The sequence below is a fragment of the Jaculus jaculus genome, chromosome 6, assembly GCF_020740685.1.
Source record: "Jaculus jaculus isolate mJacJac1 chromosome 6, mJacJac1.mat.Y.cur, whole genome shotgun sequence".
Lineage (NCBI taxonomy): Eukaryota > Metazoa > Chordata > Mammalia > Rodentia > Dipodidae > Jaculus > Jaculus jaculus.
This window is the reverse complement of record NC_059107.1, coordinates 42,036,857-42,108,945: the sequence shown is the minus strand read 5'-3', so window position 1 is coordinate 42,108,945 and position 72,089 is coordinate 42,036,857. Positions and strand designations below refer to the sequence as shown.

General features: G+C 39.6%; 1 pseudogene and 3 gene segments (V, D, J or C); all 4 read left to right on the top strand.

Moving 5' to 3' along the window:
• The first annotated feature begins 24,001 nt into the window (after positions 1 to 24,001).
• On the top strand, positions 24,002 to 24,501 carry LOC123461493. The segment is given in 2 exon segments: positions 24,002 to 24,065; positions 24,179 to 24,501. Coding segments are annotated over 2 exon segments (387 nt in total).
• A 1,851-nt stretch (positions 24,502 to 26,352) lies between these two features.
• Positions 26,353 to 26,945, top strand: LOC101605396 (annotated as a pseudogene).
• A 4,156-nt stretch (positions 26,946 to 31,101) lies between these two features.
• LOC101605108 lies at positions 31,102 to 31,586 on the top strand. The segment is given in 2 exon segments: positions 31,102 to 31,156; positions 31,276 to 31,586. Coding segments are annotated over 2 exon segments (366 nt in total).
• Positions 31,587 to 37,584: 5,998 nt separating this feature from the next.
• Positions 37,585 to 38,090, top strand: LOC123461492. The segment is given in 2 exon segments: positions 37,585 to 37,639; positions 37,768 to 38,090. Coding segments are annotated over 2 exon segments (378 nt in total).
• Positions 38,091 to 72,089: the final 33,999 nt, after the last annotated feature.

Below are 72,089 nucleotides of genomic sequence, written 5' to 3'. Positions count from 1 at the left end.
CCCAAGCTAGAAGTGGGGGTTACAGGTCAGTGTCCACTAAGAAATTGAGGAAAAAGATAACTAATATACAAGAGTTAGAGAGGAGAGAGATAGAGGGGAGAGGGGGAGAGGGAGGGAGGGAAGATGTAGGAGATTTAGGTCAGTCTTGATCCTACCCTCTCCAGTGTCTTGTGGTTCAGGTGTTTCCTGTAAGGGTCTAGTGAAGGTTCAGCCATTTGGTCTGTCTTTTAGGAAGTAGAATTTTGTGGTACCATTGCCATTTGGGTCCGGATTACTGTTTTCCACCCTTTGATTCCCTCCCCGCCCTCCCATCCATCTTATTGTCTAGTCCATGAGGTGATTGCTGGGTATGTAAGGCATCTTGGGCAGATTCAGTTTAGGTGTTGCAGATGAGTGAGACTATGTGTCGATTTTTTTTTTTCTGTGATTGGGTAAGTTCGCTGAGAATGATCTGTTCCAGGTTCAACCATTTTTCCTCAAATTTCTTTATGTCGTTTTTTCTTACTGCTGTATAGAATTCCATTGGGTAGATATACCACATCTTTGTTATCCATTCTTCTAATGATGGACATCTGGGTTGATTCCAGCTTTTAGCTATTACGAATTGAGCTGCTACAAACACGGTTGAGCAAATCTCTCTAGCTTTTGGTTTGAAGGTTTTAGGGTACATGCCCAGTAATGGTATAACTGGGTCTGTTGGTATTTCTATAGTCAGCTTTTTCAGGAGTCTCCATATTGCTTTCCAAAGTGGTTGTACCATCCTGCATTCCCACCAACAGTGAATGAGTGTCCCTGCTTCTCCACATCCTCGCCAGCATTTATTTTCATTTGACCTTTTGATGTTGGCCATCCTTATTGGGGTAAGGTGGAATCTCATAGTTGTTTTAATTTGCATTTCTCTGATGATTAGTGATGATGAACATTTAGTGGTACAGAGCCATGGTGAGGAATCAATTGCTCTTGATTTGGCTAATTGATCCACTCAGTGGTACTAGACCCTTAGCTGGAGCTGGAAAACAAGTCAGAACCATACCCAAACACAAGCCCACTCTACAATATCAAGCTACCATCAATCACGGGGTATAAGAGGGCCTACACCTATCAAACTGTCTATCAAAAAAGTAAGTGTTATCTCAATTTTCCGGGTGCTAACTTACTCTCCGTTGGAGAATCTGCTTCTCTTTTCCAGATAGATGCAGATCCTAAGAAGAGAGCTGCCCCAATATACCTCAAAAGGGGCCCAACTGAAACTAAGGACAACTGGCGAAATAAGCAAGGGTGATGTTTTCCTGTGAACCGGATACCAGCACAAAGGGGAAGGAGATCAACGCAGAGAAAAATCAACTCCTACCAAATCAGAGAGCCAAAGCCTCAGAGGCCCCCAACACCTCAGCACTGAAGCAGACCAAAAATGAACCCAACATGGCTCAGGGAAATCTTGCCGAAAAGGGGGTGGAAAGAATGTCAGAGTTACATGTTGGGTCATGATTTGCAGAGACATTTATCATACTAATAACTGGGGGCTAACTCCACAATGCACGACCCAGTTTCATTAACAAGGAGGGTCTAATGGGAGGCGGTAGATCACAGATGAGCCTAAATAATGGTACCAAACTGTCTGTATTCACTGAAATGAAAACTAATAAATTAAATTTAAAAAAAAAAAACTAAAAAAAAACCTTACAATATTGATTTCATTACATGAGTTGGAATTTGTTTAAAAATATAAACTGTGTGATTGGGGAGATGTCTTAGCAGTTAAGATGTTTCCCTGAAAAGCAAAAGCACCCAGGTTTGATTCCTCAGTAACGTCAGATGCACAAGAGGGCACTCCTATCGGTAGTTCATTTGCAGTGGCCAGAGGCCATGGTGTGCCTATTATCTCTCTCTCTCTCTCTCTCTCTCTCTCTCTCTCTCTCTCTCTCTTAAATAAATAAATAAATAAATTTTTCTTAAAGACAAGAAATTCAGCTGTCACCCCTCCACCCCAGTGTGTAGACCCAGGCCAGCCAGCTAGTATTCCCCCAAGGGACCTGCAGAACACCCTTACACTCAACACTAGCCCCACCCCTGTGTGTGGACCAAGGCCAGCTGGCTAGCACCCCTCCAGGTGTTTTTACAACCACAGGACACCATATGAGATCGCCTCTGCCCCTCCCACCTCTGTATGGGGAACCAAGCCAGCTGGCTAATGTTCCCCCAGGGGACCTCCATGCAATGCCTTCCCACTCACCACCACCCCTCCACCTCCCCTACACAGTCCAAGCCAGCAGGCTAGCATTCCCCCACCCTGCCACCAGGGACCTCCACAGGCCACTGTCACTCCATGGCCAGACTCAGGCCAGCAGGCTATGGTTCTGACTCCCTAGGCTCTCCCACCACAGGAGACATCCATGTACCCTACTGCATGTCACCTGATCCAAAGCAGTCTCATATCCCTGTTCTGCCCTCTCACGGGACCAGGAAAACCCACCCACCCTTGCTTCAGGGTCCCAAGGGACCTGCTGCCCAATCCCTTCACCCTTCAGCAATTGCAGAACCACCATTTGTTCCCATCCTCCTTCCCCTCTCCACAGCCCAGACACAACACCAGACTTCTTTGTCCCATTTCACACTAACCCCTGTGCCCTCAGGCTACCTGACACACAGTCCCATACCCAGAATCATGGAACAACAAGTCCCATCATCAGTTACCCAGGCCCCCACCACATCCTCACGAGCTCCTTCCCTCTGAGCAGGCAGGCCAAATTGCCATCAGAAGCACAGGGGAAACAAACTTAAAAGTGAATAATAACTGAAAACACATCAAGGGTAGACTATAGCTTCCTCATAAGTTAAGTGAGATTCCTACAATATGATGGACAGACCACACCTCAAAAGGAATAGCATGGAGATTTGAATGCAAGCAAATCCAATATTATTGCCCAGTACCACAATGTAAGACTCTAATCAAAATATAGAAGAGGCATTAGGAGCAGAACCCCAAAATGAAGACATAAGCTTTAAAACCCTGGCCAAGCAGATAGCAGAACTTGCTGCAAAGAAACAAAAGGCTAATAAGAGTATGAATGATGTCTTCCCTAAATTAGACCTAGTAGATAAGAACCAGGAAGGGTTCCAAAGACAGTTAAATGATCTGAAGAAGAGTGAAAAAAAAAAAAAAAAAAAAAAAAGAAGGAGGACCTCAATAACCAGCTGGCTAAACTAATTGAAGACATAAAGAAATGCAAGGATGAATTCCAAGAAGCATTAAGAAAATCAGAAAGTGACTTGAAAAGGGAACTCAACAGATGGTTGGAAACTATACGTAAAAAAGTAGTAGAAGCTCTCAAGAATAGAGTCAGCCATGAGGAGGATAGAAACTCAGAACTGGAAGACAAAACAGAAGAAACAGTCTGTGAGTCCAAAAGTGTCAATAAATTCAAAATGTTTTTGTGAACAGAGCATGAGGGAACTGTGGGATACCCTTAAATATTCCAATATTCAGATCACAGGAATACCAGAAGAAATTCAGACCAAAGGCATTGAGAACTAATTCAACAAAATTATCAAAGATAACTTTCCCACTCTCTCAAAAAAGGCCCTACCAAGTTATAAGATGCAAACAGAACTCCAAACACACTGGACCAAAGGAGAAATTCTCCAAGACATATTATCATTAAGACTAAACATCAATACCAAAGAGAAAGTACTAAAAGCAGCTAGGGAGAAAAAGTACATTACATATGATGATAACCCCATCAGAATTACTGCAGTCTTCTCAATGGAAACCTTGAAAGACAGAATGGCCTAGAATGGAGCACTGCAAAGTCTATGAACCTATGGCTTTCAACCAAACTACTCTACCCATCAAAAGTATTCCTCATAATAGATGGCTAAAGAAAACCTTTTCACAATAAAACTCAATTTCACAACTATACGAACACAAAGGTAAAACTGAAGAAAGCACTTCAGGGAATTCTCCAAGCAGAAGAATCAAATGACCAACCTCAAGTGACTATAAGAAGCAGATCACAATAACAAAATTTAGAGAGGCCCCCCAAAAACTACAGAATCTAAGAAAACACAAAACCACATAAATGACCAGAATATAGCAGGGATTAAATCAAACCTCACAGTCTTTACCCTAAATTTTAATGCCCTTAATTCACTCATCAAGAGTCATAAGCTAACAGGGTGGATCAGAAAATTAGACCCCTCAATCTGCTGTCTTCAAGAAACCCACCTAGCCACAAAAAGCAGACACTGCCTCAGGGTGAAGGGGAAGAAAATTATATACCAAACAAATCAAAATAAGAAACAAGCAGTTGTAGCTATGCTAATATCTATTAAAATAGACTTCAAACCAAAAGTAATGAAAAAAAAAAAAAAAACAACAAGACCACTCCTAAAAATCAAGGGAATGATCCAACAAGATATCACAATCATCAATCTTCATGCACCATACACAAGTTATACCACAATTTATAAAACAAAACCTACTTGACAACAAAACAGAAATAACCATCAACATCATCATAGTTAGGAACTTAAATACTCTACTATAAGCAATACATAAATCATTCCAAACAGAAAATCAACAGGAAGTGAGAGAGCTCAACAAAACCATAGATCAATTACACCTAACAGATATTGACCAAGCATTCTATCCAAAGTCCATAGACTAGACATTCTTCTCAGCAGCCCATGGAACCTTATCTAAAATAGATCATATACTGGATCATATAGCGTGTCTCCATATATTTAAGAAGATTGACATAATTTCCTGCCTTATATCATAGCATAAATCTGTATTGCAAGACATTAACAACAAAAGATGTGCCAGGAATCCCATCAGCTCCTGGAAACTGAAGAACAAACTTTTAAACAATAAATGGGTAGTGCACAAAATGTAATTTGCAAAATTTCTAGAAATGAAGGACAATGAACCACACCATACCAAAATTTGTGGGACACAGTGAAGGCAGTCCTCAAGGTAAAATTCATAGCACTAAATGCCTTCATAACAAAGACAGAGAGCTCCTGAATCAGTAACCTAACCATCCACCCAAAGGCACTGGAAAAGCAAGAAGAATCCAACCCAAAAACTCCGGATGGAAAGAAATAATTAAGATTTAATTAGAAATTAATGAATTGGAACCTAAGAAAATACTTAAGAAAATTTATGTAACAAACAGCTTATTCCTTGAAAAAATAAATAGCATTGATAAACGTCTGACAATTTGACTAAGGGAAAAAATACATGCTTCAAATTAATGAAACTAGACATGAAAAAGGAGAGGTCACAACAGACATAAGTGAAATTTGGAGAATCATCAGGACTATTTCAAACCTGTACTCCAAAAACTGGATAATATGGGGGGAATGGATGAATTCCTGGACAGGTACTACCTACCAAAGCTATACTCAGAGCAGATTAATCTCCTAAATAAACTGATTACACCCAAAGAGATTGAAAATATAATAAAAAACCTCCCCCAAAAGAAAAGTCCAGCACCAGTAGGCTTCTCAGCTTAATTCTATCAAAGCTTCATGGAAGAAATGAAACAAATTTAACTCAAACTGTGCCATTCAACTGGAGAACAGGGAAAGTGCTCCAATTCCCTTTCTGAAGCTAGTATCACCATAGTACCAAAACCAGACATAGATGCCACAAGAAACAAAAACTATAGCCTTATTTTCTTGATGAACCTAGATACTGAGATCCTGAACAAAGTCATCATAAACCAAATTCAATAACACATCAAAAGCATTATTCACCTTGATCAAGTAGGCTTCATCTAAGATATGCAGGGTTGGTTCAACATATGGAAATCTGTCAATGTAATACACCTCATAAATAAAATTAAAAACAAAAAACACAGGATCATTTTGATAGATGTAGAAAAGGCCTTTGAAAAAATACAACACCATTTCATGAACAAAATATTGGAGAGTAGGCATGGACAGTTTATACCTCAACAAGATAAAGGTTATATATAAATCTCCTAAAGCCCAAATAATACTTAATGGGGAGAGACTGAAAGAATTCCCATTGAGATAAGTAACAAGACATATGTTCACTCTCACCTCTGCTATTCAACATAGTACTGGAAATCCTAATGTAAGCAATAAGATAGGAAAAAGGAAAAAAAAGGGACACAAGTTGGAAAGGAAGAAGTAAAGTTAGCCCCATTTGCAGATGACATGATTCTATACATAAGAGGCCAGAGAATCTCCATCTTAAAACTCTTAAAGGAGAGTAACCCCTTCATCAAAGTAGCAGGATAAAAAAAAACATGGTTGCAGAAAAATCAGTACCCCTTTAATAGGATGGTATTGTATATATGTAAGTAGAAGAATAGATTAATGGGGGTGAAAAGTCCCAAAATGAGGTCAGGGGAAGAGATTGAGTAAAGGAAAGGTGGAGGGAGGGCTAATCAAAATCTAAGAGAATGTAAATAAATCAGATGGAATCCTCTGGTTTTGGACAATGGAACACTTAGGAGTCGTAGATTGTTGCTAGAAAATTTTCAGCGCCAGAGATGGGATACCTTCCAGTGAGTTGTTGGCCAGGGAGGCCCCTTATGCCCCCAAAACATTACAGACCATTGCCGAGGCCCTTGGTTTCCCACCAGGAATAGATGGTAAGACCCTATTGCTGAAGACTCCACGTACTTGGGCTGCAAGACCACTGAGAAATCCTGCTGGAACTGAGCTGATAACCTCCTCCATGTAGACCAGCTGACAGAAAGCTGGAAGAAGCCATTCTACATGCAGTTCAATGGGAACAAATAAAAAAGAGATACCACCAGCAAAGATACTCATCAGTGGACACTGCAAGCCTTATAATTGAGCCAATGGGTGCAATAGTGGTATGTCTATCATAGTGGAAACCAACTGCCCTCTAATTGGACTGGAGGCCCTTTCCATGGGAAGGAATACATCCCTGATACTGAAAACTTAAAATGGGGTAGTCATGAGTCCTTGGGCTATAATGTCTGTTGATGTCTGGATAAATGTATATACTATGCTTATCAAACTGCCCAGTAAGCACTTCCCTTAAAGTTGATACCCTATATTAATGCTACTCTCACTTTGGGTAGAGAATCTTCTCTTTTGAGATGGCAGTGACCTTGGGACGACTCAGAAGGTATCATGGTGCTGGAAAGAAGTGACTGGAGTACTGAGTAATGTCTCAATCACACCTTCTAAGGTTCAGGGTGTAATGTGGAAGAGGTGTCAGAAATAATGTAAGAGCCAAAGGAAGGGTAGGGTTCCTTACAATGTGCTCCCTCCAGACATAAAATGGCCTGGATATCCATGACATCATACTGCCTGACACTATATTACAAAGCCATAGTAATAACAACAACATGGTACTGGCATAAAAACAGGATTATAGTCCAATGGAACAGAATCAAGGACCTGGACTTTGGGTCAAGTAACTTCACCTAATTGAATTTTGGCAAAGGCCTTAACAATGTATGCTAGAAAAGATACAGCATCTTTAATAAATGGTGCTGGACAAACTGAATAACTATATGCAGGAAAATAAAACTTGATCCACACATGTCACCATGCACAACAATCAACTCCGAATGGATCAAAGACCTCAATGTAAGACCAGAAACTTGGCTACTACTGAAAGAAAAAAAAAATGAAGGAACTTTCCATGATATAGGAATGGGCAATGACTTCCTGAACAAACACCAGTAGCTCAGGAACTTAAACAATCACTCAACCACTGGGATCTCATGAAGCTGAAAAGTTTCTTCACAGACAAACACCCAATAAGTAGAGCCAATACATTTACCATTGAATCAGAGAAAAATTTTGCTGGCTATACAACTGATAGAGGCCTAATTTCTGGGATCTACAAAGAATTCAATAACTTAAACAATGAAAAGTCAAACAACCCACTCACAAAATGGTATAAATACTGGACAGGGAGTTTTCAGAGGAAGAACTACAAGTAGCACATACAAGCTTTAGAAAATGTTCATCAACCCTATTCACTAGGGAAATGCAAATTAAAACAACTATGAGATTCCACCTTACCCCAGAAAGAATATCAAACAGTAAAAAATAAAATAAAATAAAAAAGAAAGAAAGAAAACAAACAGTGGCCAGAATGTGGAGAAATAGGAACCCTCATTCACTGTTGGTGAGAAATAAGATGGTACAAGCACTATGGAAAGGAATATGGAGAGTCCTAAAAAGGTTGACTTTAGAGTTACCAACAGATCCAGTTATTTCATTACTGAGCATTTACCCTAGAAGCTCCATGCCTCAGTTCAGAGAGATTTGCTCAACCATGTTTATAGCTGCTCAATTCATAATAGCTAAGAGCTGGAATCAACCCAGCTGTCCATCATTAGATGAATGGATAACCACAATATGGCATATCTCCACAGTGGAATTCTACACAGCAGTAAGGAAAAATGACACAATGAAATTTGGAGAAAAATTGTTGAACCTGGAACAGATCATTCAGTAAACTCAACCAATCACAGAAAGTTAATCATTGCACAGTCTCACTCATCAGTGTCTCCTAACCTGAATCTGCCTGAGATGCTGACATATCTAATAAGCATCTGGAGGACCAGACAATAGGGTGGGATGGGAGGGAATGGTAAGGGTGGATGTGGGGGACACAAAACTGGACCCAAATGGCAATGGTACCAGAAAATTCTATATCTTAAAAGAGAGACTAAATTGTTGAATCTTCATCATGTCCTTGGAGGGAACAACTGAGTCCAAGGGTACCGGAGAAGGTATAATGAAGACTAACCTTAGTCGTCTCTTATTTCTCTCTCTAACTTCTCTCTCTCTTTTATATTACCTATGTTTTTCTTTCTTCTTTTCCTTGGTCCTGGCCTGTAACTCCAAGTACCAGCATGTGGTTAATAACCACAATGAGTTGTTGATCAGAGAGACCTACAAGGTTTCCCCCCAAAAAATTTAAAAAAATATATGTTAGAGTACTTGATGACCTAGGAAATGTTAGTGGTAAGACCCTACTGTTGATACAAAACTTTGAGCTAGCTGGCTGGAATCTGCAAGCGAATCCATCCCCAGACAGTTAGCTCATCTAGTGCCACAGGATGTGCTACATGAGGGACTGGAGGAAAATGATCAACATTTGTCCAAGCAACTTGTAGTCTAAGCTACTCAGCAGCAAACAAACTGATGTGATGACCACACAAATGCAATAATGGTAGGCAGCCATGGTGGGTAAGCAATTTCTCTTGATTCGGCTAAAAGATCTGCTTAGGCACTGGATCCCATAGCTGGAGCTGTCAGAACCACATCCATAAACTGAGCCCACTCTCCATTATCAAGCTCCCACTAATCATGGACTATAAAAGGACCTAAAACTATTAAATTCTTTCTGAAATAATAATAATTATCCCATTTATCTGATGCTGATGTCATTCTCTGATGGATAATTTGCTTCTCTTTTTCAGATGGACACAGATGCTAAGGAGAGAATCAACCCATCACACCTCAATAAGGCCCCAGCTGAAACCAAGAGTAATTGGGGAAATGAGCAAGAGTGCTGCTTTCTTGGTGAACCTGGTACCAGCACAAGGGTGAAGGAGCTAGACATAGAGAACAGTCAACTCCTACCAAACCAGATATCCAGAGACACAGAGGCTCCCAAGACCTCATCACTGAAGTAGACCTAAAACAAACCCAACATGGCTCAGGAAAATTTTTGGAAGAGGGGGCAGAAAGATTGTTAGGGCCACATGTTGGGACATTATACACAGAGGAATTATCTCTTACCCATACTGATGGATAACTCCACAATATATGACCCACATTGCCCAATGAAGAGGGTCCCTGTGGACAGTGGAGGACAGAGAGTTGGCTAATGTTCATACCAACATGGTTGTATACACACTGTGTACATAACTAATAATTTTTTTTTTCTTGGGAAAGGAAAATAGAAATTCATTACACAGGAACATTTCCTCAAATATTAAAATTAACATTAAAAGTTAAAAGTTTTATTTATTTATTTATGAGAGAGAGAGACAAAGAGACAGAGAATGGGCACTCCAGAGTCATTTGCCATTGCAAATAAACTCCAAATTCATGGGCCACATTATGCTTCTGGCTTTATGTGGGTACTGGATTGAACCTGGGTCCTTTGGCTTTGAATGTAAGTTCCTTAACTGCTGAACCTTTTTTTTTCCCAGCCATACAATTTTATCATAAGGATACCAGTCATATATAAATATAAAAATACTACTCTTGTAACAATGGTATGCAGAATTGTAAGGTAATAAGAAGTAAGTTTTGATATCATTCATATTTAATGTAGACTTAAAGTTAATAGCCAATTTATTATTTTTAAATATTGTTCTATTTGAGAGAGAGAGAGAGAATAAACAGGTGCACCAGGGCCCCTGCTACCTTGTGTTCCTGGCTTATATGGTTCCTGGGGATTCATCGAACTGATGTCCTTTGACTATACAGGCAAATTCCTTAACTACTAAGCCATCTTTCCAGCCCAAATTATTCTTAATATTTTTATTTTGTGTATGGGGTGTGTGTGTAAATGCCATATTCCTTAAGGCATTGAACAAACAAGATCAATCTAATGGTAAGAGTTCCAGGCAGGAAGATATAATTAAGATCAGAGCATAAATTAATGAATTAGAAACTAAGAAACAACACTATGAAACAAAATGGAGAAAAAAAAATCAAAGGAGTTGGAAGCAATTGGTTTAGCCAATTGGAATAGAGAGATGATTCAGTGGATAAGATGCTTACCATAAGAATTGAATAACTGATTTTAGAGAGACAGGGTAAGTTGGCTAGCTAGCTAGACCAGCTGAGTCACTGAGTTCTGGGTTTGATGAAGAGACTGTGCCTTAATAAATGAAATGGAGAGTGAAGAAGGATCCCTGAATTCATGATCCCTGAAGTGAAATTCTGGCCTCTACCCTAATATACCAATATGCACACAAGTGTGCCCATGTACATACATTCATATACAGAAAAACAGTGGAGGACAGTAGAAAAGAGAAAGTAGTTACATTATATATACATCATATACACAAATTTTCAAAATAAAAGAAATTAAATAAATTTAAAAATGCAGTAAGAGGCACATAAATTCTTAAAGTATGTTCCTATAATTTTCTGAATTTGGTATCTGTTTTAATGGTGCCTTTTCCAATTCTAATTTTATTTAATTTTGTCTCTTTTCTCTTTATTCTGGTCAGATTTGCTAAAGTTTTATCAATTTTGTTTGTCCTATCAAAGAATCAATTCTGTTTCATTGATACTTTGGGTTCTTTTTTTGGTTTCTATTTCATTAATTTCTGCCCTAATCTTTATTATTTCTTCTCATCTACTGATTTTTGGTTTAGCTTGTTCTTCTTTTTCCAAGGCCTTAAGTTTAAACATTAAATTGTTTATTTGTGAATTCTCTAAACCCTTAATATAGGCACTTAGAGCTATAAATTTCCCTCTTAGGACTGCCTCCATTTTGTCCCAAAGGTTTTCAATATATAAGCCTCTAAGTTTGAAAATCTAAAAGAAATTGAAACCAACTGTTCTCTAATTGGACTGATGGCCTGCTCTATGGGAGGGGATACATGCCTGGTACTGAAAACCTAATCAAAAGCCTATGACAGGGGAAGTAATGAAACTTAAAGGTATAAAACATGCTCTTGTCTGGATAAATGCCTATATTATTCTCATCAAATTGCCATGAAAGTGCTATAGTTAATGTTCATATTCATATATTAATGCTGCTCTCACTTCTGGTTAGAGAAGCTTCTCTTACCAGATGGCAATGACCACGGGGATGATCCAAAAGGCAACATAGTGCTGAGAAGCAGGGACCGAGGAGTGTCCAGCACTGAAAAATTAAATGCATGATATCCCAGCCTCCTGGACTGCAAATTTGGGTTATCTGACTTAGCAAAGAACTGAACACATGGACTCTGGGAAGGGTAAATTTTGAATTTTAACTTAGTTAGGATCCAGAGTGAAGGCTAGAGGAAAGGCCCACGTCAAAAAGAGAGAGACCATGCCAAAGTCTCACTGGGAAAGGTGAGGGAGATGGAGAAGATATTCATAAAGGGAAAATCTGAGCACACACAGAGACACACATGTGCACTGATACCAAAACTCTTAGAACCTAAATCAAAAGACCTCTGTCACCCATATAATGGGTCAAAAAATATCGTGATAGTAAAGGTTGCAAAGCTTAAAGAGAGATCTAACATTAGCACACCAGGGAAACACTCAAAAACAATACAGGAAAGCAATAAATACAAAAATAAATATATACATAAGTAAATAAGTACACCAGAGAGATGGCTTAGCAGTTAAGTCCCTTGCCTGCAAAGCCTAAGGACCCATGTTTGAGTCTTCAGGTCCACACGTGACCTGAAGATGACCTGAAGGTGACACAAGCATGCAAGGTTGCACATGCGCACAAGGTGACACATGTTTGAAATTTGATTGCAGTGGCTGGAGGACGTGACATGCCAATTCTCTCTCTTTCTATCTCTCTTTATCCCTCATAAAAATAAAATATGCAGATATAAAAAAGGAAAACACACAGACAGAAAAAATCCTGTCCTTTCTCAGTCAGACTGGGAAGTAGAAGAGCTTACCAAAGCAAGGACAAAGTTAGTCAGGGATCAGGAGAATGAAGAGAGATGACACATCCAGCTAAGCAGGAAAACACCCCAAGCCAAGACAGAAAAGTACATGAACAAACAGAAACCCTCCCCACCTTGCTGTCCAAGCTGGTAAGTGGGAGAGGAGAAGGAGGGACATGTATATTTTTGTACAGATGGATCCAGAGGAAGAAGGCTGGCAGAGAGAAATTTCCACGAATGATAAGAAAGAGAGCACCTGAAACCAAGAATATGCAGAAAGCAAGCAGGAAAATGCTCCCACAAACAGTAATCCTTCCCCTTTGGAGCCTGCCTGGGAGAAAGGAGGGCTTACCAACAGGGACAGGAAATAAAGACCAAGTGAAAGGAGCAGGAGAGCTAAGAATCAGAGGTTACAGGTGTGTTTTAGGCTCCATATATGAATCAAACATCCAATAGAATAACTTTTCATCAGACTTAGGTGTGGAAGGGAGAGACCTGATTGGTTGGTGGACTCAAGAGGCAGAGCTGAGCCTATAGGAAAACTAGAAGCAGGAAGCTGCTGCTGGAGAGTGTCACTTGTAGTCATCTTGATTGAGATTGGTAAGATGTGTGTTCTAGTCTCACCAGCACAGGCAAGACGGCATCCATGTTTTGTTTAGTGCTCTGTACCTTGTTGACCATCTATACAAATTTATTTTTCTCCTATTTTCTTTCATAGCTATACCATCTCTCTTTTCATTTATGTTTGTTTGAAATTCCCCTTTTCATTTTTACAGTTTCAATGTTGTTTTGGTTGTTCATGTGTCTTAGGTTATGTGTGTCGTAGTTTACAGTTTTGGTTGGGTAATTTTTGTTATTGCTTAATCACCCTTACTATTTGAGGGGATGTATGAGCAATGTTCAATAGGCAGTGCATTGTAATAGATTTAATGTTGTTTTCCTCATCTAGACTAGTGTTCATGGTACCAGCTTCACTCCCTTGCATGTCAATGACAGTTTACAGAAAAAAAAAAAAAACCCAAAATACTATTCTATCAACATATAGGCACACTATAAGTGCAAGGCAGCAGTCCAATAATGAATAGTCATTCCTTACAATCCATTTAACTTGAGAAATAAAGAGCCGTGATACCATGATGATTATTATGGTATTAGTTGCTGGGGGTAAATCTGTAAAGGAAAATCAGAGTCATTGGTATTGGGTTGATAGATAAAAAGTAGAATGTACAAGTAAATGGAAAGGTTTAACCATAGTGCCTAATGTGGTGAGTCAGTTTTCTTTATAGGTTGAATTACTGGAGATTGGTAAAGAAATGCAGCCAGATAATCTAACCAAGTCCCAGGTTTCAGGATATTGAGATACAGACCCTAAAAACAAGTCTATTTTCTTTGGGGGAAATCCTACTGGATTGAAATCCATTGGAGTGAAATGATAAAGTAAACAATAGAATAAAAGTAGAGAAATAAAAGATAGAGGTATATAGACAACAAATATGTAGGGGTATGGACATGAAAGGGGAACCAATGGAAGCATTCTAGGGTTAGAAAACAAGGCAATTCATAGAACATTTCTGTATATTATAAAAGGCTAAATGGAGGAGTGTGTCACATTCATGGTGTTGCTCACAGTAGTCCTTTCTGAGGAAAACATGGACTCTTTTTTATGCTGTACTTTAGTATCTCCTTAGCTTCTGACTCCTGAGACAAACTGATGCCTGTTTAAAATGGATGGCTGGGGGCCTTCATAAATTCTGCCTTCCATCTGTGAAAAAGGTGTTATAATGGAGTCATATAAGACTTTATAAAGCTGTCACGAATGTGAAAATGTAAATCTCTGGGTGTTTTACATGATCAGAAGAGTATGAGTGAAGTCAGTAAAGAAGAGTTAAAGAGCTCAAAGGAAAATAATTTGCAGGAATGGAAAGGACACACCTGCAAGCCATAAGGTGGCTGAACAAAGATCACAGTGTCAGGGATGGGCTACCACCCTAGGAGTTGTACAGGGAGGTCTGGGTGGCCCCCCAGAATGAAAAGGGTTAATATCACTGTTGCTGGTTACATTGCTGAATGAAATGGTAAGACTGTATTGCTGAAGACATGTCATGCTTTGGTCATAAGACATGGAGAAATCAGGCTGGGGCAGAATGGGAAGCTTCTTCTTTGCTGGATGGCTTTCACAGTGCTGGCAGTGCCATGGAGGCATGGGTAAGAAAGCCATCAACAGTCCAGTCAGCCCCAACCTGTGCTCTACAGCACCACATGGCAGGCAAGTTGCGTCTGCATGTGTGACAGTGGGTACAGCCAGCAACTTTCTGATTGAATTGATGTCTGCTACTTAAACCACATCAAAAACCTATGGCTGGAGAGGTTATAGACCCCAGTGGTGAAGTCACTGCTATAGTTTTGTTGAATAGATGCGATGATCTTGTCAATTTGTATTTTAACCATTTATATTTGTGCAGGTAGTGTTTCACTATATTCTTACTGTTGCCTGCCTTACACAGGGGAGATGTCCTTCCAGTTGGCTGTGGTTGTTAATGGAAATACTCAAATAGCCAAGTTCTTAAGGGTAAATGACTATTTTTGTGGAATAATTGCCCAATACTTAGCTATGGATAGACATCTATATTATCGTCTAAAAGTCTCAGGGTACATTTAAAAATAGTTGCAGAAAGATAATAAGAACTGGAGGTATGGCTGGAATGTTCTTGTGCAACAAATTCCTCTGAAATGAAATATTCCCTCCTGAAGGGCAGAGGGAGGCTATGGAGACTCAAGAAGTCAAGTCTGAGAGAGCTGTAATTTAAATGTCACAGGACCATGATCCAAAGTCAAAGAGTGCTAAGCAACTATTGAGGGTTAGATTTTTCACTAGTGTTGCTAGACATTTAAGTATTCCTTCTAGTTGAGCTGGAAACTCAGGACACTCCTTAGCTCACCAAGTCTAGAGAAAAGGTTGTCAGACCCCTCTCTAAGATCTATGAAGGGTTAACAACTGTTTGAAGTGAGACTCTCTGACAAACCTAGCTGCCTGCATATAGTACAGTGTGCTCCAGAGATGCAACATATGTTTGGAACCAAAGCCATTGCCTCCCAGTGCAGGGAGCCTGGAAGAATCCCTGTGTGGAGAGTGTCAGTGTCCTTCTGGATGGTGTTCCTGGGATCCAAAAAAGGCAGATGAGCTCTGTAGACTGAGCAAGTCTTTGGGATTTCTGAACCTGGTTTCTATAACCAGCATCCTCAGAGAGGTATAGCTAAAGGGCACATTGATTCAGAGGACTTAGGACTGCCTTTCAAGAAGGACTCTGCTATAAATGGTAACTAAAAATAAGTTTTCTTGAGCACCCACAGGATATTCGTTTTGTCTCCCCCAGGACAAGATTATCACCTGTATTCTGTTAAGAAGGCCTCACGATTTGCCAAAAGAATTGCCTCAGCTCAGGATGCCACTTGGTCATGGTCAACATGGATAAAAGAGGTAGAGTGACTCAGAGATGGTCATCAGCCTTCCTTGGATCAGAATCCCACTTATATACTGACTGTATAGAGAATAACACAGTCCTTTTGGTGAACTTAGAGTAAGCATGCTCATTGACCTGCCGGGCTACAGTGTGAAGAAAGCTCATTTCACACACATGAGAACATAGTGTCCAGAGAGGCAGATGACTTATTCAGTAAAGTGTGTGCTGTGCAAGCATGAGGACCTGAGTGCAGATCCCAAGTACTCACGTGAGGCAAGGTGGTGCACACCTGTGATCCCAGCGCTTGGGAAGTGGAGCGAGGAGGCTACATCAGACCCTACTCTGGCTGCTCTAGCTGAATTGACTAGCTCCTTTCACTGAGAGACACTTTCTCCCAAAATAAGGTGGACAGTGACCTAGGAAAACACATGAACTCTCCCCTCTACATGCCTGCATATCCATATTTTATACCCACACATATACTCTTGCCTGCAATATGCAATACACATATTTATAGAAAAAAATTTAAAAATTAAAGCTTAACTGATTTTTTTCCTACAATATCAACCAGGTGCTCTGTTCTGGCTCTTAATGCTTTGCTGTACCACCTCTGGGGACCTAAGGGAACCTGCACATATCTAGTATACTTTAAATTGGGACTTTTCCCCCCAGTCTTTAATAGAAAGATACACTATCCCTAGGTCTCCAGGCTTTTGAAACATATATCATGTAGTAATCTATGTCTCCAGCAGGCTTTAATTGTGCAGTCCTTGTGACTTGATGGACTCCCAAAATGTCAAGAACTCTTAGAGTTTAAGACATAATTACATCAAAATTACAATGTAGGCTGAGGAGAAAACTCAGTGGTTAAAGGTTCTTGCTTGCAAAGCCTACTGCTTGGTGCTTGGGTTTGACTCCCCAATACTCAGTAAAGCTAGACACACTGATTGGTTTATGTGTCTGAAGTGCATTGGCAGTGGAAAGGGGCCCTGGTGCTCTCATTTTCTCTCTCCTTCTCAAAGAAATAAATAAATTTCTTTTAAAATGACAATGTATTTGGTTCTCTTCAACAAGCAATAATAGGCCATCAGTAAATAGTATTTAGGATAGGGAGAGCTATGACAAATTTTTGTGATGGTAACAGAAAGTTGAAGAGGCAAGCCTCCACTTTTAAGGGTTGACATTCTTCTACATAGAGTCTTAGCTAGTGACTCACAATCCTCCCCCCTCCACCTCAGCTGGTTGCATTAGTTGGAGTCTGCATGGGTAAGGAGCAGAGCCAAAAGGAGCAAGCCCAGCCCCAGCCTGGCCACCATCTCTCTGCCCGTGTCCACTTTGTCAGGACACCACCAAGAGGCTCTGGATGCTATGGGAGGAGGATGTGCTTGGCTCAGGCAGGTGCAACAAGGTTCACAATCCTTTATGTATACAATCTATACTGAAAGATAATTCCATCTGAGAAACTAGGTGTTACAAGTTCATCACATGAATATGAACACAGCTCAGCACACAGTATCTGCTTAATCCAGCCTACTTCCGTTTTCTGTTGCTTATGCAACTCTAGAAGCTATCTTTGCTTGGGAAGAGAAAACCAATCAATTTATTACTGAATTCAAGTTTCCAATAAAATTGTCTCTATCTAAGTAGCCATTGTTCCACATTGAATCTAACATATTCACAATTGCATACATATCCCTAGCTACACACATAAACTCTTTTTCTCTTCCTATCTCTCTATATTTCTCTCTCCCTGCCCACTACACATGCATACACACGAATGTACACATGTTCTTGCAGGCATGTGCATACACTCCACATACAGTGGCTAAGAAGTCCTAATAATCAATTACCACAGCTTTATTTTTTTTAACCCTAGCCTTGCTTCTGTATGTTGGAGACAGTGAACTTGAGTTTAGTGAAACTATGTTGTGAGAAAATATTATAAGTCATTTGAAGAAGGCAGGCCTTTCTGGGGCTCTGGGTGGACATATCTCACCCCAGTAGAAGAACAAGGAGAGGACAGAAAGATAGTGTGTCTTGCGCAACTCTTGGTAGCTTCATTATTTGTCTAGCACTTGCAAATAGTAATAGTGCCAACTCTGAGCTTGGCTTGAATACTCAACATCAAAGTGAAATGTATTTTTTAAACAAAACTCTGTCAATACATATTCTGAATAGTTGCTTCCAGTAACAAAGATTTCATGATCTGTAAATGAATTTCCACCACCTACTCTTCAGGACTTATCCTTTATTAATCAACTGTGATAGTCCAGAGAGTCCCTATGTTGCAGTCATTTCTAGATCTATGTGGATTGAGTCCTCTCACACACAAATTTGAGAGATGTTCCTAAGGCTTTCCAGTGAATGATTTTAAGCACTTCAAAACTGCTGGAGTCCATAAGACTGAGAAGTTTCAGGTTCTCGTATGGACACACCTCTGAAAGGTAGTGACCACACCAGGGGGGAGGGATAACAGAAGAAGGAGCTGTGTCCCCTCAATGCCACTGCATGGTGCTGGCATCAGTTTTAAAGATTCAAACAGTGATGTAGCATTATGCTTGTGAAGAGCTACACTTTCAATTAGAAAACTCAGAGTTTACAGTATGTATATTTATCCACCATTATGGCCATTACTGAGCATTATTGTGTCTTCTACAGTAGATATGTGACATCATGTACTGTGAGGGTTAGATGTGATTTCTGCTGAGTCAGAGCTTATTGGAGGCAAAAAATATAGACCCTTTGGTTTTTTTCACATGTGTTTTCATAAATTTATAAATCTACATGCTTTATTTGACCTACAGTGGAGTTTTTACCCAAGGAACCCATCATCATTTGAAAATTTTGCTTTGAAAATGGACTTGATATACCCAACATAACCAATGGCTCAGCCTAGCCTGTGTTAAACATGCTGGATCACTTGTCTTAGCTTACAGAAGGGCCAAGTCCTACTGTGAAAAGCCAGTTGTACATTGCATCATTACACTTCTCTGATCCCAGTTCACTATGAAGCAAGCATTCATCATTTCCTGTCATGACCTTAGGGGCCGACGAGAAGCTATAGGTCCCTACTGCTGTCTCAGATGCCAGAACAGAACCATACCACGTATCCATAGGTCTGGAAAAGCAATTGCACCTCAAAGTTCCAAGTAGGATTTCTACTCTATGCATATTTCTTCCTCACCATTGTGCAGTCGAAAGCTTGTAGTTCTGGTACTGTGCAGGAGTGATAGATTTCCCATACCAATTGCCTTTTCTTGTTGTTGGAAGTTGTATATGATGGTTTCTATTGATTGTCAACTAGAAATGACCTAGAATCATCTATAAAGAATAATATAGACCAGATTAGCCTCTGTGGTCATCTGTGAGGGATTATCTTCATTAGGTTAACTAATGTGAGACCCACCTTAACTCTGGGAAGTTCTGTTCCATAGTCTGGGGTGCTGGACTGTCAACAGGAGGGAGCTAGATGAGCATTTTCATTCCTTGCTGTGGGCTGAATGTGACCTGTTGCCTCAGCCTTCTGTTGTTAAACTTTCCCTGATATAGTAGACTGAAACCTGACATGGTTAGCTGAAAGGAACCCTTCTTACTTTAAGGTAAGTTTTGTCAGACCTTTGTTCACACAAAAATAAGGGAAGTTGAAATCCAAGCTGTGGCCTGTAGGAAAGGCATGTCTTGCTATGATTTCTTGAATGTCTGAATACATGAGAATCACTGCTTATCAATCTCCAGTCTGCTTCTCAGGAGTTCTGGCTGCCTGCTGTGAGGGACACTATGGTGCTCCCCATAGATGACCTTTTTCTGCAAGGCATTTGTACCCTCATGCTGTACTTCTACTGCTGGGTGATCCACCCCAGCCCCTGCATATACCTTCAGCTGGCGCCTCATTTGCACAGTCAGGCTGACCTCATCCAAGCACCGGTTCAGTGGGTCACAAATCTGAGCTCTCTTCCCTCCATGGGAAGACACGCTCCAGCAATAGATCCTAAGAGTACTCTCAAATCACTAACAACACACCTGTCATGATTTGTCCCTAGTACCTGTGCACAGTACCTCTCACCTCCAAAAGCCCATACCTTGCACAGACCCTGCTCTCTGGCTGGGCCTTGACCCTCCTCATCCTGAAGACAATCTATGCTCAGTAGCAAATGCCTCCAGCCTTCCATCTTCCAGGCTCACTACTTTGTATTCATGGCACTGAGGCTTATCATATTTTGGCCACAATTGACATGTGTCAGTTCAAGAGTGCTGGGAATCCCCCTCAGGCTATCTCTTCTCTATTCTGACATGCAGTCAAGATCTAGTGTACCAGGAAACCCCCAGCCTGACCTCTGTGAGGCAGTGACCAGGGGGAGCTTAGCCCCCCATGACTTTATATGTCTGACTGACTCAGCCCCTTGGGTTGGAAATTCCTTCCTTGTTTTTGTTTGTTTGTTTGTTTTTGTTTTTGTTTTGTTTTGTTTTGTTTTTCTGCCTAAGGAAGCAGGATTCATTCCCCAGTACCCACTTAAGGCAGAGGTACAAGGTGGTACATTTGTCCATGTTTTGTTTGCAGTGGCTGGAAGCCCTGCTGTATACATTCTCACATTCTCTCTCTCTCTCTCTCTCTCTCTCTCTCTCTCTCTCTCTCTCTCTCCTACTTTATTTCTCTCAAATAAATAATTAACACATTTTTAAATTAAACTCAAACCCCAATTAAGAAGACCATGTGAATATAGCAATGGAGTGTTGTGGTCACAGAAAAACAGACTGAGTTCACAGAAGCTGGAAGAGTCAAGAGGCAGAGTCTCACTTCAAACCACTGGAAGAAACTGCAGAAACCTGCCGGCTGATAATGAGATACTGACTCTGATCCCAGAGTCCCATCCTTCAGAGCAGTGGGAGTTTAGTAAGCTGTCACAGTCATGATGGTGACTGTCAACTTTATTTGAGAAATTTCTCAGATCATCATTTGGATCCCCTCAGCCAAGTAGAAGTCAGTATGGCTATTAAAGCATGAATAGTTCCACTGCGGTGAATTGAAGTCATTAACAGATTTAGAGTAGCTGGTAGTCAGGAAAACTGATGCCTGCAAAGGGGATTGTTGGTGTTTGTCCAGATCCCATACGCACTAGGATAAAGGCTGTGACACGTGTGGCCTTCAAACTTTTGATGAAAGCCATGGTGCTGTTGCTAATGTTCTCAGCTGCCTGCAGCCTCTTACTTGGAGGGGCCGTGTCCTTTCTTCTGTCCATGCATCTGCCTCCAAGTGTGGGTGGTTATGGTAGACTCAGCTGTGGGCCGTGTTACTGTTGATGGAGGTCTCTATTTTTACAATATGCCCAAGGATCTCCAAAAGATTATCCATCTATGTCTAAAGGGATATTCCTTTACTCAAAAATTGTTCTGTTTTATGACATCTGCCTTTATTTTAATATATGTGCCCAGAAAATCAATTATCTTATGATAATTGCAATTATTTCATATTCATAATTATGAAATTATGAATAATTTCAGAATATTCAGCTACTTCATGATCTCAATAAAAGAGAAATAGCCAGAATTATAGTCATCTTCATAGCTTGGACTATTTAGCTCCTCATCCAGCCCTTCGCTACTGTCCACAGTGATTACAAAGGGCTAACCCTTCCAAATAATGGTGAGAGTTATTTCCAAATAATTGTTGGAATCAGTGTTGAGTCCTGCTCAAGCTAATTACCGTGAATGCATTCCCTGAAGGCTGAGAGCCACAATAGTCTGAAGGATTCATGGAACTAATATGACAGGGCTGTTCTATATTAACATAGTTTGTCCCAAAATATTTTTATCTTTGGCTATGTCCTTCCTTTTACATACTAATGCTGGCAGAACTAGCCTTTATTTAAATAGGTACAAATGTGTTCCTGTATGAGTTCCTGAAAACCACCATATAGTAGGCATGGGGGACATTTAGAGAAGTGAATTGAAGGGACTTGTGGTTATGTGAAGATGAGTAGAGGGAAGGGGAAATGAAAAGAAAGAGAGAGGGGATGGCTTTTAGTTTGTATTGGTACAAAAAGTTTGACTTAGTGTAGGAGATGGAGTATGGTTATCATAAATGATTTCTTATTGTGTCTAGGTCAGGAATATAGAATAAAGTGCTCTATAGGTTCAAATTAAATGTACTTAGGTTGTAAGATTATCACTGACTAACTTGGTGCCCTACATGTACATACAAAGACCCTCATAAGATAGGGACCTAATCAGTCACCTTTCCATTGCCATCATAAAATTGCTGACAGAATCACTTTGAGGGTGGATGGATTTATTTCAGCATACAGTTCCATGTCACAGTCGCTCATAGGAGGAAAACCAGACCTACAATGAAGAAGCAGGGTGGGATGCTGAACTGTGATACTCAATCAACTGTCTCTTTTTCCTATAGTGCAGGACCATGCTCACAGTTAAGGTGAGTCTTTCCACTGCAATTAAATAGAGTCCCTCACTTGTGATTCCATACCTGGTCAAGTTGACAGTCACTGTAAATCATTATGGTGACCAGTGGTGCTTTATTGCAGACAGAAAGGGCATGAGAAAAGAGAATGTGTCTTGTGGCACATAGAAGTTGAGCTGCAATGCCTACAACACTAGAAGACACAAGGGTAGAGTCTTCCCTCAGAGCTATCAAGAAAGAGTTACCTGAATACCCCTCAATATTGGCTCAATGAAAGGTATTCCAAAATTCTGGCCATCAGACCTGTGAAACATTACATCCCTGATCTATACTATCAGATTTTGGGAATTTGTTCCAATATTCTTTAAAGTCACAGACACGCACTCAGGGAAACCAAGACTCAGGCTGTTTCTGTTTGTTGTCTCCTTGTTCTGCTTTCCAGTGCTGCACACGGATGGGGAGGACTTTTCATTTTGAAATGCATGGACTCCTCAGCATAAAGCAAAAAGCAGAGAAGCTGTGGAATCAACAATGATAAGTTTCGTTAAAATGATACCTGGCTAAAAAATACCTCACATAACATATTCACGGGAAAATACTCAAAGGTGGAAGATTGACATGTGAGGATTCTCTTCAAGAATACATTTCTATGTAGATCATCCGGTTAAAACTTAGAACACTTTAAGAAATCTGTAGTGCTTTTTTCAAAAAGAATGGAACCTGTTATTAACATGCACATAAAGGTTCCATGATGTAAAACCTTGGCGCAAGGATATGAGAGGCTAAGTGAATGAAAGAGGACCTCACTTCTGAAGACAATAGCTGGAATTAAGTGGAGGAAGAGAGATGCCAGTAAACTGAGACATCCATGGCATATCAGGCATGTTGGTGCTTGACTCCAAGAAGAGGGAGGGAGGTAGCTCATCTCATCAAATGACAAGAATACCTTTACTCTAGACATGGGAGAAGGAATGAGAAAGAATATTCAGAAGCACAAGTCAGCCTCATCTGGTGAGTTGACAGGTGTAGCATGGGGGATTCTGACATCTCCACTGATAAATCACATCACCCAGGACTTACTCTGGTACTTCAACTGCACACTAACTATGTGGGCATTTTAGAGCAAAGACATCAGTAATACTAATTGTGCCAAATGCAAGGAGCTGGTAAAACTTGTTGCAGTTTCTGAGACTAGGGAACAGGGCCAAGGAAACATATTGAACCTAGAAGACATAAAAATAGTATGGTACTCACAGATACTAGACAGATGCTGTCTGTCCTTTATCCCCCAGAGGGAAGCAGTTTCTGTGCAGGAAACCCCTTCTGTTGTGTGCATAAGGACATGCGCACATACTGGGACTTCAGTGAATAATTAGTATGAACTCCTTTTCAGGCCTGCCTACCCTTTCCCAGCCTCTGATAATTTGCATGTGTTCAGAGCACAGCCCAATGCTTGAGGACTTTTAAAGGCTGTTCACATCCTGTGCAGGACACAGTGCCAGTCAGTACACAAGATGGACACGAGGGTCTCCACCAAATTTCTGTGGCTTCTGATGCTTTGGCTCCCAGATAAGATGGGTTAATACTTGGAATTTTATCAAAACATAGTTATCGTTGCTTTGTCTCTGAGTGAATTCCAGTCATAATATTATGAATTGTTTTATTATTGTTTATTATTTTGTTAATCTCAGGTGTGAGCTGTGTCTATGAGATGACCCAGTCTCCGTCCTCCTTGTCTGCATACCTGGGAGACAGAGTCACCATGACTTGCCAGGCTAGTCAGGGCATACACACATGGGTAGCCTGGTATCAACAAAAAGCAGGGGAATCTCCTAAGCTGCTGGTCTATGGAGCATCCAATTTGCAACCTGGCATTCCATCGAGGTTCATTGGCAGTGGATCTGAGAGAGATTTCACTCTCACCATCAGCAGCCTGGAGCCTGAAGACACTGCAACTTACTACTGTGCACAGTATAGCATCGGGTATACCACAGTGATAGAAGTCATAACATAAACCACCCAGGGAAACGGAAGTGAGAGGCTGGGTTGCCCCAGCTGTTGCTCCTAATTCCTCCAGCTGCTGACAGCACTTGTCAGAGGCAGCTGATCTGTGAAGATCACTGGGAGGTTTTGGGAAAAGGGTCCAGGGAGGCTGCTAAACATATATCTACCTTTCCACTTCCTCAGCCACAAATGTGCACACATGAAAATGTTTGTCATGATTGCTTATGAACAATGAATTTTACACATAAGTTATGGAAGTGTCATCATCAGTGTGAATCATACAGGAAAACAGAAGCCTATATGGGTATTCTGAGAAGGTATTTTTAATATAGGAAATTGGAGTCTGAATAGTAGCCATGAACCAAATGTGAAATCAATTACAACAACAATACAAACTTAGATAATCAAGATGTGTAAAAAATGTCAGAAACAGTGCACACTGACTTGCTTATCTCCTGCCTTACCCTAGTTATGATTGCTTTGTGCCAGGATTTCTGTCATGGCCAGACAATGTTGAGGAGTTACTGCTTTACATGTGAGGAAAGTGTGTTCCCTTCCAGTCTCTGCATCTGATTATGAACATCCCTGCCTCAAATTCCCTAGATATTTCAGTGTAAACTTCCTTCCATCTATTATGTCTTAGTTTAAGACTTTATATTCTATAATAGAAACGTGCTTTCTATCAAGTGCTTATTTGTTTTTGAATGTATTTTGTTTCCCAAATACACATATCCTGCTATCATAAAAAGACTACCAGCTCCTCGTAGAGAACAAGGGATGAGCTGGGTGAAGAGAGATGATTGTAGAATAGTGGAGACACATGCCCTGCAATCAAATCAGAAATAGAGAGGTAAGCAGGTGGATACGTTCTCTGGTTGTAGAAAGAATTATTTTCTGGTAATCAGAGCCACAAATACATTATAAATATGACTATTAATTAAAAGCAATCATTAATCTATAGAGAAATATGAACCTGTGAATTTAGAGAAAGAAAAAAGTAAAATGAACCCTGACCTTTCTACATCTAAAGTTGTTCATTTTTTTTTAAATTTTGTTATCTATGTTCTTTACTATTTGAAAATACTGATATGGCAATCATATTCTCATTGGCTTATACTCTTATAGCCCCTTTTGCCCAACTGCATTCCCCCGAGGTCCAGCCTCAGTGTTATTATTGGTGTGCACGGTGGAGTCAGGAACACATCAGTCAGTCTCTGGGGAGTGGGACAATGACTCAGGATACCCCTTCCCACTATTGGTCTCTTGCAATTTTTCAAACCTCCCTTCTACATTCAAGAAAGTGGGGATCAAATTATAATAATATAGAAGACAATTTGACAGGGACAGCAATTGTCCACATCAGGAGAACTCTTAGTTCTCATATAACAAAGCATAGTATAACCCAGTGAGTAAGATATGGTTCCATGTATTCATACTGAAATTTTACAGAGGAATAAGACATCCCTACAGTATTATCATCATTAATTATAACAGGGATAAATTATGGTGAAGCAGAATTTTTGTCAATGACATGCTATGTTAATAGCAAATTGTCAAAATATATCAACTGGGGTGGCAGCGGGGGTGACAAGTGGCAGCAGCGTTCGTGTGTGTGTGTGCATGTGTGTGTGCGTGTGTGTGTGCGTGAGTGTGTGTGTGTGCATGTGTGCGTATGTGTGCATGTGTGTGTGTGCGCGTGCATGTGTGTGTGAGCGCATGTGTGCGTGTGTGTATGCATGTGTGCGCATGTGTGTGTGTGTGTGTGCATGTGTGTGTGTGAGGGAGAGTGGTGGTGGCGGTGGTGGCATGGTCACAGTGGCGGAGGAGGCAGCAGTGGGTACAAATCAGCTGCAGCAGAGCCATGGTCAACATCCAGGTGCAGCAGATCAAGCAGGGGTTCAAGGAGGTGCTGAAGAGCAAGGAGACAAGAAAAAATCAAATTAAAGTAAATCTTTAGATGAGAAATTTACAGCTTGATGAGAAATAGCAGGACCTCCAGCACACCATATGAAGGAGGAAGATACCAAGTAGAGATAAATATACCAGAAACATATCCATTTAATATCCGTACAGTCTGCTTTATCACTAAAATATGGTGTCCTCATATCAGCTCTGTCACAGGAGCTATATGTTTGGATATCCTGAAAGATCAATGGGTGGCAGCAATGACTGTGCACAGTATTGTCATTACAAGAGCTGTTGGCAGCTGTGGAACCTGATGACACACAACATGCAGTGGTAGCCAATCGGTACAAACAAAATTCTGAAAAGTCCAAACACACAGCTTGATGTTGGGCACACATGAATGCTGGAGCACCACGTTCTAGTCCAGAATACACCAAAACTATCGAAAGCTTATGAGCTATGGGCTTTGATAGGAATGCAGTAATAGTGGCCTCGTCATCAAAATCATGGGGTGTAGAGACTGCAACACAGCTGCTTCTGAGTACCTGAGGCATAGAGCGCTGCTCCTAGTCAAGCTGGCTCCTCCTGGAGGAGCACCACCATCTGTGATTTTAGGATTCTGCGTACATTTCTTTTAAACTGGCATTCTTGCCTAATGATGTTATCTAGGTACCAGTGGAGACTGAAAAAAAAAAAATTCTAACTCTATGAATAAAGCTAATTAAACATCTGTGTAAATCTAAAATAAAGGGAAAATATATCAACTAAATTTATTCACAAGAAACAAAATAAACCCCAAAAGAATGATCAGTAAAGTAACCATGTAATCTTCAAAAGTTAAAGTTTTTGAACTATAAGGAGGTTCAGTCAAACTGGGCCAATGGAAGGAGGCTGAGGAGTCTGGATGTGTGTGCTCAGGTGAAGCACTGTGGGAGGAGACTAAATTCTGCTGACTGTACTAACCTGCCAAAGGTTTGGCCTGGAGGCTGCAGTGGGTGAGAGTGAAATCTGCCCAGGATGCTCAAATGATGATGAGCTTAGGGGTTTGTCTCTGCTTCTGTGGTAGCAGGTCAAGTAGTTCTTTTGGATGGAGCTCCATGAAAGACATTGACAGGAAATTTGTGGGAAATTTGAGCCCTGTAGACATAGCCAGGACTGTGAGACAGGTCAACATGATGTTGTCACAGCTATCTCCAATAGGAAATTCAGAGTGACCTCACATTGCATCACTCATATATTCAGAACTATATCTAAATATTTACAAAAATATTAGTTTTATTATAATTTTGTATTCAGCACTAAAACCAATTCAATACCTTATTTCCTTTTACATGTAGTAATTATTAGGTATCTATGATCTAGTAAACCAAAAGAGGAGGAATTAAGACAAGAAACCATCTTGCTGTTGTTCACCTATCTGGAGGCATGGGAGCAAGGTTCTCCTGAATGCTCTACATGCTCTGGATTAGCATCCTGTATGGTATACTGTTTCTTCTATCTACCAGAGTCACAAGTGCAAGAATCAAGGGGTGGGACTGGAAATGGTACTTCTTACCCTCACCCCAAGTGACCCTTTAGCCAAATTCTTTGATTCCTGTTCCTTCAATCTTATGTTTTGCTGACCACAGGACTTGGTTGGAATGCTTTTCCCTTTAGTAAAACTGGTTGGAATGCTTTTCCCTTTAGTAACAACTAAACTATAAACTATAAAATGGAAGCTATGACTTCCCCCTGGCCACATTAGGCTCCTGATGTCCTCCAGGAAATAGGCTAAGTAAAGAATTTCAGTGTTAGAAGGGGTGATTATCCAGATTACTAGGATAAAATTGGACTGCTCTTCCACAAAGGAGATAAAGAAGAGAATTGTGGAGTCCAGAACATATGTTTGGGAAATTTTTGTGATTATATGTCCTTTTATTAAGGTCAATGGTAAGCCAAATTTACCCAAGCAAGACAGTGTGATAAATGGCCCAGATCCTTCAGGAATAGAGGTGTGGGTTACCCCTCCAGGTAAAGAACAAAGACCTGCTGAGGAGTTTTCTAAAACTGAAGGAAATGCAGGATGGATAGTAAAAGTAGGTAGTTACACATACCAGCTAAGACCAAGCAACCAGTTACAAAAGTGAGGACTGTAATTGCCATGAGTGTTGCTGTCCTACTTGGTTGAGAGTGTTAGGTGCATATGTATACCAATATCAATATGCCTTTGTTTTTCTTTCCTCTGTTTCTCCCTTATGTAATTAATATTGATATAGATTATATCACTAGTTAAAGATCATTGACTATTTATGTTAGTGGATATTAGAAACTAAGCATTCCTCAAAGGTTCTTGGCTCATGTTGGGGGAAGGGAAGATTGTGTTTTTCCAGGTGTTCATGGAATAGTTATATCATGTTTGGAGAAAATATTACCTTATAACTATCTCCAATTTGTATTTAAATATGGTTTCTATAGATATGTTTTGATGTCAAGTTGACAAGAAGTGGACTTGTGATGGTTAAATTCAGTTGTCAATTTGTTCACATTATGCATCCACAGAAATTCCTTCTGGTTAAGTCTCTGAGGTTGCTTCCAAGAAGGACTGACTAAGGAAGAAGTTCTTCCTCCACAGTGAGACTTTCCACCCAAATTGGCAGCACTCCTGGAGGTGGGCTGTTTGTAAGGAATCACTGAGAAAATAGAATCCATTTCCTCCCACCTGACTGCTGCTGATGCTTGCTGGTGAAAGCCTTCACTTGTCCCTGCATCCACCCTGTCCATCCATCCTTCCTCAGCATTGGAAACAAATTTACTCAGCCTTCCAACATAGATTGATGCCCAGTGCCTATCCAAAAATCCAGTTGCATGTGGTGGCACACACATTTAATCCCAGAACTTGGGAGGCAGAAGTAGGAGGATCACCGTGAGTCCAAGGCCTCGCTGAGACTACATAGTGAATTCCTGGTCAGCCTGAGACAGAGTAAGACCCTACCTTGAAAAAAAAAAAAATCCATCATGACTTCAGAAATAGATTGGGACTACTAAGGCATCCAGCCATGTGGACTGAGCAGCTACAGGATCCCTAGACTCTAAAGCCTACAGACTGCTACTGTGGGACTACTGTAAACTAATCCAATAAATTTCCTTTGTAATATACTTCATTCTATCAATTCTGTTCCTCTAAAGAACCCTGAATCATAGAGCTAAAATCAACTAAATATTGTACTGAATTTTACAACAGTAAATAAGAGATATATAAGACCCCATAAACCAGCAATTATTATTATTATTATTATTTTAATTTTTTAAATTTATTTATTTGAGAGCGACAGGTACAGAGAGAAAGACAGGTAGCGGGAGAGAGAGAATGGGCGCACCAGGGCTTCCAGCCTCTGCAAACGAACTCCAGACGCGTGTGCCCCCTTGTGCATCTGGCTAACGTGGGACCTGGGGAACTGAGCCTGGAACCGGGGTCCTTAGGCTTCACAGGCAAGCGCTTAACCGCTAAGCCATCTCTCCAGCCAGCAATTATTTTTTGATACAGAATCTCAAAATGTAGCCCAAGTAAGCTTCAAACCCATAACAATAGTCCTGTCTGACTGGGACCACAGGTGTATACCATGATTCTAAGCTTCCAAAAACTATATTGAAGGCCATAGGCACAGTACCAATGGGAGATCAGTTTTAGGTTAGGTTAGGTTAGTTTAGTTTAGAGGGTGAGAGTTGGAAATATGAGGTACCATTTTTACCAGAAATGTTTATCTCTTTAAACAAAACAACTAAAAGGGAAGGAGATGCAGCTTAGTTGGTAGAGAGGTTGCCTAGTGCACACGGATCCCTGAATTTGATCCCCACACCATGTAAACCCTAAGTCGTGATGCACACTTTCCATCCCCTGAAAAGAGATAGTAATAGTACATTTGGTTTTCTGTATCACAGTAGATTCAAGGGTATGATTGGATACTTGGAGTGTAGATAACCTCAAATTTATGTGGGCAATGGTTTGGGTTAATAATAGGTACAGAGGGAGAGAGAGCAGTAAATTGTGGCATCCTGGGAACATGCATGGATATATTTAGTTCCAAGCAGAGCTAGAAGGGAAGGTTATTTGCTTCAGAGGGAAAGCAGAAGAGTTCAAAATTTTACTGGTCCTGATAGAATTAAAGAGTCCTAGCAACATAATTGGAAGAACACAAATTACTCAGAGAGTGCAAGGTAGGTACGACAGATACTAAACTTCCTTATCAATCAGGCCTCCCACGATATTGTTTATCACTTCAACATCACACTAAGAATATGTTGGAATTTAAGTAAAGAAGAAACTCCTATGTCTGGAGTAATATGTATTTATCTCAAATGCAAGGAACTGGAAAACTTGGCTGCAGTTTCTGGGCTTGAGTCCTGACTGAGGGACAGTGACATAGATGGAATGTGGACCAGGAAAGCAGATCAAAATGACATGCAACTACAACTATAGACAGATGGTGTCCTTTGGGCTCCCAAGACAAGCACATTCTTTACAGGCAAACATGTGCTGTTCTGTTAACTCTGGGAAGCCTTGGAGACACTGGGCCTTAGAAACTGAGACAAGCCAGCTCTGCAGCTGTTCTTGTACCCTACCAGGCTCTGCTGATTTGCATGTGCACAGAGCACAGCTCACTGCTCTGTGGACTTTTAAAAAGCTGCTTACACCCTGTGCAGAAGTCAGTTCCCATCAGTTCACAGCATGGGCCTGAGGACACCTGCTCATTTACTGGGGCTCCTGCTGCTCTGGCTCCCAGGTAAGGAGAGCTAATCCAGGGAATTATCTCAAAACATTGAGGTCAGTGCTGTTTTGTCTTTCAGGAAAATCCTGTCATATTATTCAAGGCTTGGATATTTGTTTTTATTTTTATTTCAGGTGTGAGATGTGACATCCAGATGACTCAGACTCCATCATCACTGACTGCATCTCAGGGAGACACAGTCACTATCACCTGCCAGGCGAGTGAGAGCATTGGTACAGCCTTAGCCTGGTACCAGCAGAAACCAGGGGCAGCTCCTAAGCTCCTCATCTATGATGCATCCAGCTTGGAGGATGGGGTTCCATCCAGATTCAGTGGAAGTGGATCTGGAACAGATTTCACTCTCACCATCAGCAGCTTGGAGCCTGAGGATGATGCCGATTATTACTGTCAACAGGGTTGGGACTACCCTCCCACAGTGATATAAGTCATGACATAAACCTCCAGGGGAAGCAGAAGTGAGAGGCTGTGCTGCCCCAGCTGCTGCTCCTGATTCCTCCATCTGCTGAGAGAATTGCTCAGTTGCAGCCATGCCTTGAATGTAAAAGAGGCTGGCGGGGGGGTTCCTATGCACTTAAATCTCTATTTCCTCAGTTTCATTTGTCTATGCACAATAACACCTATCATGATTCCTGTTGAACATAGGTCATTTTTTACATCTGAGAAATCTCAGTTTCAGCAACACATTTGATTTAGGAAAATAGAAGACACTATAGATATTCCAAGAAGAGATTGTTTAATCCAGGAAATTGGAGTCTAGATAATAACTGTAAACTGTCATGCTTCCTCTTGTAGTCTTGAAAGATGGTAATTTAGACACATTCTCTGGTGCTCCTTTAGAATGCTGAACTCTCTGTACCTGAAAGGTAACTTCAGATCTGTTCATGGAGTGCATTGTGGCCCCTGGGTGTTAACACTAGAGAACAGTGTGGTCATGATCACTGAACTTTGATAGGTTATGGAATTATAAGATGCATCCATCATGGCTCCATCAGGTCTCCATGCAGGCAATCCTGCTTCATACTACCCATGGCCATTTCCAAAACACAAGACAATGTTGCAAACTCAATGACCCTTTCTTTCTGAATTTCTTATACTCCATAATAACAGGTGGGGTTCCAATTTGTTAATCCATTGGAGGGTGGGGGTAAAGTAGACTTTGAAGCACAGAGCACTCCTTGAGCATTCAGACCCCTTCCAAAGAGTCTACATTATTTCTGTTGCCCCAATATAGGTAACCACGCCAATCTCAAAGGTTGTCATCTCTCAATTGCAGCTAAGCAAGCAACAGTTCAACCAAAGATTTTCTTTCAGTGCCATATCCCTCTGCTCATACTAGTTCATTTCTACACAAAGCAATCCTGCACAATTTCTCAGGACACAGACATAACAGCAAGCTTCCCACACAAACTGCTAGCCCAATCCAAACAAAGCTCTTTCTCACCCTCATAAGCCAAACCTCACAGTCCATAGATTTTATTGCATTCAGGTCTTTCAACTCTGACCAGACTAGCCCATCAAGCTGTACTTACATCACTTTAAGGTGTCTATTAGCCCAAGGTTTCAAATCCTTCTACATTCCTCTTGAAAATTAGCTCAAAAGGACAAAGCCACACAGTTAGGTGTCTAGTAGAAATCCCACTCCTCAATACTACTTTACTGTTGCAGTCAGGTTCTCATTGTTGGTAGAAATCACCCAATTAAGAGCAGCTTGTAGGAAAAAGAGATTTATTTGGCTTACAGGCTCAAGGGCGAAGCTCCATGATGGCAGGGAAAATGATGCCATGAGCAGAAGGTGGACATCAACCCCTCAACAACATCAGGTTGACAACAGGAACAGGAGAGTGTGCCAAACACTGGCATGGAGAAATTGGCTCTAATACTCATAAGCCCACCCCCAACAATATACTCCCCACAGAAGGTGTTAATTCCTATACCTCCATCAGCTGGAAGCCTAGTATTCAGAACACTTAAGTTTATGGGGAGAAACCTGATTCAAACCACCACAGAATTATACAAAAGAAGAAATTTTAACTAAAGACCTTTGACATTTCAAGTTTTCCTAGCATTCTTTCTGTGATACAACCCCTTTCTTCCTTCTCATTCCCCTTCCCTCTGTCCTCCTCCTACTCATTCTCCTTCCTGCCTTCCTCTTTTGTGTCATCCCCTCCCACTCCCTATGTTCCTTCCTCCCTCCTTCGCTGCCTTCCTCCCTTCCTTCTTGCCACCCTCTCTTCCCTCTGTCCCTCCCTCTCAGTGATAAGGTACATGCCCAAAGTTATCTGTTTTCTAGAGAATGTCTGATGATTTGTTTAGGGAACAGATTTTAATATTAACAACTGTTTCAAAAGACATAAGTGTCACAATATTGTCTACTAGTGTTTTAATTTTGAATTAATTAGAACAGCCTACCAGACTTCACAGATTTGCAACAATTATAACTGACACGTGTAAACACAGAAATATGTGTGGATATGAAATTGAGGATAAAACCTGGCTATAAGATTTAATGTCAAGTTGTAGATGACACATGATAAATACAAAAAGTTGAAGGGATTGAGTACACTTTTACAGAGTCAACCAGGTTCCCCAAGGGCAAGGACAAATGCCACCCTGGCCTGCTCTTAATGAGCCTGTCTATAAAGAGGAATTACAATAAGAAAATAGTAATGAGTAAATATCTGTGTTCTAGGGAAAGTGAAAATAAGAATAAATTAAGAATCAAACCCCAAAGTGACAAGGAAGAAAATAAGATCAAGAGTTACAGACTAGTAGATCCTATGAAGAGAGCATATGGGTTAGAGAAGCAGATTGGGACTAATGGCAAACAGCTCGAAAGTGAGGACTGAGGGATGGGACACCATCGTGAGGGAAGGATGAGGACAAGGATACACAGCCAAGATTAAGAGAGGAAGTTGGTTGTCACCAGGTGCAGGGTATATGCAGTTACTTCTAAGGCAGGAATGCTCTAGCTCCTTCCCCACAAGCTCCAGTTCAAACCTCAATTTTCTCAGTACTGTAAAACCATTCTATCAGAAATGCAGTTCTAATGACACACTACAGAGCATGCAATATAGATCAGGGCTCAAAATGGTCATCCACACAGTCTTCCTGGAATGAGGGAAGATGACTCAGCACAGACTTCCCTGCTTTGTGTGCCTGGAATCCTTTATACTCCTCTATACTTACTCAGGAACCTGACTGTTGACTCAAGACAGTGAGAACCAGGCCTAAAATCTGGTGCAGCAAAGCCTCACTCTGGGCCTGGGAGGAGGTGTGTGCTCATGTGAAGCACTGAGGGAAGACTGCCCTGCTGCTTACTTTACTAAGCTGCCATGCTTTCATTCTGGAGGCTTCTGATGCTGACTTTGGAATATGTCCTGGGATACCCATGAAATGATGAGCTTAGGAGTTTGCCCTTCCCTCTTCACCACCAAGCAAGTAGTTCTTTTGGTTGGAGCTCCATACAAAACTTTCTTTGGACTTATGGAAACCTTGTCCCTTGCAGACAGACAGTAACTCTTGAGTCAGGTCAACACAATAGTCTCATAGCTACCATCCAAAGGGAACAGTAAGCACACTATGCAATACTCAAACATTAAGGAAAATATCTGAAATATATATATAAATATATAAATAACACACTGGTTTAGCGCAATTTTTCATTCAATGCTAATATTGATTAAATACTTTATTTACTTTTATAAGCAGTGAATATAAGACACCCAAGACAGAAATTTAGTAAGGAAGAAGTCAGACATGACTTGCTATTTTTCACCCATCAGATGTTCTCAGGCCTGATTTCTTGAGAAACTCTATGAATAAAACAGTGACCAGTCAGCCTTGTACATTAGAGTCTTATGCAAAATATTAAAGAAGGGGGTAGCAAAAAGGCATGTTCTTCTGAATCTTAATGATTAACAGTATAATAATGACCAAAAAATGTTGTGCCCCACTATGAATTCATCATGTGTCTACGAAAGAGCAAAAACTAAATAAATAAATAAAACAAGATCAACTCACTGGCATAATTTGTCTCCACCTCCTCCTGGGTCTGAATTCCTTGTGAGGTCAGTGTGGGGGCAGGTACAGTGGTCTGGGGTGATATGCCAGACCCATTTCTAGACCCCTCCCACTTCCCAGGTCTGAGTTCCTTGAGCAGTCAGTGTGTGTGCAGCCACAGCCATTGGCCATCTGGAGTGAGCAGATCAGACCCCTGTCACTGGGCTCCTCCCAGCTCCCCCATCCAGGTTGCCTGCACTGGTCTATGCTGTGGAAGGCTCAGCATGAAGTAGGCCAGATGTCTGTTCCTGTAATCCTTCTTAGACCACTGGTCCTGTAGGTCCCATTGTGCCTTAATTGGGGAGGTCTGGCCCCTATGTGAGCTGTGGAATCAGGCCTTTTGCTCTGGCATCTTGACTGACTCATCCCTGTTGAGTCGAGTCAGAGGAGGAATGGACCAATTGTCACAAACTTGCTACTTCCTCAATAAAATAAAGAGTCTTTCTAAAATGGGTAGACAACAGCACAACAAAACAAAGTAAAGTCAAAAAAAAAAAACGAGAAATCTCCACCAAGGATGCCTAGTCCTAAAAGAAAAGCCTCCAATGAAATCATAGAGAAATCAATAGAAATTCATTCCTAAAATGAAAACACAACAACCAATGAAATCCTGATATAAAAAAATCACTGAATTATCAAAGAACTGACAATCATATCAATTAAATTGAAGAGAATCATCTCCTAGAGCATTCAGGTTTTGATGGTAGGCTTAATGTGATTGAATAACATGTTAGAAGCCTCCAAAGAGATATGAATAAATTGAAGGTAAGTCAAGAAATGGAACACCTCAACAACCAGTTGATTAACCTTAATGAAGACTTGATCAAATGCAAGAATGAACTACAGGAAACATCAAGAAAATCAGAATTTGAATTGAAATCATACCTCAAGAAAGAGATGGACACTATACAAAACATCTTGACAGAAAACAAAAATCAAATAGAATTTATGAAAATCTCTCTAGAACCACTCACCAACAGAGTTATTCATGTGGAAAACAGAACCTCTGACCTGCAAAATAAGACATAATAAATTGATCAGGAGGCCAAAACCTTTCCTAAGTTAAAAATATCAAGTGGACAGAATATGATGGAACTGTGGGACACTCTAAAATGACCAAACATCCAGATCATGGGTTTACCAGAAGAAGATCAAATCCAGACCAGCGGCATAGAAAACATGCTCAACAAAATTACTGAACAAAGTTTTCTGAATCTTACAAAAAAGAGAGGCCCATCCAGATACAAATGGACCAGTATTAGGTTAGTTTAGTTTAGAGTGTGAGAGTTGGAAATATGAGGTACCATTTTCCCCAGAAATGTTTTATCTCTTTAAACAAAACAATCTGAGAGGGAAGGAGATGCAACTTAGTTGGTAGAGAGGTTGCCTAGTACACATGAACCCCTGGATTTGATCCCCACACCATGTAAACCCCGAGTCATGATGCACATTTGCCATCCCCTGAAAAGAGATGGTAATAGTACATTTCTTTTTCTGTATCACAGTAGATTCAGGGGTATGATTGGATACTTGGAGTGGAGATGACCTCAAATTTCTGGGGGCAGTGGTTTGGGTTAATAATAGGGAGAGAGGGAGAGAGAGCAGTAAATAGTGGCATCCTGGGAACATCATGCATGGAAATATTGAGTTCCAAGCAGAGCTAGGAGGGAAGGTTATTTGCTTCAGATGGAAAGCAGAAGAGTTCAAAATTTTACTGGTTATGATAGAATTAGAGAGACCTAGCAACATAATTAGAAGAACACAAATTACTCAGACAGCACAAGGTAGGCACGACAGATGCTGAACCTCCTTATCAATCAGGCCTCCCATGACATAGTTTACCACCTCAACATCACACCAAGAATATATTGGAATTTAAGTAAACAAGAAACTTCTAAGTCTGAAGTAATGTATTTATCTATTTATATTTTATATATAAATATACATTTATTATATATATAAATATAAATATGTTTATTTATATTTATCTTAAATGCAAACAACTGGAAACCTTGGCTGCAGTTTCTGGGCTTGAGTCCTGACTGAGGGACAGTGACATAGATGGAATGTGGACCAGGAAAGCAGATCAAAATGACATGCAACTACAACTATAGACAGATGGTGTCCTTTGGGCTCCCAAGACAAGCACATTCTTTACAGGCAAACATGTGCTGTTCTGTTAACTCTGGGAATTCTTGGAGACACTGGGCCTTAGAAACTAAGACCATCCAGCTCTGTAGCTATTCTTGTGCCCTGCCAGGCCCTGCTGATTTGCATGTGCACAGAGCACAGCTCAATGCTCTGAGGACTTTTTAAAGTCTGCTCAGACCCTGTGCAGTAGTCAGTTCCTATCAGTTCACAGCATGGGCCTGAGGACTCCTGCTCACTTCCTGGGGCTCCTGCTGCTCTGGCTGCCAGGTAAGGAGAACTAAGCCAGAACTAAGCACTGACACTGAGGTCAGTGCTGTTTTGTCTTTCAGGAAAATCCTCTCATCATATTATTCAAGGCTTGGATATTTGTTTTTATTTTTATTTTTTTATTTCAGGTGTGAGATGTGACATCCGGATGACTCAGACTCCACCATCACTGACTGCATCTCAGGGAGACACAGTCACTATCACCTGCCAGGCGAGTGAGAGCATTGTTACAGCCTTAGCCTGGTACCAGCAGAAACCAGGGGCAGCTCCTATGCTCCTCATCTATAGTGCATCCAGCTTGGTAGATGGTGTTCCATCGAGATTCAGTGGCAGAGGATCTGGAACAGATTTCACTCTCACCATCAGCAGCTTGGAGCCTGAGGATGATGCCGATTATTACTGTCAACAGGGTTGGAGCTACCCTCCCACAGTGATACAAGTCATGACATAAACCTCCAGGGGAAGCAGAAGTGAGAGGCTGGGCTGCCCCAGCTGCTGCTCCTGATTCCTCCATCTGCTGAGAGCATTGCTCAGTTATAGCCAAGCTTTGGACGTAAAAGAGCTTAAGGAGGTTTCTATGCACTTAATTCTCTATTTCCTCCCTGTCATTTGTCCACACATAATAACGCCTATCATGATTCCTGCTGAACATAGATTATTTTATACATCTGAGAAATCTCAGTTTCAGCAACAGTTTTGATTTAGGAAAACAGAAAACACTATAGATATTCCAAGAAGAGATTGTTTAATCCAGGAAATTGGAGTCTGGATAATAGCTATAAACTGCCATGCTTCCTCTTGTAGTCTTGAAAGGTAGTAATTTAGATATGTTCTCTGGTGCTCCTCCAGAATGCTGAACTCTCTGCACCTGAAAGGTAAGCTCAGACCTATTCGTGTAGTGGAGTGTGGTCCTTGGGCATTAACACTAGAGAACAGTGTGGTCAAGATCACTGAACTTGGATAGGTTATGGGTTTATAAGAGGCATGAGTGTGTTTGAAGAATTATCAGCAAGTCGTAGTTTATAATGTGAAATGTTCATTATTTCTTTCACATATTGAGCAGAAAATGAAGAATTTCCTTATATATAGGCTTTGGGGAGCAGATGAATAAAATGACCAAATATAAACACTCATTTTTATTAATAAGCAAAAGTAATTCTGCCATATATATATATGTGTGTGTGTGTGTGTGTGTGTGTGTGTGTGTGTATGCACATAAAGTTAATGTATAAATATGTTAAAAATATCTAGTTATATAAGTTATGTTTAATATTATTTATGTAACATATCTTCTATTAAATGGAACATATGTAGCATTCAATAAATACATATTTCAATATATATTTAATATACATGGAAAGAAAAAAGTTTGGATTACTACTCCTTACCTGTAAGCTATAATTGTAGAAGCCTAAAAATAAATATAAACTAACCTAGCATCCATTTGTGTCAAGTACATCATAGCCAGCTATTTCTGGATGAAACTTTTAGTCTGTATCATACAGCCAGTGGTGATGATCATGATTCCGAAGTTCTGTGTTAGAACTTAGCAGATATAATTTTTGGTAAAATGGTCATCATTTTCATAATTTAGGAATTTCTTATATTTTGAACTAATTTATGTCTAGAAAAGTAATTCTCATATAAACATTTCAAGGTGAGCCTGAGAACAGGCAAATCCTTCTCTCTGAAAAGTGCAGCCTCCCACTTCCTGTTACCAGGGAGTACCTTACCTGCATCCAGGGACCGGGCTATGTCCTTGTGGCCTCTAACCAGGTAGCTGCCAGCAATATGTTCCTAATGAAGCAGAATCATTACAAGATGTTTAAGATGAGTGAAAACTCTTACTTCTGTGTGTTGGAAACATGGTAATGTTGCTTATTCTCTCATTGCCTCCAGTCCCTTACCTGGTGAGGCCATATCCTGTAGGTTTACAATGTACAGGAGAGTGAAAAGCCTGGCTGACTGTTTCCAGAGTCGGCCCCGAATCATGTGACTCTCCTCCTGGCGACTATGATGAGCCCCAGGGGACAGCACTCTACCACATGGACTAGCTGGCGGTGTTGGCCAAGGCGCCTTTTGCAGCCCGTGGCTATGGGCCTTTCTAATGCTCAGTATGCTGGACAGATGCCTCACACCCACTCGCATGAGGCATGGAGCATCTTCAGTGGCAATGCCTGGAGGAGGTCCTGAAGTGCTACATGCTGAACCTGCCCACCTTCCGCATTTGCCTCTTTGACCAAATGGCATACACCACACGGATAACACTTCCTTCTCTACAAGGGCCTCCTAACACAACATCTGTTCTCACCCACCAGCATTTTTTTCTTAATGGGCTCCTTTAATTTTTTTCTACTGTTTTGGTTTGCACTCTTGATAGATAGTTAATTCAAAATAAAGCTGGCTATAGATTTGAAAGGTTGCAAAAACATGGTGAAGTAAGGAGATCCTACAAAATAATAGCTGATGCCATGCATTGGACAATTTATTCACTTCAGTCAACTCTTACCTGTTGCCATGCTCTGAGTAAGTGGAAAGGGTAAAACATGGGGTAGAGGCTGTTTCTATATGAGCCAGGGGAACCATACCACCTTCAAATTCTCTAGAGACTATTTAGGTTATGAAAGTTTTCTGTGTACAAAGCTTCTCTCCAAGTGCATAAGGGTCATCTTGGCTGTATCCTTCATTCTGCATGAGAAAGAGGAATAAACAAGTCAGTATGCACATTTCTAACATATCCTCCCTCATGAGACCCCAAAGCCAGACAACCTAAGAATTGCATTTTTCAAGGAAGTGAAACATTTTTAATAATAGTGCAGAAAGGGAGAAATATGGAAAGAGAATTAAAAGATAAAGATGATAGCTGGATATAGATGATAGATAGATATAGATGGATAGAAGATAGACAGATGACAGAATTTTTTTAATTAGTTTTCCATTCAGCAAATACAGGCAGTTTGGTACCATTATTAGGCTCATCCATGACCTACCCCCTCCCCAATGGCCCCTCCTTGTTGATGTATATGGGTTGAGCATTGAGGAGGTAGCCCACAGTTATTGGTATGATAAATGTCTCTGCATATCATGACCCAAAATGTGGCTCTGACATACTTTCTGCCCCCTCTTCCACAAAATTGCCCTAAGCTATGTTGGGTTCATTTTTGGTCTGCTTCAGTGCTAAGGTGTTGGGGGACTCTGAAGCTCTGGCTCTCTGATTTGGTAGGAGATTATTTTTCTCTGTGTTGGTCTCATTCCCTCTTGTGCTGGTATCTGGTTCATCAAGAAAACAGAACCTTTGCTTGTTTTGCCAATTTTCCTTAGTTTCTGCTGGGGACTTTATGAGGCATGATGGGGTGGCTTTCTCCTTAGGATCTGCATCTATCTGAAAATGAGAAGCAGAAATCTCCAATGGAGAGTAAGTTAGCACCAGGACAAATGAGATAACCCTTACTTTTTTAATACATAGTTTAATAGGTATAGGCCCTCTTGTACCCCATAATTGATGGTAGCTTGATATTGGAGAGTGGGCTTATGTTTGGATATGGTTCTGACTTGTTTCCCAGCTCCAGCTATGGGTCCCACACCGCTGAGGAGATCAGTTAGCCAAATCAAGAGCAGTTGGTTCTCCACCATGGCTGTGTGCCACTATTGCACTTGTGTGAGCATCACAACAGGTTATTTGTTGCTAAGTAGGTTAGACCATGAGTTGCTCAGACAGATATTGGTCATTTCCCCCAGTCACCTATGTAGCACCTTCTGGCACTGCACACGCTGACTGTCTGGGGACTGACTCTCTCCTGGCTTCCAGACATGCAGTTCCATTTTACATGTCAGCTGAATATGGAGTCTTCAACAATAGGGTCTTACCACTGATCTTTGGTGGGTCATCAAGTACTCTGACAGAAATCTATCATTCTTTTAGGAAACCTTGTAGGTTTCTCTGATCAAAAGCTCACTGGGGATGATAGTCCCATGCTGGTACTGGGAGTTTAAGGTCAGTGTCCACTAAGAAAATGAGGAAAAAGATAACTAATGTACAAGAGTTAGAGAGGAGGTGGGGGGTAGAGGGAGGAAGGGAACATGTAGAAGATTGAGGTTAGACTTGATAATACCCTCTCCAGTGTCTTGTGGTTTAGGTGTTTCCTGTAAGGGCCTGGTGAAGGTTCAGCCATTTGGTCTGCCTTTTAGGAAGTAGAATTTTATGGTACCATTGCCATTTGGGTCTAGATTAGTGTTTCCCACCCCTTTGATGCCCTCCCCTCCCTTCCCCTAAATCCTAGTGTCTAGTCTATGGGATGCTTGATGTGTATGTAAGGTATCTTGGGTATATTAAGGTTAGATGCTGTAGATGAGTGAGACTATGTGGCGATTTTTTTTTTTTTTCTGTGATTGGGTAAGTTCACTCAGAATGATCTGTTCTAGGCTCAAACATTTTTCCTCAAATTTCATTGTGTCATTTTTCTTACTGCTGTATAGAATTCCATTGTATAGATATACCACATCTTAGTTATCCATTCTTCTAGTGATGGACATCTGGGTTGATTCCATCTCTTAGCTACTACGAATTGTGCTGGTACAAACCTGGTTGAGCAAATCCTGGTGGCCTGTGGTTTGAAGGTTTTAGGGTAGATGCCCAGTAAGGGAATAACTGGGTCTGTTGGTATCTCTATAGTCAGCTTTTTCAGGAGTCTCCATATTGCTTTCCAAAGTTGTTGTGCTATCTTACATTCCCACCAACAGTGGATGAGTGTTCCTACTTCTCCACATCCTCACCAGCATTTATTTTTGTTTGATTTTTTCATGTTTGCTATCCTTATTGGGGTAAGGTGGAATCTCATAGTTGTTTTAATTTGCATTTCTCTGATGATTAGGGATGATGAACATTTTCTTAAGTGTGTATTTGCCATTTGTGTTTCTTCCTCTGTGAACTGCCTGTTCAGCTCTTTGTCCCATTTTGTGAGTGGGGTGTTTGACTTTTTAATGATTAGATTTTTGAGTTCTTTGTAGATGCTAGAGATTAGGCCTCTATCAGTTGGATAACCCACAAATATTTTCTCCCATTCTGTGGGTAATCTATTGCCTTTGCTTATTGTATGTTTGTCTGTAAAGAAACTCTTCAGCTTCATGTGAACCCATTGGTTGAGTGACTGTTTAAGATCGTGAGCTACTGGGGTTATGGTCAGGAAATTTTTTTCCATTCCTATATCATGGAAAGTACTTCCTAAATTTTCTTCCAATAGTATTCGAGTTTCTGGTCTTATGTTGAGGTCTTTGATCCATTTGGATTTGAGTGTAGTGTATGGGGAAATGTGTGGAGAAGGTTTCAGTTTTCTGCATGTTGTTATCCAGTTTGTCCAGCACCATTTGGTGAAGATGCTGTCTTTTCTCCAGCCTATATTTTTCAGGCCTTTGTTGAATATCAAGTAGCTATAGTTGGTTGACCCAAAGTCTGGGTCCTCAAGTCTATTCCATTGGTCTATACTCCTGTTTTTATGCCAGTCATGCTGTTTTTATCACTATGTCTTTGTAATATAGCTTTAGATCAGGTATGGTGATGCCAGCAGAGGTATTTCTTTTGCTGAGGATATGTTTGGATATGCGAGGCCTTCTGCCTTCCCATATGAAATTTGAGAACATTTTTTCTATCTCTGTGAAGAACACTGTAGGGATTTTAATTGGAATTGTGTTAAATCTATATATTGCCTTTGGTAGGATTTTCAACTTCACAATGTTAATTCTGCCTATCCAGGAGCATGGGAGGTCTTTCCATTTTCTTAAGTCCTCAATTTATTTTTTCAGTGTTTTCATGTTTTCGTTGTATAGATCTTTCACTTCCTTGGTTAACGTTATTCCAAGATATTTTGTTGTTGTTCTTGTTGCTATTGAAAATGCGACTATGTCTTTTATTTCTTTCTCTATATCTTTGTCATTTGCATATAGAAATGCTACTGATTTTTGTGCATTGACTTTGTATCATGCTACTTTGCTACAGGAGTTAATCACCTTCAGGAGTTTTGGGATGGAGTCTCTCAGGTCTCTTACATATACAATCATGTCATCAGCGAATAGAGCTAACTTAACTTCTTCCTTTCCAAATTGAATCCCTTTTATTTCCTTCTCCTGTCTTATTGCTTGAGCTAGGACTTCCAGAACTATATTGAAAAGCAGAGGAGAGAAGTCATCCCTGTCTTATTCCTGATCTTAATGGGAATTCCTCCAGTCTCTCTCCATTAAGTATTATTTGGGCCTTTGGAGCTTTGTATATTGCCTTTATTATGTTAAGATATGTTCAAACTATGCCAATTCTCTCCAATGTTTTGATCATGAAGTGATGTTGTATCTTGTCAAAGGCCTTTGCTGCATCTATTGAAATGATCATTTTTTTTTTTATGTTTAAACTTGTTCATGTGGTGTATTACATTGACAGATTTCCATATGTTGAACCACCCTTGTGTTCCTGGGATGAAATCCACTTGGTCAAGGTGGGTAATGCCTTTCATGTGTTGTTGGATTTGGTTTGCGTGTATTTTGTTCAGGATTTTTGCATCTAAGTTCATTTGTGAAATAGGCTGGTAGTTTTCTTTTCTTGTGGCATGTCTGCCTGGTTTGGGGATTAGGGTGATACTAGCATCATAAAAGGAGTTAGGAATCTTTCTCTGTTCTTCAATTGTGTGGCACAGCTTTAAGAAGATTGGTTTGAGTTCCTCCATGAAGGTTTGATAGAATTCAGCTGAGAACCATCTGGTCTTGGAAACTTCTTTTTGTGGAGGTTTTTCATTACATTTTTAATCTCCATAAGTGTGATGGGTTAATTGAGGTGATTAATCTGTTCTGAGTTTAGTTTTGATAGATGGTATGCATCCAGGAATTTTCCCATCTCCTCCACATTTTCCGCTTTTGTGGAGTAGAGGTTTTTGAAATAAGTCCTGATGATTCTCTCAATTTCACTTATGTCTGTTGTGATCTCTCCTTTTTCATTTTGAATTTTGTTAATTTGAAGCTTCTCCTTTTTTGCTTGATCAAATTGGTCAGGGGTTTGTCAATCTTGTTTATTTTTTTCAAAAAACCAGCTTTTTGCTTTGTCAATTGTCTTAATTGTTTCCTTGGTTTCCATTTGATTAATTTCTGCTCTGATTTTAATTATTTCTCTCCTTCTGGTGCTCTTTGGGTTGGATTTTTCTTGTTTTTTTTTTTTTTCCAGTGCCTTTAGGTGGATGGTTAGGTTATTGATTTGGGATCTTTCTGTCTTTTTTATGAAGGCATTAAGTGCTATGAATTTTCCCCTAAGGACTGCCTTCATTGTGTCCCATAAGTTTTGGTATGATGTGTGCTCACTGTCATTAAATTCCAGGAATTTTGCAATTTCATTTTTTATTTCATCCACTATCCATTTATTGTTTAATAGTGTGCCGTAGGGATTCTTGGTGGATCTTTTGTTGTTGATTTCTAGCAATATAGCATTGTAATCTGATATCATCCAGGGAATAATGTCAATTTTCCTAAATATGCGGAGGCAGTCTTTGTGACCCAATATACGGTCTATTTTGGAGAATGTTCCATGGGCTGCTGAGAATAACGTGTAGTCCATGGATTTGGGATGGAAAGTTCTGTAGATGTCCGTTAGGTATAAGTGTTCTATGGTTTTCTGGAGCTCTCTTACTTCCCTATTGAGTTTCTGTTTGGATGATCTGTCTATTACTGATAATGGTGTGTTAAAGTCCCCAGCTATGATGGTGTTGGTGGTTATTTCTGTTTTATTGTCAAGTAGGTTTTGTTTTATGAACTGTGGTGCCCCTGTGTTTGGTGCATACATATTTATGATTGTAATATCCTCTTGATGGATTGTTCCCTTTATAATAGGAAGTAGCCTTCTTTGTCTTTTTTGATTGTTTTTGGTTTGAAGTCAATTTTATCTGATATTAATATAGCTACACCTGCTTGTTTCTTATTCCCATTTGCTTGGAATATTGTTTTCTACCCTTTCACCCTGAGGAGGTGTCTGTCTTTAGTGATCAGGTGGGTTTCTTGAAGGCAGGAGTTTGAGGGGTCTAATTTTTTGATCCACCCTGTTAGCTTGTGTCTCTTGATGGGTGAATTAAGGCCATTAATATTTAGGGTAATGACTGTGAGATTTGATTTGATCCTTGCCATGTTGTGATGGTACATGTGTGTTGGTGTTTTCATGGGTTTTGTAGTTTTTTGTGCCTACTCTGGGTTTGTTTGTTGTGATCTGCTTCTTGTAGGCATTTGAGTTTGGCTATTTGTTTTATTCTCTTTGGAGAATTTCCTGATATACTCTTTGTAGGTTTGGTTTTGTGTTCATATAATTGTAAAGTTGAGTTTTGCCATGGAAAATTTTTCTTTCACCATCTATTATGAGGGATACTTTTGCCAGGTAGAGTAGTTTGGGTTGGAATCCATAGGTTCTTAGACATTGGAAGGTTTCATTCCAGGCCCTTCTAGCTTTCAGAGTTTCCATTGGGAGGTCTGAAATAATTCTGATGGGGTTTCCTTTGAAAGTGGTGCACTGTTTTTCCCTAGCTGCTTTTAGGATTTTCTCGTTGCTGTCAATGTTTAGAGTCTTAATGATAATGTGTCTTGGAGAGTTTCTTCTTTGGTCCAGTCTGTTTCGGGTTCTATTCACTTCTTGTATCTTGATGGGCCTTTCTTTAAAGAGACTGGGGAAGTTTTCTTCAATTATTTTGTTAAATAAGTTCTCCATGCCTTTGGTCTGAAATTCTTCTCCTTCTGGTATTCCAATAATTCTGATATTAGGATGTTTAAGTGTATCCCACAATTCCCTCATGTTCTGCTCACAGGAACTTTTGAACTTACTGAAATTTTTGAACTCTCGAGCTGTTTCTTCCATCTCATCTTCCAGATTGGAGTTTCTATCCTCCACTTCGCTGACTCTATTCTTGAGAGCCTCTAGAGAGTTTTGGACTTGTTCAATTAAGTTTGCACTTTCTCCTACTTTTCTATGTATCATTTCCATTGCTCTGTCAAGCTCCCATTTCACATCATTTTCTGGTTTTCTTGATGATTCTTGGAATTCATCCTTGCATTTCTTTATGTCTTCATTTAGTGTGGCCAGCTGATTTTTAAGGTCCTCTTTTTACACTCTCCCTAAAATCTATTAATTCTCTTTGAACTTCTTTCATTCTATTATCAATGTTTTTTAACTTAGTGATGGTAGCATCCACACGATTATTGGTCCTTTGTTGCTTTCCTTCAAGTTCTAGCAGTAGGTTGGCCAGGGTTTCATTGCTCATAGCTTCCATGTGATGTTCCGATCCTAACGACTTTTCAATCTTTTGGTTAGATGTATTCCTTGTAGGACTGGGTGATCTACCTGGTTTTTCTTGCATTTGATTTTTCATGGTATCTCTTTTGCCCTATGGTCTACCCATGACAGTGTATGGGCAGGTAGGTGGGTGGATCAGTGTAGGCTCTAGCGCAATGGGAATCTGAGGCAGCCTGGGGCAGTTGCCAAGGAGCCTGGGCTTTGGATCTCACTTGCCAAAGCCTCCTATCTACTGCCTGACAGGGGTGCCAAAGTTGCCTGAATTCTCAAGTGGTAGTGCTGCCAAAGCTGACTGCCTAAGAGCTTGGAGGGAACTGAGATACCAAGCCCTGAAGCTGCGCAAACTGGCTGGGAACACTTGGACCCAGAAACAGTCTGTGTTCACTCGCCACAGATGAGTGGGGGATGGCTAGGGACAGACAGGTAGGGGATGGCACCTAAGCTCCAGCTAGTGAGAGACTCAGTCTGGGCTTGTGTAGCCCTTGCTGTGGGACTGGGCCTGCTAAACGTGCAATCGGAGCGCAGAGGCACCTGCAGTGGCAGGCGCGTCATTGGAGCACAGTAGTGGCTGTTTGGAGGAGGGGGGGTGTACCCGTACAAGAGGGGATCCATGATTCCCTGGTTTTACCTCCTCTGTGCCCTCCCACTGACAAGAAGACCCAGAAAACCCTTAATGTCTTGCCTTTCTTTCCCAGGTATTTTGCAGGGTGCTAGGCGGTCGCCATCTTGGCTGGAAGTCAGATGACAGAAATTTTCATGTGTATACATCCGGAATACAAAAGAAAAGTTTAACATTTATGGTGTATTATCCTGAGTATTTTACCATTGTATACATTCTTATTCATGGGTGACTAGGTTAACCAGATGTGCCATACATAAAATCACATTCTCATTTAGATAATTAACAGAGACCCTAATGAAGAAGGCCATGTGAATATTGTAATGGAGTGGTGTGGCCTCAGAAAAGCAGACCTAGTTAACAGAAGCTTTAAGAATGAAGAGGTAGAGTCTGCTCTCACACCTTCAGAAGAACCCTCAGAAATCCACAGTCTAATATTGACTCAGAGAACCTGATTCCATAGGTCCATCCTTTGAGCAGTGGGTGTTTAGTAAGCTTCCATAGGCATGGCAGTGATTGTTTTTAATTTAGAAAGTTATCATGTCATTATTTGAAAACCCTCAGCAAAATAGAACTCCGTGTAGTCATTCAAAGCAGGGGTAATTTCAGGGCAGTGAACTGAAGTCTAACAACACTCATTAACTGCTTTATGGAATCAGGTGGTCAGGAAAGGTGACATTGGAAAGAGGGGATTATTGGTATATCCCCAGAGCACATCTTCCGTATGATAAAGGCTGTTAACCCTGTGGCCTTCTTACCTGTTATTGAACCCATGGTGATGTTGCTTATGCTCTCAGCTACCTGTGGTCCTTACTTGATGAGACCACATCCTCTATTCTGCAAATGCATTTGCCTGCAAATGTGAGTGGCTATTACTACCCTCAGTAGTGGGTCAGATCCCTGTTGATGTAGGTCTCTATTTTCACAACATACCCAAGGATCTGCACATCTTATTTAAAGGGATAGTTCTTCTAATAAAATTAACTCAAATATTTCTATTTTAGGACAACCTCTTGTCTTTTAATCTAATGAATTATAATATATACATATATTATGTATAAAAATAAAATTACATAATATATAAATATAAAATATAGTATTAATTTTATAAATTTAAATATTTTATAAATTATGCATTATGAAGTATATATAATTATATATATAAATTCAAAATAATTAAAATTTCCTCATGAACTCAATACAAAAGATATAGCCAGAATTATAGTAACCTTCTTTGACTATTGGCTTCCTCATTCAGCCCTTCTCTACTGTCTGCAGTGATTAGAAGAGCCTAGTTCCTTTCAATTTATGATAAGATTGATTCCCAAATAATTGTTGGAATCAATGGTGAGGTCTGCTCAAGCTAACAGCCATGAGATGATTCATCCCCTCCCTGAAGGCTGAGAGCCAGAGAAGCCTGAAGGGTCAAGAGACTAATATGCCATGATTTTTTTTTTCTATGAACACTGGTTAACAGAGTTAAGTGCATCTTGTATATGCCATGCCTTCTCATGAATTTATGGCAAAATAGTCCTTATGAAAATATTTACAAAGATCCTGCTGAGTGATTCCCTGAAAAACACCATATAGTAGGTATTTGGAGCATTCAAGGAATTGAAATGATTTTTGTTCATACAAAAGGGAGGAGAGTGAAGAAGAAGGAAAGGGGTAGATAGAGGGGTGGCTTTTGTTGGTGTTCGCACAAAAAAAAAAGTAACATAGTTTACTAGAAGGAGTATGTTCACCATAAAACAGGTCACATGCTGTGGAAGCTGAGAATATAGTGTAAAGGCCTGCACAGGTATAAATTAAATGCATTTAGAAAGAAGTCCATAGAACAGTAAAGGGACACAATGAAATCAGAGGTAGCAATTTAAACTCAGACCCTTTGTAGGTAGAGACTTGAGTATTTATGTCTTTGTATGGACACAGAGATCAGGGTATAGATGCTTTATCTGGGTTTAGAAGAATGGCTTCATAGTCACAGAGCTATGTATATTTGCTAATCACCAACAGTCATTAAAAGGAACAATTAATCCATACAGAAATACCTATTTTATCACTTTTTTGTCTTTTATTTTTCTTCCTTTTTATTGCTAATCTCTATACATATATACAATATACCATGATAATAATGCCCTGCTTTCATCCATTTCCCCTTTCAGTATCCCTTCTCTATGGAATCTTTTATTCATTGCAACTCCTCTCTCTTCTATTTTAATGTCATATTATTTCCTATTATGATGCATGAAGGTCTTGTGTACTTACCATCAGCACCTATGAAGTAAGGAACATCAAGGAGAAATGGCTGTCCCTGAATCTAGAGATAAGAGAAGAAGCCTTAAAAGAAGCCTTGACATTTTTGCAACTGAAGAAATTCTTAAGGAAATCAGGAACAAGTGATAACAATATAGAAGTCAATTTGAAATATACAACTGGCCACATCTTGAGAACTCTTAGTATTGAAATAATGAAATATGTTATAATCCAATGAATAAAATATAGTTCTATGTATTCATACTCATGTTTTAGAGAGATATGAGATAATCATGAAGTATCACGTTCATTAATTATAATGAGTAAAAGTTATGATGAAGCAGAGAACCCTGGCACACTCTGTCATCATCCAGGGTCAAATTGAGCATCTCTCAGTGATTGGCAGCCTAACCTCTTGGAAGAATGTGATGATAAGGAGCAGAGTCACATCAGGATGTTCATGCCTGTCATGGGCCATATTGTTTATAACCTCTAAATTCATATGTCAAGGTCCCAGTCAAAGTTCCAAGATCATTACTATATTTGGAGAGTGGGTGTTTACAGTTTTATAAATATATGAAAGAGTTCATTCAGTTCTTCCTAATAAATAAGGCTGGTGTTCTTATAAGAAGATATTAGAAGTCAGATGAAAACTCCATAGAAGACACAGAAAACAGTTTAACAAATCAAAAAGTTAGATCTTAGATTGCAAGACTGCCAACATGTGGATCTCTAACTGACAGCCCTCACAATAACATCATGATTTCTGATGTTTACCCCATCCACCCTGGTATTTTGAGATGGCACCCCATGCTACTGCACACTGCCAAAGATGTATCACCTGAATTTAATCACAAAAAAATTAATCACAAAAAGGACAAAAATAAACACAAAGTCAGAATATTCTGCAATGTAACAAAGTAGTCTTCAAAATTTACAGGATTTTGAAATGTAAGGAAGGTCTGCTAACTGGTCCATGTGGATGGAGAATAAGAGTTTAGCATAAAGGCATCTACTGATCCTGTATAATTGTTCCACAACTAGTGCAAACTGTAATGGATATGGCAATCAGGTGGGAAAAATGTACTAATGTAGACTTCCATATGTGTGGCTGAATTGGAGTTACGTAGGATAAAGTCGTTTCAGGCGTTAATTCCCATACCTCCTTCAGCTGGAAGCCTAGCATTCAGAACACCTAAGTTTATGGGTGGACACCTGGATCAAACCACCACAGAATTGTACAAAAGACAAAATTTTAATTAAAGACTTCTGTCATTTTAAGTTTTCTTAGCCTTCTTCCAATGATCCAACCCTTATCTTCCTTCTCATTCCCTTTCTTCTGGTCCTCTTTCTATTCATTCTCCTCCCTGCCTTCCTCTTTCATCTCACTCCTCCCACTCTCTGTTACTTCCTCCCTCCTTCCATGCCTTCATCCCTTCCTTTTGCCTCCATTTCTTCCCCCTGTCCCTCCCTCTCAGTGATGGGGAACATGCCCAAAGTTATCTGTTGTCTAGAAAATGTCTGCTAATTTTGTTTCAGGAACAGATTTTAATTTTAACAACTGTTAAAAAAGACATAAGTATCAGAATATTGTTTGCTTATGTTTTAATTTTTAATTATTCAGAACAGCATACCTAACTTCATAGATCTGCAATAATTATAACTGATAACTCAGGAATATGTGTGGATATGAAATTGAGGATAAAACGTGGCCATGAGATTTAATGTCAAGTTGCAGGTGACACAAGATAAATACAAAAAGTTGAAGGGATTGATTACACTTTTACAGAGTCAACCAGATTCCCCAAGGGCAAGAACAAATGCCACCTTGGCCTGCTCTTAATGAGCCTGTCTATGAAGATGAATTACATAACAAAAATAGTAATGAGTAAATCTTTGTGTGCTAGGGGAAGGGAAAATAAGAATAAGTTCAGAATCAAACCCAAAAGTGAAAATGAAGGAAATAAAAATAGGAGTTAAAGACTAGTAGATCCTATGAAGAGAGCATATGGGTTAGAGAAGCAGATTGGGTCTGATGGCAAACAGCTCAAAATTGAGGACTGAAGGATGGGACACCAGCATAAGGGAAGGATGAATACAAGAATATACAGCCAGAATTAAGTCAGGAAGTTTGTTGTCACCAGGTGCAGGGTATATGCAGTTACTTCTAAGGCAGAAATGCTCTAGCTCCTTCTACACAAGCTCCAGTTCATACCTTAATTTTCTCAGGACTATAAATCCATCTTATTAGAAATGTAGTTCTAATGACACACAACAATGCATGCAGTATAGATCAGGGCCCAAGATGGTTATCCACACAGTCTTCCTGGAATGAGGGAAGATGACTCAGCACAGGCTTCCTTCCTTTGTGTGCCTGGAATCCTTGATACTCCTCTATACTTACTCAGGAACCTGACTGTTGACTCAAGATAGTGAGAATCAGGCCTAAATGGAAGGAAACTTCTGGTGCAGCAAAGCCTCACTCTGGGCCTGGGAGAAGGTGTGTGCTCCGGTGCAGCACTGAGGGAAGACTGCACTGCTGCTTACTTTTCTAAGCTGCCATGCTTTCATTCTGGAGGCTGCTGATGCTGACTTTGGAATATGTCCTGGGATACCCATGAAATGATGAGCTTAGGAGTTTGCCCTCCCCTCTTCACCACCAAGAAAGTAGTTCTTTTGGTTGGAGCTCCATACAAAACTTTCTTTGGACTTATGGAAACCTTGTCCCTTGCAGACAGACAGTGTAACTCTTGAGTCAGATCAACATAGTATTCACATAGCTATCATCCAAAGGGAACAGTAAGCACACAAAGAAATATTCAAACATTAAGGAAAATATCTGAACTATTTATAAAAATATCATACTGGTTTAGTGCAATTTTTCATTCAATGCTGAAATCAATTAAATGCTTTACTTACTTTTATATACAGTGAATATAGGACACCCAATACAGAGACTCAGTAAGGAAGAAGTCAGATATGACACTATCTTGCTATTGATCACCCATCAGATGTTCTCAGGCCCTATTTCTTGAGAAACTCTATGAATAAGAGAGTGACCAGTGAGACTTGGATCTTAGGGTCTTATGCAAAATATTAGAGAAAGAGGTAGCAAAAAGGCATGTTCTCCTGAATCCTAAGGACTAACCATAGAATGATAACCCCAAAATGCTGTGTCCCACTATAAATTCATCATGTGTCCACAAAAGAGCAAAAAAGGAAAAATCAACGCAGTAGTATAATTTGTCTCCACCTCCTCCTGGGTCTGAGTCAGAGGAGGAATGGACCAGTTGTCACAAACTTGCTTCGTCCTCAATAAAATAAAGAATCTTTCTAAAATAAGTAGACAACAACACAATAAAACTAAGTAAAGTGAAAAAAAACTGAGAAATCTCCAATAAGGATGCCTAGTCCTACAACAGATGCCTCCAGTGAAATCATACAGAAATCCATTCTTAAAATGAAAGCACATCAACCAATGAAACCCTGATTTTTAAAAAAAAAATCACTGAATTATCAAAGAACTGACAATAATAGCAATTAAATTAAACAGACTCACCTTTTAGAGCAGTCAGGTTTTTACAGTAGGCTTAACATGATTGAAAAATATGTTAGAAGCCTCCAAAGAGATAAGAATAAATTGAAGGTAAGTCAAGAAATGGAACACCTCAACAACCAGTTGATTAACCTTAATGAAGACTTGATCAAATGCAAGAATGAACTACAGGAAACATCAAGAAAATCAGAATTTGAATTGAAATCATACCTCAAGAAAGAGATGGACACTATATAAAACATCTTGACAGAAAACAAAAATCAAAGAGAATTTATGAAAATCTCTCTAGAACCACTCACCAACAGAGTTATTCATGTGGAAAACAGAACCTCTGATGTGCAAAATAAGACATAATAAATTGATCAGGAGGCCAAAAACTTTGCTAAGTTAAATAAAAAGTGGATAGAATATGAGGGAACTATAAAAAAGAAAGTGGACAGAATATGAAGGAACAGTGGGACACTCTAAAATGATCAATCATCCATATCATGGGTTTACCAGAAGATCAAATCCAGACCGGGGGCATAGAAAACAACCAAATTACTGAAGGAAATTTTCTGAATCTTGCAAAAGGGAGTCCCATCCAGACACAAGTGGACCACAGAACACTGTGCATGACCAAAGAAGAAACTCCCCAAGACACACAATAATTAAAAATTCAACAATGAAAACAAAAAGAGAGTTTTAAAAGCAGCAAGAAACAACCAATTCACAACATACAAAGGCAATCCTATTAGAATTGCATCAGATTTCTCAATGAAAACCCTGAAAGCCAGAAGGGCCTGGAATGGAACAATGCAAAGTGTGAAAAACTTTGTCTTCCAACCCAAGCTACTTTACTCAGCAAAAGTATTCTTCATAATAGGAGGGGAAGTAAAAACTTTCCATGAAAAAAATCAAGTCTATAATTATATGAACACAAAGCCAAATCCTACAGAGAATACGTGAGGGAATACTCCACACAGAACTGTCAAACAACTAATCTCCAGAGCCAACAGGAAGATTGCAATAGCCAATATAAAGCAGGTGCAAAACAGTATATAACAAAAGAAATCACCAAACCCACAAAACACTTCATCATGGCAGGGATTAATTCAAGCCTCACAATAAGAATCTGAAATATCAATGGTCTTAACTCACCCATCAAAAGACATAAGCTATCAGGATGGACCAAAAAACTGTAGCATTGTATGTGCTGTCTTCAAGAAACACACATCACCACTAAAGATAGACACCTCCTCGGGGTGAAAGACTAGAAAATGATATTCCAAGCAAATGAAAACCAAGCAGGTGCTGTTATATTCATATCTGATTAAAAATGGACTTCAAAACAAAAGTAATCAAAAAGGGCAAACAAGGCCACTTCTTACTCATCAAGGGGAAGATATACCATGAACACATCACAATAATAAACATATATGCCCCAAACACAGGGGCACCACAGTTTATAAAACAAAGTCTACTTGATAATAAAACAGAAATAAACACCAACACCATCATAGTCGGAGACTTCAGTACTCCACTAATCTTAATAGACAGATCATACAAGCAGAGTATCAATAGGGAAGAAATAGAGCTCAACAGCTTCATAGATCAACTAGACCTAACAGATATCTACAGAACTTTCAATCCCAACTATACAGAGTACACATTTTCCTAAGCAGCCTATGGAATCTTCTCCAAAACCAGCTGTATATTCTGCCATGAAGCATGCCTTCATAAACTCAGGAAAATTAAAGTAACTTCCTACATCATGTCAGATCACAATGCTTTCAACCTAGAAATTAACAACAATACAAACATCCAGAACTCCATCACCACCTGGAGACTAAACAACACACTTTTAAAACAATTGATGCATCATTGAAGAAATTAAAAAAAAAAATTGTAAATTTCCTAGATTTGAATGACAATGCAAAGAAAACTTATGGGACTCAATGAAGGCAGTCATAAGGGGAAAATTCACAGCCCTAAAGGCCTTCATTACAAAAACAGAGAGATTCCAAATAAATAACCCAACTGTCCACCTAAAGCCACTAGGAAAACAAAAGTATACAACAGATAAAGCTCTAGACAGGAAGAAATAACCAAAATTCGAGCAAAAATTGATGAGTCAGAAACTAGGAAAGCAATTAAAAATCAATGAAACAAAGAGTTGGTTATTTGAAAATAAATAAATAAACAAGATTTGCAAATCCCTGGCCAAAGTGATCAAGAGAAATAATAAATAAATAAATAAATAAATAGAGAGACAGAGAGAAATCTCAAATTTAAAAAACATCAGAAATTAAAAAGGAGAGATCACTACAGACATCAATGATATTGGAAGAATCTTCATTGCATGCTTCTGAAATATCTATTCCACAAAATTAAAAAATCTGGAAGAAATGGATGAATTTTTAGACACATACCACCTACCAAAAGTTAACTTGGAGCAGATTGATCTCTAAAACAAACCTATCACATGCAAGGAGATTGAAAAGGTAATCAAAAACATCTACAAAAAGAAAAGTCCAGGATTAGATAGCTTCTCAGCTGAGTTCTATGAAACCTTCATAGAACTTAAACCAATTTTTCTCAAACTATTCCCATAATCAAAAAAGAGGGAATGTCCCTTTCCCCCCGACTCCATTTGTGAATTTAGCATTGCCCTAATACCAAAACCAGACAGAGAGGCAACAAGGAAAAAAAAAAAAAAAATATATATATATATATATATATATATATATATATATATATGTATATATATATATATATATATATATATATATATGTATATATATATATATATATATATATATATATATATATGTATATATATATATATATATATATATATATATATATATATATATATGCCTATATGGCTAATGAATTTATATGCAAAGATCCTGAACAAAATCCTTGCAAACCAAATACAACAATATATCAAAAATATAAAAATATAAAAATAAAAAAAATATAAAAATATATCAAAAGCATCATCACCCTGATCAAGTCAGATTCATCCCAGGGATGCAGGGATGATTTAACATATGAAATCAATCAACATAATATACAAATTAGTAAACCGAACTATAAGAAACCCATAATCATCTCAACTGGTGCAGAGAAGGCCTTTGACAAAGTACAACACCACTTCATGATCAAAACACTGGGAAGAATATACATGGAGGGTATATATCTCAACACAATAAAGTCTATATACACAGCTCCTAAAGCCCAAATAATTCTTAATGGGAAAAAACTCAAGGAGTTACTATTAAGAACAGGAAAAATACAGGGGTGGCCATTTACAGCACTGTTCTTTAACATAGTTCCAGAATACTAGCCCAAGCAATAAGACAGGAGAAAGAATTAGAAGGGATTCAAGCAGGAAAAGAAGAAGTCAAGTTAGCTCTATTTGAAGAAGACATGATCCTTTATTCAATGATCAGAAAGCCTAGATCATAAAACTTCTAAATGTGATAAATTCTTCCAGCCAAGTGGAAGGATACAAAATCAATGCCAAAAAAATAAAAAATCTGTAACTTTTCTATATGCAAAGGCCAAATATACAGAGAAGAAATCAGTGAAGCTGTTCCAATTTCAATAGCAACAAAAAATTAAAATACCTTAGAAAAATACTAACAAAGGATGTGAAGGAACTATATAATGAAAACATAAAAGGACACAAGAAAGACATAGAGGAAGTACAAGAAGGAAGGACCTCCCATGTTCCTGGACAGATAGAATTAATACTGTGGAAATGGCAATTCTAACCAAAACAATACAAAGATGTAACATAATACCAAGAAATTACCAGCACCATTCTTCACTGAGACTAAAAAATGATCTCAAAATTCATATGGAATGGTAGAAGACCTCAGATATCCAAACATACCCTCAGTGAAAGAAACACCTCTGATGGTATTACCACACCTGATCTAAAGATATATTGCAAAGCAATAGTGACAAAAACAGCATGGTATTGGAATAAAAACAGAAACATAGATCAGTGGAACAGAATTTAAGACCCAGACTTTAGGGCAAGCCACTACAGCTGCTTGATCTTTGAAAAAGGTGCCAATAATGTAGACTGAAGAAAACAACAACATGTTAAACAAATGGCGTTGGACAAGTTGGATGACCATATCTAGAAAAAATAAATTAAACCTACTGATTCATCCATACACAAAAATATAGTCCAAATGGATTAAAGACCTCAATATAAAACCTGAAACACTTCAAGTAATGTAAGAAAAACAAACAGGAAGGACTCTCCATGATATAAGACTGGGAAAAGACTTCCTGAACAAAACACCAGTGGCCAAGAATATTAAACAAGCACTCAATCAATGGGATTTTATGAAGCTATAAAGGTTTTGCACAAACATACAATGGATTACCCACTGATGGGAGAAAATCACTGCCAGATATACCCCTGACAGAAGCCTGATATCTAGAATGTAAAAGAACTCAAAAACCTAAACAATAAAAAGTCAAACAACCCACTCACAAAATGGGGCAAAAACCTGGACAGGCAGTTCACCGAGGAAGAAATACAAATGGCAAACACACACTTAAGAAAACATTTATCATCCCTACTCATCAGGGAAATGCAAATTAAAACAACTATGAGATTCTTCCTTACCCCAGTAAGGAGAGCAAATATCAAAATATCAAATGGAAATAAATGCTGGTGACGATATGGGAAAAGAGGAAGCCTTATTCACTGTTAGTGGGGATGTAAGATGGTACAACCACTTTGGAAAGAAATATGGAACTCTTACAAAAAGCTGACTACAGAGTTACCAACAAAACCAGTTATTCCCTTACTGGGCATTTACCCTGAAATCTTTAAACTACAGTCCAGAGAGATTTGTCAGCCATGTTTATGGCCACTCAATTCATAATAGCTAATAGCTGGAATCAACCCAGATGTCCATCAGTAGAAGAATGGATAACTAAGATGTGGTATATCTACACAATGGAATTCTACACATCAGTAAGAAAAAAAATGACAGAATGGAATCTGAAGAAAAATGATTGAACCTGGAATGTATCATTCTCATTGAACTTATCCAATCACACAAAGATAATTGCTGCATAGTTTCACTCATCTACAGCACTTAACCCAAGATGCCAACATACCTAGCAAGCATCTGGAGGACCAGACAATAGGGTGGGTGGGGAGGGAGAGGAGGGCAAGGGAAATGGTTGGCAGACATAAATCTAGACTCAAATGGCAATGGTACCATAAAATTCTACTTCCTAAAAGGCAGACCAAATGTTTGAACCTTCACCAAGCCCTTAGAGGGAATAACTGCATCACAAGGCACTGAAGAGGGTATGATCAAGACTGACCTTAACATTTTACAGCCTCTCTCTCTCTCTCTCTCTCTCTCTCTCTCTCTCTCTCTCTCTCTAACTCTTTTATATTACTTATCTTTTTTTTTTCCTTCTCTTCATGGGCACTGACCTGTAACTCCCAGTATCAGTAGGTGTTTATCATCCACAAAGAGATTTTGATCAGACAGATCTGCAAGGTTTCCTAAAAGAATGACAGATTTTTCAGAGTACTTGATGACCACCAAAACTTAGTGGTAAGATCCTATTGCTGAAGACTCCATTTGCAACTGACACATAAGATGGAGTGGTGTGGTGGTTTGATTCAGGTGTCCCCCATAAACTTAGGTGTTCTGAATGCTAGCTCCCCAGGTGATGGATATTTGGGAATTAATGCCTCCTGGAGGGAGTATATTGTTGGGGGTGGGCTTAAGGGCTTTATAGCCAGTTTCCCCATGCCAGTGTTTGGCACACCCTCCTGTTGCTGTGGTCCATCTTCTGTTGGCCAGGGGATGATGTCCACCCTCTGCTCATGCCATCGTTTTCCCCTGCCATCATGGAGCTTCCCCTTGAGCCTGTAAGCCAAATAAACCTCTTTTTCCCAGAAGCTGCTCTTGGTTGGGTGATTTCTACCAGCAATGCGAACCAGACTGCAACAAGTGGTATGGCTAGAAGCTGGAAGAAAGTCATTCTCCACACAGTCAGCATACCTAATGCCAGAAGGTACTACATGGGTGACTTGGGGAAAATGACCACTATCTCCCCATGGAACTCATGGTCTAACCTACTTAGCATAAAATAACCTGTTGTGATGCTCACACAAGTGCAATAGTGGCACACAGCCATGGTGAGAAACAAACTGCTCTTGATTTATCTAACTGATGTGCTCAGTGGAATGGAACCCATAGCTGGAGCTAGGAAACAAGTCAGAACCATATCCAAACATAAGCCCACTTTCCATTATCAAGTTACCACCAACCATGGGCTACAAAAGGGCCTACACTTATTAAATTCTCTCTAAAAACAAATAAGGGTTATCTCATTTATCTGGTGCTACCTTTACTCTCCATTGAAGAATCTGCTCTTCTTTTTCAGATAGATGTAGATCCTAAGGACAGAACCACCCCATCATACCTCAAAAGGGCCCCATATGAAACAAAGAATAATTGGTGAAGCAAGCAAGGGTACTGTTTTCTTAGTGATCCTGTTACCAGTGCAAGGGTGAAGGAGATTGACACAGAAAATAGCCAACTCTACCAAATCAGATACCCAAGACACAGAGGATACCAAGACCTCATCACTGAAGCAGACCTAAAATTAACCCAACATGGATCAGGGAAATTCTGTAGAAGAGAGGGCAGAAAGGATGTCAGAGCCACACATTTGGTCATGATATGCAGAGACATTTCTTCCTACCTCTATCTGAGGGCTAACTCCACAATGCATGACCCATATACCTCAACAAGGAGGGTTCAGGTGGAGAGGGGAGGAAGGGAGAAGACTAATAATAGTACAAACTTAACTGTATTCACTGAGGAAAAAAAAAAAAACTAATTAATAAAAAAAGAGCTCAGAAAACTAAACTATAATAAATCAAACAACCCACTCCAAAAGTGGGACATAGAACTAAATAGGGAGTTCTCAGTGGAAGAATTACAAATGTGTAGCATACACTTAAGAAAATGTTCGACATTCATAACCATTAAGGAAATGCAAATTAAATCAACCATGAGATTCTACATTACCCCAGTAAGGATAAAAAACAACATTAAAAATATCAAATGAAAACAAATGTTTGTGAGGCTGTGGACAAATAGGAACCCTCATTCACTGTTGGTGGGAATGTAAGCTCATACAACAACTGTGGAAATCAATTTTGAGATTCCTGAAAAGGATGAATACAGTTACCAACAGATCCTGTTATTCCCTTGTTAGGCATTTACCCTAAAAGCTCCACATCTAAGTTCAGAGATCTTTTCTGAAATGTGCTTATAGTTTCTCAATTCATAATAGCTAAAAGCATGAAACAACCTTGTTGCCCTTTCATTGGATGGATGGATGATCATGATGTGGTATATATACACAATGGAATTCTCCTCAGCAGTAAGAAAAAAAAAAATGACACATTGAAATTTAGAGAAAAATGGTCAAACTTTGAACAGATCATTTTTAGTGAAGTCACACAATCACAGAAAGACAATCATCACATCATCTCACTTATCTGCAGTTCTTAACCTGGATCAGCCCAAATTGCTAACATAACTGAATAGCATCTTGATGACTGGACAATAGGGCAGGTTGGGTTGGGGGAAGGGAAATGGTTGGGGGTGAACCTGAACCCAAATTGAACTGGTACTATAGAATTCTATATCCTGGAAATCAGTTTAAAAAGTGGAACCAAGCCGGGCGTGGTGGTGCACGCCTTTAATCCCAGCACTCTGGAGGCAGAGGGAGGAGGATTACTATGAGATCGAGGCCACCCTGAGATTCCATAGTGAATTCCAGGTCAGCCTAGGCTAGAGGGAGACCCTACCTCGAAAAAAAAAAAAAAGGTGGAACCCTAAAGTAGACCTTAGAGGGATCACCTGAATTTAAGGGCCCTAGAGAGAATGAGATGAAACCTAACCTTTAATTTCTCCTATTTCTCTTTCTTCTATGGCTTTTTCTTACTGCTTTTCCCTTGCATTTGGCCTTTAATTCCCTGTACCAGGATTTGGTCTACATCCAGAAGGAGCTGTTGATCAGAGAGATCTACTAGATCTCCCCAAACAAACAAGACAGACTTCTGTCAGAGGACTTGATTACCCACCAGAGGTTAATGGTAATACCCTACTGCTGAAGAAACAAAACACTGTCATCACAGACAATGGAAATAACTGGTTGGAATACGGAGGAGAGCCTGTCCCCAGATAATTAGACCATATAGCTTTGGAAGGCACTACATGACCTACCAGGGGAAAGTGGCCAACATCTGTCCAAGCAATTAAAAGTCTAAGTGACTCAGAAGAAAAGAACTTGATTTGATGTTCACACAACTTCACTAGTGGCACACAGCCATATTGGGTAACCAACTGTTTTTGGATTGGCTAACAGATCCACTCAGTGGAAAGAAATCATATCTAGAACTGGGAAACAAGTCAGAATCATAAACAGATAATGATTCTGCTTTCCATTGTCAAACTCCTACTAACCTTAGACTATAAAAGTGCCTAAACCATTGTAATTCTCTTTAAATTAATAATGGTTGTCCCGTTTAACTGATGCTGACTTCACTGTCCATTAGAGAATCTGCTTCTCTTGCTCATATGGCCCCTGCTGAAACAACAGAGGAATTGGGGAAATGAGCAAGAATTCTCCTCCCTGAGTTAAGCTGATACCAGCACAAGGGTGATGGAGAAAGATACTGAGGACACTCAACACCTACCAAACCAGAGATATAAATGTTCCAAATTGCCCACCACTGAAGTAGACTTTAAATGATCCCAAAATGGCTCAGGGAATTTTGTGGATGAGGGAGCAGAAAGATTGTTAGAGCCACAATTTTGCGCAGAGACATTACCTCTCCCCCATAACTGATGCCCCCCCAATGCATGATCCACAGTTCTCATGGGGTTAACCTGCATCCCCAATGAGGAAGGCCTCTTCAGAAAAGGGGCTAGGAGGAAAAAAAGATGGTAATGACATGTGGTATTTACATATGAAATATGCCCGTATCTAATAATAAAAAGGGGAAAAAAGTATTTGTTTATTTGAGAGAGAGAGAAAGAGAGAGAGAGAGAGAGAGCGAAAATGGAGCAGCCAGGACCTCTAGCTACTGCCAATCAACTCCAGATGTACATGCTACTTTTTAAAACTGGCTTCACTTGGGTACTGTGAATCAAACTCAGTATTTGAGGGCAAGCACCTTAATGTCTGAATCATCTCTCCAGGCCTCATATTGACTTTTTCTTTAACTATTCTATTTGTTACTGGTAGTGGGCTATCAATGTGTTAAATTGTTTCTATACAACTTTATGTGCTCTTATTTGTTTTTTTTTTCAGTTTTTAGTTCATATAATTTGGAGCTCTGTGAGGTACACATTGTTTAGGGTTGTTGTATTTCTTAATAAACTGAGTGTTTACATATTTATAAATTCAAGGTGAAGGTGATGAAGTTTGACCTTGAAGTGTAAGATAGTTACCCAAAAGTTTCTTAAAGCCAGTTACTTTCAAAATAACTTGCATTCTTCCCTGAGACTACATGGTGAATTGTAGGTCAGCCTATATAGAGTGAGACTCTACCTAGAAAAAAAAAAATTTGCAATTAATTTCTGGAGCCTTCTATAAATGGGTTTCACTCCATGTATATTTTCCTATCTCAGTGCAAACATTTGCCCCCTTTAATGGTGGTAATCTACATAACAATTGCAGTTTAAGTAACTTAAAACTAGTTTCTATGCCTATAACTTCAAATTTTCTTGAATTTGTCCTACAGAAAATTGTGCATCATTAATATATTACTGTTCTGTATTTCCACCATGCACACCAGTCCATTGCATTGTTTGTTGTTGTTGTTGTTGTTTGTCTGTTTGTTTGTTTTTTATGGTTTTTGAGGTAGGATCTCGCCCTAGTCCAGGCTGACCTAGAATTCACTATGTAGTCTCAGGGTGACCTTGAACTCACAGTGATCCTCCTACCTTTGTCTTTGGAGTACTGGGATTAAAGGCATACACCACCACACCTGGCTTAGTCCATTCCTCTTAAACTCAACTTTGTTCAAATTCTTAGATCATGATCAGAATACAGCCAGCCCTCTTGACTGTAGCCCAGTTCCAACAAAGTTCTCTCCTTCATCTGTAAAATTTCATAAGCCAAGTCCACGATTCTCTCTGCATTTAGCATTTCAAACTCTCACCAGAATTCATCGCAAGGCTTCTCCAGTGAAACACACAGAATGCTTCCACATTTCTCCTACAAACACATTTTAAAAAGTCATAACCCACATGGTGAGATAATAGGCCCAACAACCCCACTCTTGCTACCGATTTTCTGTTGCAGTTACCTTCTCATTGCTGAATTCACTTCCATACATCCATTACTAGCAAGGGAGAAACCAAGATCAGAAAGCACAACCAGAATGAACTCAAATTGTCTCTGTCTACACACCTAGTAGGACTGGATTCAAGATCCACCAACAGTGAGATACCATCTTTAGCAGTGTTCTACCTGCTGAAGACCAAAGAAGCCTAATCAAAATGACTTGTCTATGGAGAAAATGTATTTGCATTCAAACACTGCACTATTTGAATGCAATGTGACTAGCTGGCCTCCCATTCCTTGACGCCCTGTTTTCCTACCATAATTCAATATATAGCTGCAAGTACAAACAAGCCCCTCCTTCATTAAGCTGTTTCTTGTGAGGTACTTAGTCACAACAATGAGTGAAGTAATGAATACACTATTTTCACATGAGTTTAAGAGCAGCAATCCTAAGAAATCCTAAGAGTAGAGGGAGACAGACAGATACACACATGCACACCCCCAGAGAGCAAGACAGACAGAGAGAGGGAAGAAAGGAACATGTTAATTAATTATGCTGTAATTATTAAAATGAGTTAATGTTATCAGGCTAAAAATTCATATAAGCATTTCATTGAGACAAGGTTTCAAGTCTTAATAGAAAATCTGTATTCTTATTCTGTGTACTCTGAGATTAAATAAAGACCACAATAAAGCAAAAATACATCCTGTGGGTCTATTACAGTGGCTGTCTCTATTATTCTTCCATTAAAAATCTCCAATTATGTATTGTCATTCTCAAAATTTAGGGAAATTAAAGAAAGGTCTAGATATATATTTATCTTCCCACAGAAAGAAAGAGGGTGAGAAAAGGAAAGGCACATGGGGGGGTGGAGAGAGTGAGCACACCGTGGGCTCTAACCATTGCAATGACGAACTTCAGGTGTATGCACTACCCTGTGCATATGGAAGTCCTTACACTTTGTAGGCAAGTGTCTTAACTGCTAAACCATCTCCCCAACCCTACCATCTCACTTATATTAAATGTTGTAATTACATTAAGACCATAAGTGCAATCAAGGATAAGCTGTCTATCTCAAAATCTTCTAATTCATCATATCTGACTAACCATTTTTGCTATGTGGAGTCATAGTGACAGGATATTGAATCATGATATATACAAACTATTGTTTTAACAATAACCTACACATTCAATATATAAAGTGCAGGAAAATTATTAGGTCTCTTAGTCTCCTTTGTAATTGAATACACAGTTCTGTCCTTAAAATGTTTCAGTAGAGACTTTTGGCCAAGATGGTGACAGCCTAACTGTGCCACACATCCTGGTAAACAAAGGCAAGACATTATGGGGTCACTGGGTCTTATAGCGGAGAGAAATCTCCAACATATTGCCAGTGGGAGGACACAGAGGGGAGGGGAAAAATAGGGAATTGCTGATTCCCTCGCATGCGGGTAGTCCTCCTCTCCTCGCAAGCAGCTGCCATACCCACAGTACCAGCTTCAGGAAACTCGCACCCTTACTGTAGGAAAAGGGTCCCATGTCAACATAGTTCCACTTGTCTCACCACACAGGGGTGATCACCCTGCTACCCCTGCCCACCAGTGACCTTGGACAGGCTATGCCTGCTGGCCCATTGGAGCTCTGGCTCCTTTGATTATTTTCCCACCAAACGGCATCACAAAACCAATCACTGCTTGTGGAAATTTAGCCTGCTCTGCGAACTTGCTCACTTACTGCTCCAGCCACCACACATTCATGTGCAAGCCCAGGCCCACTGCAACACCCGCAAGCTCAGACTGTGTCTTTCACTTGCTCTGGCTCAGGTGCTACCCCTCCCTGTCTGCTGTGCCAACTGAGAGCCATTGTCCTATTCCAGGGAGCACAGACTGCTTCTGGGTCAAAGTGCTCTGCCACTCCAGAGTTTGGGCTACTTCAGTGCTTGTTGCCTCAGTGTCACTCCTAGCACCAGTGCAGGCAGCTTTGGCACATTACTGCATAAGTGCTCAGGCAAATTTGGCACCCTGGCCAGGCAGGAGCTGAGGCGGCTTTGGCAAGTGAGAACCAAAGCCCAGGCTGCTTGGCAACTGCCCCAGGCTGCTTCAGCTTCCCACTGTGCCTGAGCCCAGGCTGATCCACCCACCTACGTGCCCATACACTGTGATGGGCAGACCACAGCACAAAATAATAACATGAAAAATAAAATGCAAGAAAATCCAGTTACATCACCCAGTCCTGCAATGAACATCTCTAATCAAAACATAGAAGAGTTATTAGGACCAGAACACCAAAATGAAGCTATGAGCAATGCAACCCTGACTAAGCTACTGGTAGAACATGCAGAAAAGCAGCAAAGGACCGATAATCATGTGGATGCTGCCATCACTAGACTAGACCTAATAGATAAGTAAATGGAAGGAGTTTAAAGACAGTTAAGAAATTTGAGAGAGAATGAAAAAAAGAAGACCTTAAATATCAGCTGTCCATGATAAATGAAGACATAAAGAAATGCAAGGATGAATTCCAAGAAGCATCAAGAAAATCAGAAAATGGTGTAAAAAGGGTTCTTGACAGAGGGATGAAAATTATACATAGAAAAGTGGTGGAAAATGCAAACCTAATTGAACAAGTCCAAAACTCTCTAGAAGCTCTCACGAATAAAGTCAGCCATGTGGAGGATAGAAACTCTGACCTGGAAGACAACATGGAAGAAACAGTTTGAGAGTTCAAAAATATCAATAAGTTCAAAAGTTTCTGTGAATAGGACATTAGGTAATTGTAGGATACACTTAAATGTCCTAACCAGGATCAATGGAATACCAGAGGGAGAAGAAATTCAGATGAAAGGCATGGAGAACTTATTTAACAAAATAATTGAAGAAAACTTTCTCAGTCTCTTAAAAGAAAGGCCCATCAAGATACAAGAGAACAAAATTCCAGACTGAACCAAAGGAGAAACTCTCTAAGACATTGTCATTAAGAATCTAAACATTGAAACAAAAGAGAAAATCCTAAAAGCAGCTAGGAAAAATCAGCACACCACTTTTAAATTTAACCCTATCAGAAGTACTCCAGACTTCTCAATGGAAACCTTGAAAGCTAGAAGGGCCTGGAATGAAACACTGCAAAGTCTAAGAACATATGGCTTCCAACCCAAACTATTCTCCCCAGAAAAAGTATCCCTCATAATAGATGGTAAAGGAAAAACTTTCAATGACAAACTCAGCTTTACAATTATATGAACACAAAACCAAACCTACAGAGAGTATGCCAGGGAATTTTCCACAGAGAAGAAATAAATATTAAAATTCAAATGCCTACAAGAAGCAGATTACAATTACCAAACTCAGAGTAGGCACAAAAACCTTCAAAGTCCATGAAACACTAAACGATATATACTATCACAATATGGCAGGGCTCAAATCAAATCTCACAGTCATTACCCTAAATATTAATGGCCTTAATTCACTAATCAAGATGCACAAGCTAACAGGATGGATCAAAAAATGTGACCCCTCAATCAGCAGTTGTCTTCCATTTAACACACCTCACCACTAAAGACAGGCACCTCTTCTGGGTGAAAGGGTAGAAAACAATATTACAAGCAAATGGGAATAAGAAACAAGCAGGCATAGCTATATTAATATTGGATAAAATAGACTTCAAATCAAAAATAATCAAAAAAGACAAAGAATGCCACTTCCTACTTATCAAGGGAATGATCCATCAAGAGGATATTATAATCATAAATCTGTATGCACCAAACAAAGGGGCACCATAGTTCATAAACCAAAACTTACTTGAAATAAAACAGAAACAAGCACCAAAACCATCATAGTTGGGGACTTCAATACACCACTATCAGTAATAGACAGATTATCCAAACAGAAACTCAACAGGGAAGTAAGAGAGCTCCACAAAACAAAAACACAAAGATCACTTAGGTCTCACAGCCACCGACAGAACTTTCCATCCCAAATACACAGACTACACATTCTTCTTGACAGCCATGGAACATTCTCTAAAATAGACCATATATTGGGCCACAAAGCCTGCCTCCACATATTTAGGTAGTTTGTCATAATTCCCTGCATGATATCATATCACAATGATATATTGCTAGAAATTAGACATAAAAGACCCACCAAGATCCCAATGGCACCTAGAAACTGAACAGCACTCTTTTAATCAATAAATGGATAGTGGATGAAATAAAAAATGAAATTGCAAAATTTCTAAAATTGAACGACAATGAGAACACATCATATCAAAACATATGGGACACAATAAAGGTGGTCCTCAGGTGAAAATTCGTTGCACTCAATGCCTTCATAGAAAAGACAGAGAGATCCCAAATCAATAACCCAACTATCCACATAAAGGCACTGGAAAAGCAAGAAATATCCAACCCAAAGAGCTCAGAAAGAAAGAAATGATTAAAATTAGAGCAGAAATTAATGAATTGGAAACTAAGAAAACAATTAAGACAATTTACAAAACAAAGAACTGGTTCTTTGAAGATATAAACAAGATTGACAAACCCCTGGCCAATATGATCAAGCAAAAAAAAAAAAAAAAGAGAGAGATGCTTCAAATTTACAAAATACAAAATGAAAAAGGAGAGATCATAAAAACATAAGTGAAATTGGGAGAATCATCAGGTCTTATTTCAAAAACCTCTACTCCACAAAACTGGATAATGTGGAGGAGATTGATAAATTCCTGGATGCATACTATCTATCAAAGCTAAACTCACAGCAGATTAATCTCCGAAATGAACCTGTTACACTCATTGAGATTGAAAAAGTAATTAAAACTTCCCCCAAAAGAAGAGTCTAGGACCTGGTGGCTTCTCAGCTGAAGTCTATCAAACCTTCATGGAAGAACTCAAACCAATCTTCCTCAAACTGTGCCACACAATTGGAGAACATGGAAAGCTACCCAACTCCTTTTATGAAACTAGTATCACCCTAATTCCAAAAGCAGGCAGAGATGCCACAAGAAAAGAAAACTCCCAGCCTATTTCCCTGATGAACTTAGATGCAAAGATCCTGAACGAAACGCTCACAAACAAAATTCAACAACATATCAAAAGCATTAAACATCTTGACCAAGTGGGATTCATCCCAGGAACACAGGGGTGGTTCAACATATGGATACCTGTCAATGTCATACACCACATAAACAAGGTTACACACAAAAAACACATGATCATTTCGATTGATGCAGAAAAGGTCTTTGACAAGATGCAACATCACTTCATGATCAAAACTTTGGAGGGAATTTGCATGTTCGGTGAATATCTTAACATAATAAAGGCAATATACAAAGATCCGAAGGCCTAAACAATACTTACTGGAGAGAGACTGGAGGAATTCCCATTAAGATCAGGAACAAGACAGGGTTGTCCACTCTCTCCTGTGCTTTTTCAATATAGTACTGGAAGTCCTAGCTCAAGCAAAAAGACAGGAGAAGGAAGTAAAAGTGATACAGTTTAGAAAGGAAGAAGTTAAGTTAGCTCTATTCACTGATGACACGATTGTATATGTAAGAGACCTGAGAGACTCCATCCCAAAACTCCTGAAGGAGATTAACTCCTATATCAAAGTAGCAGGATACAAAGTCAATGCACAAAAATCAGCAGCCTTTCTACATGAAAATGACAAAGGTACAGAGAAAGAAATGAGGGGCATTGTCCCATGTTCAATTGCAATAAAAAGAAAAATAAAATATCTTGGAATAACGTTAACCAAGGAAGTGAAAGATTTATACAACAAAAACATAAAAACACTCAAAAAATAAATTGAGGAGGACTTGCAAAAATGGAAAGACCTCCCATGCTCCTGGATCAGCAAAATTAACATTGTGAAGATGGCAATCCTACCAAAGGCAACATACCGATTAAATGCAATTCCAATTAAAATCCCAACAGGTTCTTCACAGAGATAGAAAAAATAATGTCAAATTCCATATGGAAAAGCACAAGGCCTTGCATATCCAAACATATCTTCAGCAAAAGAAATACCTCTGGAGGCATCACATACCTGATCTAAATCTATATTACAAAGACATAGTAATAAAAACAGCCTATCACTGGCATTAAAACAGGAGTATAGACCAATAGAACAGACTTGAGGACCCAGACATTGGGTCAAGAAACTATAGCTACTTGATATTTGACAAAGGCCCTAACAATATAGGCTGGAATAAAGACAGCATCTTCAACAAATGGTGCTGGACAAAGTGGATAACTATATGCAAGAAATTGAAAGTTGATCCACATATTTCACCATGCACTACACTCAAGTTCAAATGGATCAAAGACCTCAATATAAGACCTGAAACTCGAATACTAGTGGAAGAAAATTTAGGAAGTACTTTCCATGATATAGGAATGGAAAAAGACTTCCTGAACAAAACCCCAGTAGCTCACGATCTTCAAATGAAATTAAATGCTGGCAAGGATGTAGAGAATTTGGAATCCTCATCCACTGTTGGTGGCAATGTAAGATCGTACCATCTCTTTAGAAAGAAATATGTAGACTCCTGAAAAAGGTGACTATAGAGTTACCAACCAACCCAGTTTTTCCCTAAATGGGCATGTACCCTAAAATATTTAAACCACAGTCCAGGAAGATTTGCTCAACCATGTTTATAGTGGCTCAATTAGTAATAGCCAAGACCTGCAATCAACCCAGATGTCCATCACTAGAAGAATGGATAACTGAGATGTGGCATATCTACACAATGGAATTGTACACATTATTAAGAATGAATGACACAGTGAAAATTGAGGAAAAATGGTTGAACTTGGAACAGATCATTCTCAGTGAACTTACCCAAACATAGAAAGAAAATCGCCACATAGTCTCACTCATCTACAGCACCTAACCTGAATCTACCCAAGATGCTGACATACCCAGCATGCATCTTGAGATCTAGACAATATAGTGGGTGGGAGGGAGGGGAGGACAGGGAAGGGGCCGGGAGACACAGATCTAAACCCGAACAGCAATTGTACCATAAAATTCTACATCCGAAAAGGAAGACAAAATGTTTGAACCTTCACCAGGCCCTTAGAGGGAACACCGGAGCCAAAAGACACTGAAGACCAACCTTAATCTTCTACAACTTCTCTCCTTCCCCCACTTCTCTAACTCTTTTATATTAGTTATATTTTTCTTCCTTTTCTTAGTGGGCACTGACCTGTAACTCCCTGTACCAGCATGTGGCTTTCATCCACAAAGAGCTTTTGATCAGAGAGACCTAAAAGGTTTCCTAAAAGAAAGACAGATTTCTGTCAGAGTACTTGATGACCCACCAAAGGTTAGTGGTAAACCCTACTGCTGAAGACACCTTATATGGTTGAGATAAAATGGAATGGCTGGAAGAAGCTGGAAGAGAGTCAGTCCCCAGACAGTCAGCACGTCTAGTGCCAATTGTGATGCTCACACAAGTGCAACAGTGGCACACAGCCATGGTGGGAAACCAACTGCTCTTGATTTGGCTAACTGATCCCCTCAGTGATACGGGACTCATAGTTGGATCTGGGAAACAAGTCAGACCCATATCCTAACATGAGTCTGCTTTCCATTATCAAGCTACTACTAATTGTGGGCTACAAGATTGCCTGCACATTTTAAATTCTCTATAAAAAAAATAAGGCATGTCCCATTTGTGTGGTGCTAACTTCACTCTCCATTGAAGAATCTGCTTCTCTTTTTCAGATAGACACAGATCCTAAGGACAAAACCGTCCCATCATTCCTCAAAGGGCCCTAGCCGAAACTAAGAACAATTGGCGAAACATGCAAGGGTGCTGTTCTCTTGGTGAACCGGGTACCAGCACAAGGGTGAAGGAGATCAACACAGAGAACAATCAACTCCTACCATATCAGATATCCAGAGACTCAGATGTTCCCAACACCTCATCACTGAGGCAGACCAAAATGAACCCTACATGGCTCAGGGAAATTTTGTAGAAGAGGGGGCAGAAAGAATGTCAGAGCCACACATTTTGCCATGATATGCAGAGACTTTTCTCCTACCCATAACTGTGGGCTAAGTCCACAATGCATGACCCATAGACCTCAACAAGGAGGGGCCAAGGGGAGGGGTAGGACATGGATGAGCCTAACAATGGTCCCAATTTGACTATATTCTCTGAGTACAAACTAATTAATAAAAAAAAAATAAATTAAAAAATGTAAAATGGACTAGATGCTTTGATGGAATAATATAGTATGTTTTTTTTTTTTTTTTTCCTGATTTAGTGGTTGTCTTGGGATGGGAAATGAGGGAATCATTAGGTCTCACATTACTGTGAATATGAAAATTTTCAGTTTTGTTTAATAGGTAAAAAACAGTTCTC